Source organism: Hylobates moloch, unplaced genomic scaffold, assembly GCF_009828535.3.
Source record: "Hylobates moloch isolate HMO894 unplaced genomic scaffold, HMol_V3 SCAFFOLD_9, whole genome shotgun sequence".
Lineage (NCBI taxonomy): Eukaryota > Metazoa > Chordata > Mammalia > Primates > Hylobatidae > Hylobates > Hylobates moloch.
Window position 1 is genome coordinate 90215843 of NW_026652284.1, and position 72089 is coordinate 90287931.

Sequence of the window (72089 nt, forward strand, 5' to 3'; positions counted from 1 at the left end):
TTTTCCTGTTTGAATGCCTTATTTTTTCCTCTTGCCTGATTACTCTGGCTGGGACTTCCAATGCTAAGCTGAATAAGAGTAATAAAAGTGGGCATTCTTGTGTTGTTCCAGTTCTTAGAGGAAAAAAATCTTTCAGCTTTTCCACATTCAGTATGATACTAGCTGTGGGTTTGTCATATATGGCATTCATTACATTGAAATATGTTCCTCCTATGCCTAATTTGTTGAGAGTTTTATTATGAAGGGAGGTTGAATTTTGTCAAATGCCTTTTCTGTGTCTGTTGGGATAATCATATGGTTTTTGTCCTTCATTCTGTTGATATGATGTATCACAATAATTGATTTGCATACGTTGGACCATCCTTGCATCCCTGAGATAAACCCCACTTGATCATGGTGTATTATCTTTTTAATATGTTGTTGAGTTCAGTTTGCTAGTATTTTTTTGAGAATTCTTGCACATATTCACAGGGATTTTGGCCTCTAGTTTCCTTTTTTATTGTGTTCTTATCTGTTTTTGGTACCAGGATAATGTTGGCCTCACAGAATGAGTTAAGAAGAATTCCTTCATCTTCATTATTTTGGAACAGTATGAGAAAATTGGTGTTAGTTTTTCTTCACAAGTTTGGTAGAATTCAGCAGTAAAGCCATCTGATCCTGGGCTTGTCTTTGTCAGGAGGCTTTTTGTTTGTATAAAGATTCAGTCTTTATACTGATTATTGTTCCGTTCAGCTTTTCTATCTTACTAGCTCTATCTTGGTAGGTTGTATGTGTCCACTAATATATCCATTTTATCTATGTTTTCCAATTTGTTAGCATATATTTATTCGTAATTGTCTCAGGTGATTCTTTGTGTTTCTGTGGTATCTGTTGTAATGTGTTCTTTTTCACTTCTAGTTTTATTTATTTGAGTCTTTTCTCTTTTTTCCTTGGTTAATTGAGCTAGTGGCTTATTGATTTTGTTTATCTTTTCAAAAACATACTTTTCATTTTGTTGGTCCTTTGTACCTTTTATTCTCTGTTTAGTTTTGCTTTAATTTTTTATTATTTATTTTCTTCTACTAATTTTGGGTTTGATTTGTTCTTGCTTTCCTAGTTCTAGTTAGTTATATAGGCTTTCTTCATTCTTTTACATTTTTTTTTTTTTGTCTTACTGGGTTATGTCAAAAGACCTGTCTTTATGTTCAGAAATCCATTCTTCTGCTTTAGATCTAGTCTATTGTTGAAGCTCTTGATTACATATTTTTTTCATTCATTAAATTCAGTAGTTCCAGGTTGTCTCTTTTTAAATGATTATTTATCTCTTTGTTGAATTTCTCACTCAGATCATGAATTGTTTTTCTAATTTATTTGTATTGTTTATTTGTGTTCTCTTGTATCTTGTGTTTGTGCATGTTGCACCACCGGTAAGAGTAGTGTTGACAGGTCAATTGTTGGGCCCTTGAGTGGTGAGTGTGGGCACCAGTGGCAACAGCAGCAGGCTGAGCAGGCTGGTCCCTAGGCCCTTGGCAGTTGTACACAGGCACTGGTAGCAGGTGGAGTGATCCTGTCATCATGCCCCTGGACAGCGTGCATGTGCACGAGTAGTGGCAGGGTGGATCAGTCCCCAGGCTCCTGGATAACATTTGTGGGTGGTGGCAGTGGCAGTGGCAGGAAGGTCAGACCTGTCCTCAGTTTCCTCAATGGGGACACTCCCACCAGTGGCAGTGGCTAAAGGAGATTGGTTCCCAGATCCTCAGATAATGTGTTCAGGTGTCAGTGTTGGTGGTGATGGGTGGTGATGGCCCTGTCCTCAGTTATGAATATGGCACCCATGTAGGCTCATGCCCAGGTCCCTTGAAGGTGTGTGCTGGTACACAGTGGCCCTGATTGGAGAGGATGGGGTTGTCGTCAGTAGCAGCAGCCCTGGAGAGGTGCCTTTCTGGCTCTAGGTAATTTACACTTTGGCTCCCCTTTTCTCAGAGGCAGCCTCCCTGGTGCACTCCCTGGGATGTAAAACCCTCATGGGCGAGAGTAGTAGGAACCTGGCCGCCCCGTGGAGTTCAGCTGGTGTAGTGATGCTGCAGCCCTCTAGGTGGATGTGGGGGTATATTAGCAGTGATGTGGAGATGCAATGGCTCTTGGGCCCCAACACAGGATGTAGTTTAGTGGGGGCTGCATTCTTAAAATGTTGCTGTGTTGTAGCTGCTTGTTCAGAGTGGGTGTGTGGGACTTTGTGTGAACTCCTTCTTTGGAACAATGTCACTTTCTCTACTCCAGTAGCTCTGTATACTAGTCTCAGAGCCTGTGAGGGCTGAGGGGCTCTCTCAAGGCTAGGATTGCAAGCGTACACTATGTGGAGGGGTTGTGGACTGCTGGAGAATCTCTCACTTACCTTTCTCTTGCAATGGGGAGTTCCTTCAGGCTCAGAGCCAATACCATTGGGCTGGATGCTTTATTTTCCTCCTCTCATGCCTAAGAGCTCTTCTGTCACTTCCCTGGTGAATTTTAGTATTCTCTCTTAGAAGGTCTATTTAACACGTTATCTCCTCTCTGTATTGGTCTTTTTTTGTTTTGTTTTGTTTTGTTTTGTTTTGTTGAGAAGGGGAATGCCGGAGCCTCTAGTCCGCCATTTTGAAACTCCCTTCAATAGTGATCATTCTTGCATTGTTTTTGATCTCAGAGGAAAAGCTCTCAACATGTTGACATTAAGCATAATTTGGGAGCAAATACCCTTTATCAGAGATTGATTGTTATGGATAGCTTTTATCATAGACTTTAAATTTATCTTGTAAATATCTTTTATCAGATAAAGAAAGTTTCTATTTCAAATTGGCTTATAGCTTTCATCATGATTGAGTGTTTATCAATTGCATTTTCTGCATTAATTGAGATGATCACATGATATATCTTCATTATTCTGATAATGTGGTAATTTGCATTGTTTTAAAATATTAAAAGTAAACTTGCATTTTAGACAAAAATCTAGCCTGATTGGAATATAAATAGTACTGGATTTAGATTTGTAACGTTTTACTTGTAACTTTATATATCAGATTGGTCTGTAATTTTTTCTGTCTTACCATTTTTGTCAGGTTTTGTTATCAAGTTTTTCCTGGTCTCATAAAATAATTTTTTCAACTGTATGGAGTTATTAATGTAATGCCAGTGTTATATTTCAACAAGTTTTGGAAGATTTATTGGTGAAGGCATATGGGCTTGGAATTATTTTTATTGGGAAATTTTATATTATGGATTTTTATAATGAACATAAGATTATTGGGGTATTCTATATCATCTTATATGAGTTAGGTGTTTTATTTTTAACAAATGAATAATTATTAGAATTATTTCCTATTTCTATAATATTTTTCTATTATCTTTGTAATATACATGTGGTGTATAATGATGCAACTGTTTGCATTCCGAATATTGGTTATTTATGTCTTCTCTTTCTCTTTTTTTTATTGCTCAGTCTTGCCAGGAATTTTTAAATTTTATTACTATTTTCAAAGAATCCAGTTTTGGATTTGTTGCCCCTATTTATTCTTTGTTCATTTTCTATTTAATTTATTTATGTTATGTTTATTATTTCTTTTCTCATAATATCTTCGGGTTTTCTAAAATAATTTATTGATATGGATATTTACAGCATTTAGTTTCAGCCCAGGTACTGAGATATATGTTCATTCTTTAATGTAATTTTAAATTACAAGACATTATTATTATTTTTATATAGTTAGTATTATGTACTTGCTCTATAAATTGCTCTTCATTTTTTTCTTACATCTCTGAGATTTTCCTCTGGGATAATTTCCCTCTTCTACAAAGGTAGCTTTTAATATTTCCTATAGAGTAGATCTGATGGTAAAAATTCCTTTCAGATTTTTTGTTTGTGTAAAGATGTCCCATTTTGTCTTTTTTTGTTTGTGAATATTTTCACTGGATGTAATGTTAGAAAGTAATTTTCATTTAACTCTTTGGTGACATTCTATTTTCTTTTTGTTTCCTATTGAGAAATCAGTTGTGAGTCTTATTGTGAATCTTCGAAGGGCATTTGTATTTTTTCTTGAACTTCTTTTAAGAATGACTTAATTTTAAAAATGTATTAGTTTATTGCGATGTACCTTATGGTGGTTTTTCTTTCTTTTCCTTTTTTTTTTTTTTAAGGAATTCATATTGTTTTCAGAATCTGTGACCAATCTCTCTTTTATCTACACATCTAGATGTCCACTTATAGGAGCATGGGCACTTTTGTTATATTCCAGATCTCTTATACTCTTCAAATCTTTTTTTATTTTTTTGTTTTTTGAGACAGGGTCTTGCTCTGTCACTCAGGCTGGAGTGCAGTGGCGCGAGCTTGGCTCACTGCAACCTCTGCCTCCCAAGTTCAAGCAATTTTCCTGCCTCAGCTTCTTGAGTAGTGGGATTACAGGTGGGTGCCACCATGCCTGGCTAATTTTTGTATTTTTAGTACAGACAGGGTTTCACCATGTTGGCCAGGCTGGTCTTGAACTCCTGACCTCAAGTGATCCACCTGCCTCCATCTCCCAAAGTGCTGGGATTACAGGTGTGAGCCACTGCACCCAGCTTACTCTTCAGATCTTCTAAACATTAGTTTTTTTTCTTAATTATGAAAATTTTTTCTGAACTTTCTTTAATATTATGTAACCTGGTATTAAAATCATGTAATTACTTCTAAATTTTAGTGATTATATTTTTAAATTATAGAATTTCTGTATGATTTTCTATAGTTTCAAATTTTGCCACAACTTTCCATTTGTCTTGCAATCCATTGATACCATTCATCATGAAATACAAGTTTTACATCTGGTAGCTCCATTATTTGGATATTTTCCAGGTGTGATTCTGTCTTCTATTTTTTCTTGGGTTTTAGTCATTTCTTACCTTTGTATGACATAGTTATTTTGATTGGGTGCTACAGATGGCTTGTTAAAAATTGTAGTTAATCACTTGAGATTCTAGATATTTTTATTTCTTCCAAAGAGGATTTACTTTTGCTTTTGGTAGTCAGCTATGGGGGGCAGGTGTTCTAGCAATCTCAGATCACATTTGTCTTGTCATAGATTGAGATGATAATACTTGGCTTGTGCCCCTTACAGCCTGGTAAAGTCTGTGATGTTTCCTTACTCCTAGGATAGAATCCTTTGGGGTTTCTCTTCGAAGTCTAAGGTGTTTTCCATTGGCCCTTCTCCTTGGTGGTTATTGTTTTCCTGGGCTTGTGAGTTCCACAAGAACCCTATTTAGTTTTTCAGCTTTACGTTTCAGAATAGGCAAAATTTCAATTACTCTTTAGAGTAAAAGCTAGTGTTCTTTCCACTCTACCACATTCAGAACAAAACCTTCTCTACCTTTAAGAAAGTATAAATATTCAACTATAGTTCAATCTATTTGTTTCATTTGTTTAAATTTTAAAACTTAAATCTCTCTGAAATTTATTTTTGTGTGGTTATAAAGAATAGATTTAACTTTATTTTATGTTTCCCAAATGATTGAATAGTTACTCTAAAAGCAGTCATTGAATAATCCATATTTTCCTTATTAAAAAATCAAAGACTGAATTTTTGATACTGCCTAAAATAAAGCTAAGGTATTAAAACAACGAAAATTATAATTTAAAACAGTAATAACTTACGCATCAATATTGAAGCAACAAAATAAAGACTGTCATAGAAGTATCAACAAAACAAAAATAATTTAGCATCTGCTCTAACTTCAAATATATAAATATAACATTTAGTATGATTTAAATTCCAAGTTTAACCCCTTTTATTATTACTGTATTTTTTACATCTTGTCTTTCCCATTCTTACATTCTTATTTTGATTTATTTTTTGAATAGGTTGTAACTTCGTTTAGTTTCCCACCCCCAGAGAGCTTTATGAAGTCTTTCTCATTTTAAATATGTGTAAATATTTTTCTGTTACCTTTACATCTAAATAATTTAATTGAATATGGAATTCATGTTACATGAACCTATGTATTCGGAATTACTGGTCATAACCATTTAGTGCTGCAGTTTGGAAATCTGAGGTTACTAAGACTTTTGTTACTTTATAAGTTACTTGTATTTTTTCTGCCTTAATGCAAAGATTTTTCTTGATCTTGGAATTAAAATGTTCTTCAGGAATCTTTCTTAATAAAAGAAAGATTATTTTATTAATTATTTTATAATATATATATTACTTGAAATTCAAGAATTTCTAATATAATTTCCATTTTCTCTCTCATACCTAGCTTTTTGCAATTAATGTTTTGCATTCTTTATCTCTTCTTGTCCTGTCTTTTATACTCTTTGCTTTTCTCTTATTTTAATATTGAATACTTTTCTTTTGACCTTTGAGTGAATCATTCAGTCTTATCTTTCCGCCAGTGATTTCATTTCTTACTGCATCCAAGATCTTATTCATTGACTTAACTTAGTTTTATTTATTTTATTTTTTCTTAGTAGTTTTATTTTGAAATGTTTTTAGATTACGAAAGGCTTGCAGAGATGGCACCAGAGAGTTCCTGTATAGTTTTCACTCAGTTTCCACTAATGTTAACAGCTTACATAACCATAGGACTTTTAACAACACTAAGAAGTTAGCATTGGTAAAATACTATTAACTGAGCCGTTCCTTTAATTTGGGTTCTCCGGTTCTTCCACTGTCCTTTTTTTGTCCTAAGGCAAGGCTCAAATCAAGATTTGGCATTACATTTAGCTGCTGTGATTCCTTAGGCACCTCCAATCTGTGAGAGTTTCTTGGTTATTACTTGTCTGTCATGACTTTGACAGTTTTGATTAGTACTTTATAGAATGGTGTTTCATAGAACATCCCTTAATTTGTTTCTCTGATGTTTTCTTGTGTTAAGGGTACCAGGGATTTGTTTTAATCACATATGGTAAGACATGCAGACTTGGAAATGACTGTTATGAAGAAAGATGTTTATTACTAGATCCTTAGAAACAGGAGGCATGGCATGCCATGTAGGGCCACACAGAGAACAGCAGAGTTGGTCTGGAGGCAGGGCGAGTGGGGAGCATGTGGAAAAGAGCATCTATTGGATCTTCTGTAGGAAGGAACAAGTGAGGCAGGGTGAGCAGGTTTAGAATCGAATAGTTTGAGTAATTTCAGTTGGCTCCAGGGTATACAGTCTCTCCCTAGTTGTCTGGTACCTGACCCTAGGGTGATTTGAGTAGGTAGGTAGTGGCTTAGAGTGTGAGAATATGATATATGAAGTAGTTGAGGAATGAGCTCTGGATTGGTTAGTTGGGAAAAGAAAGGTAATAAAGCTTGGATATGTGTCTTCACCCAAATCTCATGTTGAATTGTAATTCCCTATGTTGGAGAAAGAGCTTGGTGGGAGGTAATTAGATCATGGGGGTGGGTTTCTCATGAATGGTTTAGCACCATCCCTCTTGGTACTGTCCTCATGACAGTGAGTGAGTTCTAGTGAGATCTGGTTGCTTAAAAGTGTGTAACACCTCTCCCCTCTTTCTCTTGCTCCTGCTCCTGCCATGTAAAATGCCTGCTCCCCTTTGCCTTCTGCCATGATTTTAAGCTTCCTGAGGCCTCCCCAGAAGCAGAAGCTGCTCTGTTTCCTGTGCATCCTGCAGAACTGAGAACCAATTAAACATATTTTCTTCATAAAGTACTCAGTCTCAAATATTTCTTAAGAGCAATGAGAGAATGGACTAATACCAAAAGCATGCCAGCATTTTAATCATTTACTTCTCTCTAGGAGTTGGCTTTCCCTAGGAGGCACAGTTTCTCTAGTGTCAGCAAGTCTCCAAGATATTAAAATATCAAACATATGGAAGACATAATTAATACATTTCTTATTATTGGACTGAGGAAGTCTCAATTTAGTTTTGAAATTAGCAATCATGTTTTTCATTTTGAAAAGGTCTTTCCTGATCTTAGAATACTTAGTTCATGATTTACTCATTTCAGTGTGTCTCATCTCCTTTGATGAGTTGGAGGTTTGAAAAGTTGTCTTTTATTCTTCCTGCAACATTATTTTGTAAGAGAAAATTACTTTTACTCTTTAGTGTTGTCTTTGTTTAAACAATCGAGTCTATATGACTGGCGTCTTTCTTTCACCCCCATTTGCTTATGCATACAGAAAGTTGTTTGCTTAGTACTGGAGATGAGATGACTTCTATCCCAGAGTATGTGGGTCTTTATTAAAATCTTCCCTTCACAGGTGGAGAGAAAATGAAAATGTTAATATTTAATTTATTTTTGTCTTTCTAGATTTTAGGATCAGTAGTCTGAGAGATAGGAAAAAAATAAAGAGACTTTTCCCCCTACACTCACTCATACTGTCAACCCAACACTTCTGACACCAAATGTGTGGGGGCTTTACCTTACACACCAACTAAGCAATTCTGCAGCAGACACCAGCTGGCTGTCTTCTAATTTAATTCAATTATGACACTTCCTACCTGGTGTAAGCCAAAAATAAAATTCTAAGCCCCCTGACTGACTGAATAGACCACATCTTTTGGCCAAGGGGATGCCAAAGACATCTGAAAAAGGAATTCAGGTCATGATGGGAAGGGGGAGTCAAACATACATTATTATACCCTCCTCTCTTTGGAGTTCAGGCATAAAACTGACCAGCATTAACATTAAAACAGAGATCTGAAGACTGACAAAATAGGCTCTTTGTAGCAATAAGATACCACATTCCAACCTGGATCTAGTATAGCATCACATGACACATGGGGGCTCTGAAAGTAATCAAAATAAAGTATTTTACCCCAATATATTTCTTTGAAATATTTTGAAATGTCTCTGCAAAGCCGTCTCTTGTGGGGAAAAATTACATTCTATAGAGAATCCCCCTCCCTTTCCAGGTCTTTTTCTGATCCTGAAAAGATTAGCTGAGAGTCTCGCACATTCTAAAGGTCTGAAAAGGAAACAATTTGCCATCTATTGCCCCTAAGGATGGACACCTTCCTATGAGACTTCATCTATATAATAATAACTTTGATCTTCACAATGCCTTATCTTGACACAGACACTCCTTTCTGTTGATTCTAGATCTTCAGATAGTAACTCTTTCAACCAATTGCCAATCATAAAATCTTATGATCTTCCACCTATAACCTGGAAGCCCCCACTTTGAGATGTCCTGCCTTTCCAAACTGAACCAATGTATACCCCACATGTATTGATTGATGTCTTCTGTCTCCCTAAAATATATAAAATCAAACTGTAACTCAACCACCTTGGGAACATGTTTTCGGGACTTCCTCAGGCTCTGTCATGGGTTATTATTCTTAACCTTGGCAAAATAAACTTCCAAATTAACTGATACCTATCTCAGACACTTTTTGGTTTACGCTTGAGATACTGTCAGATCCCACAGGTTGAGGGCTCAGTTCCACAGGACTGTCCCCCACTTCAGGTCACCAGTTTGCAAATAATAGTCACTTATGCTTTGACCAACCAGCTATAAACTGGAGGTTCCCATGACACCTACCTTGGTTTTGATTAATTTGCTAATGTGACCAGTAGAATTCTGGGAAACACTTTAACTGTGTTTACCATTTATTGTAAAGAATATTACAAAGAATACATAGGAAAAATGAGATAGAAAAGATGTATAGGGCAAGGTATGTAGAAAGGGACACAGAACTTTCATGTCCTCTCAGGACATGCCTCCCTCTAAAAACCTTCAGGTATTTAGCTCTCTGCAAGCCCTCTAATGGAAGCTTCATCATGTAGTCACGATTGATTAAATCATTGGTCATTGGTGATCAGTTCAACCTTCAGCCCCTCTCCCTTCCCTGAAGGTTGTGGATGGGGCTAAAAGATTCAATCCTGTAATCATGCCCTGGTATTTCTGGTAACCAGCTTTCATTTGGAAGCTATTCATAACTCATTAGGATACAAAAAGACACTTATCACTTGGAGATTCCAAGAGCTCGAGGAGTTGTGTGCCAGGAAATATCACCATTATATTCTCATGATCACAAGTAGCCTGTTGGCTACATCATGTAGGTGAATTTTCCTACAGGAGTTGCATATCTTTCCACTAATTTTTCTATAATCTGATATTTTCTTCTTTAGGACCTTATTACTGGTAAATTTCCCATGTTATTTAAAAGGAAGGATAGGCCATATGTAAAGTCCATGGAATTGTTAAATTTATAGTATTATAGGTTGTGATAGGTAAGGTTTCCCAGATTCAGAGTCTGAGATGGGAAGTGATTTATTGAGGAAGTGACAGGGAACCAATTTTATCAGAGTTTCTCCAATTTTAAAGAATTAGGGCTGAAATTTTGCACCCCTGCATCAAAAAGTCACTTTCTCTGGGTTTCCTATAGGGCAGGAGGTAAGAAGTCTCCCACTGGTTGAGGAAAATTCTCCACAGAAAGTAACAGATGTGATTCATTAGCAGACGACGCAGCCACTGCAAGATGAGCAAAAGAGACCTTAAAGGTCACTGTCAGGGAGGGAATATCATTTCTCCTCAACTATTATAAGTTCATAGTTGAGACAGATCCCAGTAACAAAAGACAGATTAACAAGAGAAAAACAGCAAGTTTATTAATGCATGTAGTTCACATCATACAGGAAAAACCTCAATGAATGGGAACTCAAGGCAGTGGCTTACAGCTCTGGCTTATGTAGCATCTTTAACAAAGAACAATACATATGTGGAAAAATGACTCACCAAAGGAAAACAGTTCTACTCTTCCAAAGGTGGGAAACTGTGGGAAGAAACGAACGGAGTAAAACTTATGTGTAGATTCCTCTGGTGCCATCTCTGAACTAATAAGAGTTGTCTTCAGTAAAGCATTTATATCTTGTCTTTAGGCAGAAAAGGGGGAGGATAGAGAGAATTCTTCCTCTATTGGCTGCTTCCTAATTGGCTTTAGCTAATAAATTCTTCATTCCCTGGGGAGGCACATTCTGGTCTCCCAGGGCACTGACAGTTGTTTCTGCACGTGCCACTGCTCCAAGGGTCAGCCACAAAGAAGAAGTGACCTATTTCTGGTCACTGGATTTTAAAAATAAAGTAGCCTTTCTGATTCTGAGTAAATGAGCATTCAATGTCACAAAGAACTATTATGCTTGAAAAAAAGGTATCTGACAAAACAAAAATCCTTAATAGCGGTGCTTGCCATGACATGCGTTAATTTTATGTTTAACAGAAAATAAGTACTAAGCACATACTATCTGTACTTAGAGGTGTTTATCAAAAATGTAACTTCTTCTCAGAGGTAGTATAGTATGCTAATTATCCACCAGAGTTGCTTTTATGTTCAAATCCCCAACATCCTGAGCCGTAATGGAAGTTGTCAATCTAGAAAAGGAAACCAATTCAAAACTCATTAATAGGAAAAGCAACAGCTGTTATAAATAGTGCATCATATGTCTTTCAAGTATGATTTAAGCTGTTCCTGAGACTGAAAGGTATTGTGATTATAGGAAAGTTTAGTAACACATCCATTCAAAATTAAACTACAAATTTCAATGTAATTCAGTTTTGCAGTAATACATTAATGCTCAATGACCAACACTGTTCTGGGTTTGGTGGAGAACCAATGTAAAGAAAATCCTCAGTGGATCTTACAGACTTCTACCATTATTAGAAAATTAATACAATAAATTACATTTTTATTTCAGAGAGCTTTTTTAAAAAAAATACCTAAATATATATATATATATATATATATATATATATCCTGAGTCTTAATGTACAATATTTGCTTACCTTACAGTTAATCTATGGTTAACTTCTACAATTCAAAACATAATCATGATAAAATATGTTCAGAGAAAAGAAAAATTATAGCTATAAAATACAGAAATTTCTTTTTAAAGGAGAGGTGTAGGCCTGTGTTTTAAGAGTCTAATGACCTGGAGTTCTGCTTAAAAATAAGGGTTTGGTTAAACAGAATTGGTTATCTATTTTTCACCAGGAATTTTAAATTTTTATAGACTGTAACAGAGTAGTGTATTAGTCTGTTTTCATGCCGCTGATAAAGACATACCGGAGACTGGGTAATTTATACAGGAGAAAGGGTTTAAGTGAACTTATAGTTCCACATGGCTGGGGAGGACTCACAGTCATGGTGGAAAGTGAAAGGCGAGTCTTACATCACAATAGGCAAGAGAGAGAATGAGAACCAAGCGAAACAGGTTTCCCCTTATCAAACCACCAGATCTCAGAAGGCTTATTCACTACCAGGCGAACAGTATGGGAGAAACCGCCGGCATGATCCGATTATCTCCCACTGGGTCCCTCCCACAACACATGGGATTTATGGGAGTATAATTCAAGATGAGATTTGGATGGGGACACAGAGCCAAACCATATCAAGTAGCATTGCAGATGTAGCGGTCATGAAAAGTCACTGCTCAGATCTCCAGCTGCAGAGAGCATAGTTAACTGATGGCTTCATCTACTGCCCCAGTGGGTCTGACACTGTCTGTGCTAAGGCCATACTTCTTGAAAGCTACCCTCAGCTAATGACTGAGCACAGCGAAGGTAATAAGACAAGCCCATTATTGCTAGATGCTGGACTCTTCCTGTGTGTGTCTTTGGATCAAGGACCTGTCCCATCTTTTGGTTAGTTCAACCATTCTTAGAACTGTGCTGCTAGTGTTGCTATTTGTGATTCCTCCTATCCTGTCCTCTTTACTTCCCTCCCTCCTTACAGAGGAGTCACTCTAAAGGTTCCCTCTACCTTCTCCTATTCCCTTTTCAAATCTCTTACATGCATAATCTCATATTGGTAAGTGCTTCTCAGCAGACCTAAATAAACACAGTGGTTATGAGAGGGATCCAAGAAAGCAGGTGATAGGATGAGGATATGAGACTAGCTTACCAAGCACCTAGTGGGCAAAGAAGATGCCATCCTCAGCGGATCATCCCTGCTACAAGTTGGTTGCTCAGTTGCTAAATATTTCACCAGTGGTAACCTGGGAAAGCATACCAAGAAGGGGAATGCCTTGCAGGTGTGATGACTCAGATATTTGAGAGATATGGAAGTGAGGGGAATGTTTACAAAAACAGCAGCATGGGCTTGTTAGTACCAAGTTGTATTGTCATCTTACAGAGGAATAATAAGAAATTGAGAGCTATTGAAAGCTAAGTGTGGGAACCAGAAAGCCTCTTTGGTAACTTCTAATGAGTACGTTATCTTCTGAGTAGAAAAGCAGACACAACTGCGCAGAAAAACAAAGATTTGACGAGTCACAGAGCTCCAGAGACATTTGAATGTTCATGATTTCAGACAGGCCTGTTATGTTAAATTCAGCGTTCTGGATTGGAAACCCAGAATCCAGAAACAGAGAAAGGACATTTCGGGTAAAACTCCTGCATAGGTTGGCTCTGCAGATCCTCTAGGAAAGTAGTTAACCTTTTGCTATAATGCTCTGCAGAGGCCTTATCGGTGTAAAATAACAGGTGTCTCACTCAGGAACTCTTCCTTGTTCCTCTTCTGGCTCCCAGGCTAATTAAATTTAAATTCCAGCATATCCCATCTGCTGGGCCTGATAAGGGAAGGTTTATAATCTGAAGGCATTGTGAAACTTAGTTACAGTGTACTGGTAGAAGCCAGGGGAGTGTACCTGAGATTAGATTTTCAGGGTGCTTTATAAAAGAGCTAGAATGTAAAATAGGACAAATAATAATTTATTAGCTTGGTGGCACTTTCTTTGGAAAAGGAATTTAAAACCCTGGCTGGAACCATAGGGGTAAAATTGAGAGCCAGTGCTGAGCCCCCAGTATGACATGCTTCCTTAAGGAGACCAACAAGTCAGTTTGTGGCAATCAACTACATTATAATATACATATAGTATAACCATCTGTCCTGGAAAGGCCAGCAACTTGGCTTCACAGGGATAGATTAATATTCTGTATGTAATTTTTTCTTTACCACCCACAGAGCTCAGCCAGCACTACTATCGTGGGACTCTGGGATGCCTGTTCACAGACATTGAATCCCACATCCCACACATGAAAATGTGGAGGATTAGTTTCATTGGAACCACTGATTAGATCACATACCATACCATGCAGGGAAGAGCTGTCATCACTGAATGCTGGAACATCCTGCCAAAGGCAAAGTTTCAGAAGTAATGCTCTGAAAGAATGAGGTGTCATCGTTCAGGATCTGCTGTATGTATTAAACTAGAGACCTCTATGCAGTGCATACAGTGCTATGTCCCCAGTAAGAATACATGGGTTCAGAAACAAAGGGGTTTAAGCAAGAATAGGCCTACATACCACCCTTCCCAATAACTCTGTGCTTCCTGTCCCACTACTCTACACTTGCAGGGTTGGAGGTCTTGGTCCCTAAGGAGACTCACTCTTGACAGGAGGCACAGCAAATTTCCCATTGAACTGTAAGTGTCATTTGCTCTCAGGGCACTGGAAACTTTTTATGTCCAGGAATCTGTAAGGAAGGAGTCACCATCGTGGCAGAGATTAACAACTCTGACCAGGAGGAGGATATAGGCCACTTTTATACAATGGGACAGGAAGAAATATTTGTGATACTCATGTGATCTTTGGTTGCCTTCCATTACTACCTTGCCCTATTGAAATCATGAATGAAAAGGAACAGCAATGCAATCTGAAAAAAGTATGATTATTGAGTGCTCACCCCCCTCAAAAAGGAGGTTTTGGGCCACAGTAGTTACCCAGACCTCTTCAGGTAATAGGTGAAGTTACAAGAAATTTAGAATGGAAAGTGGAGACAGGCAAGGATGAGTACCAGCTATAGGTACTGGTATACAGTATGCATACAAGGATGCAGCCAAGTATAATGATGAGACTCTAGTTTATCTCACTAACCTCCCTCTTTTAGGCTTCTCCTTGGGAAGAGAGTCCCACAAGAACTGTGGAGGGGCTGATCTCGAGACCTTCATGAAGTGGTAGATCTGTACTGCTCCAAGGTGGGCTTTGGTAGCTATGGAAATTTACTGCAGAGATTTCCTGCTGCAGGGAGCATAGTGACATGATGGCCCCTGCGCTGCTCCCTGAATCTACCACTGCATTTGTACCAACACTATGCTTTTCACTGGCTGCTCCTGGTTAATGACTGGGCGTGGCAGGGAATCTAGGGCAGCCCTGTTCTGGTGAGATGTGGGAAAACTCATATGGGTGACGTATGAAATATTAAGAATAATTCAAAGATGTATAAATATATACACACATACAAATATACATATATATGAAAGAAAAAATTTAGTTTCTGTTCTTCCTTTAATGAGTTTTAAATATTCAAAAACCACAGATACTTGATAATTAAAAATAGGCAGAAGATGTAAACATGCAGTGATATAAATAACCAATAAATTAATGAAATATTGTATTCTCTCATAATTAAAGGAATTTAAAAAGAATCTCCCATGATTAAAGAAATAATAGAGGCCGGGCGCGGTGGCTCACGCTTGTAATCCCAGCACTTTGGGAGGCCGAGGCGGGTGGATCACGAGGTCAAGAGATCGAGACCACGGTGAAACCCCGTCTCTACTAAAAATACAAAAAATTAGCCGGGCGTGGTGGCGGGCGCCTGTAGTCCCAGCTACTCGGAGAGGCTGAGGCAGGAGAATGGCGTGAACCTGGGAGGCGGAGCTTGCAGTGAGCCGAGATTGCGCCACTGCACTCCAGCCTGGGCGACAGAGCGAGACTCCGTCTCAAAAAAAAAAAAAAAAAGAAAGAAATAATAGAAACCACAAGATATATACAATTTTCTCACCTTCCAGATTTACCAAAATGGTTGACTTTATCCATCACTGGAGAGGATGTTGGGTAAGCTCATATTATATTTTGGGGAGCATTAATTGTTGAAAATGTTGAGAAGGATGATTTCTATTATTTATCAAAATTTTAAGTGATATTTCCTTTGATTCAACAATTCTGGCCAGTTGCTGACTCCTGGAATCCCAGTACTCTGGGAGGCCGAGATGGGAGGATTGCTTGAGCCCGAGAGTTCAAGATCAGCTGGCAATATAGCGAGACCCTTTCTGTACAAAAAAATTTAAAAAGTTTGCCGGGTGTGGTGGTGCTGTCTGGTAGCCCCAGCTCCTTGAGAGGCTAACATGAGAGAATCACTTGAACCCAGAAGGTTGAGTCTGCAGTTAGCTGTGATCATGCCACTGCACTTCAGCCTGGGTGACAGAGAGAGACTCTGTCTCTCAAAAAATAAAATGAAATTAAATAAATAAACAATCCTATGGCTAAGAAGTTTTCCAAGTTTCATAAGTACAAGGACATTGAACTACACCATTGTTTTTGATAGCATAAGCTTCGCGGTGGCTAATACTGATTGTTTATTCTGTATAAAACACTGTTGTAAGCACTTTACATGCATTAGCTGATTTGATCTCCTCAAAAATCTTCTGAGGTGGGTAACTTATTACTCACATTTTACAGATGAGAAAAGTTATGCACAGAGAGGTTAAGTTACTTGTCCAGGATCTAGTTAGTGATGGAGATGGAATTGGGCCCAGTCTAGCTCTGCTGTCCATGCTCTTAACCGCTATACACATTACTTCTTGGTAAGTCGTGGCAGATTCACAATTGCTTAGCCACAATTCTGAATTTCAATTCCAATAACTGAAAATTGTTTTTATAACTCACTTGGTAGAAACTCTGACTTAACTGAACTCATATGACAGCAGAACATGAAATCAATTGACATGAAGCTATTTATAGTTATTATTCACCCCATTTAGTGATATGTTAATGATTCACTGCAGAAATATTAATATGTTCAATTATAGAATGATGTCCCATACCGTGCTGAGGATGTTCTATGATGTATGACATATAAACTCTCTATGGATGGACTAGACAGATACTTAGGAGATAAAATCAACAGTGATGCCAAATTGGATAAGGAGTGAGGGAGCGGGACACTCAAAGAGACTCAAGGGTTAATAACTTGCATTGAGCCATTCACTGAAATAGGAAACATTGCAAAGGGATGGATTTGGACAAAATGTGAGTTCGGTTTGATTTCTCTCTGAGACATCAGCAGGTATATCAAGTAGGCAGTTAGATATATTGATGTGGAAGTCAAGGATAGCTCTCTGCTGGGAAAAAAAGTTTGTAATTCTATAGTAGGATTTGTGAAATTCTGCTGAAATATCAAGTAAGACAGGGCTTGATTAAGCTACTTGTAGGGTATAGATAACATTAGTAAAAACTGTTTATGTGGGATGTTACTGTAGAATCTTGGACCAGGACGTGAGTGGTAGAGTGGAAATGAAGATAAAAAAATACAGTTGATGCTTTTAATAAGTTTGGCTATTAAGGGTGGAGAGAAAAAACTGGTAGTTGCAGGAGGCTGTGAGGCTACAGTGAAGATTATTGAGACTTGAGCATATTTAAGCACACAAGAGCCCAGGCATGGTGGCTCATGCATGTAATCCCGGCACTTTCAGAGACCAAGGTGGGTGGATCACTTGAGGTCAGGAGTTCGAGGCCAACCATGGTGAATCTCGGTCTCTATTAAAAATACAAAAATTAGCAGGGTGTGGTGGCAGGCACTTGTAATCCAACTACTCAGGAGGCTTAGGCAGGAGAATCACTTGAACGCAGGAGGCAGAGGTTGCAGTGAGCCAAGATCACGCCACTACCCTCCAGCCTGGATGACAGAGTGAGACTCTGTCTCAAAGAAAAAAAAGAAAAAAAGAATACATGATGGCAAAGACATACTCAGCGTGCAGGTTTTGAGTAAATGCAGTAGAGTAGGCTCTAGAATGCTAATGGAGGGATAGGCCTTAAGAGGAGGAAATGGTATTCACTTCTTTTAGGAAGGAAGGAAGGAAGATAGCATGTGTGTAGATTCTTATGTACACAGGTCTCAATGTTTTGAATCAAGAAGATGAAAAGATTCCATCAGATAGTCTCAAGTTAGTGCCTCATCTTCTGGGCCATGAGTGTGGGGTACACTTGGAGGTTTCATGAGAGGAGAAAAATTTTGAAATAACTCTTGCCAATTGTGGCAGATCATCAACAGATTAGCAGAATATTGCCTTGCAGGTTTGAGAGTCTGTTGAAATAAGAGTTAATGGTTTAATTTGATAGCAAAGTACAGCACTTTCTCCAGAAAGGCTTTCTCCTAGTAAGGCTATTAGGGTACAAGAGTATAAATACCTGCTATAGAGAGGGCTTTGTCACACCAGAAGACCTATCTCGGTTTAATTAAGGAAAATTAGCTGTTAAATTAAAAAAAGTACAGTTTCTCATTTCTAAACAATCATTGTAGCCAAAATACTAAAATGAAAGTTATAGAATGGAGTTTAAACAGAGCTTGGGCTCGCGGGTCAGGTGGCCTTGGTTGGAATTCCAGCTCTGCATTTACTTAGCTGAATATCCTTGGACAAATTGGTTCACCTTCCAGTGCCACCACTGTCTCATCTGTAAATTGGGCTAATTAATGGAAAATAGAACAGTGCTTGCACATAATAAGTGCTCAGCAGTGTGGGGCAGCCTGCTCAGGACTTCATAAAGAGTAAGTCAAGGAACCAACAAACCAGAGAGTCTGGCTTTAGTCTAGGTTCTTAAATATTATTCAGGGATTGTTCAGAAAGCCCAAATGTTAGCTGCAATTTTAAAAATTTAAGTGTGACTTTTAAAAGTATGCTTTCATTTTTTGTTTGTTCATTCAAAATCAATAAAGAATAAATACTTTATAAAGCATTCTCTTTCAAGACTGTCCTTGGGTGATACAATGGATTGACATTTTTTTTTTTTTTTTTTGAGACAGAGTCTCGCTCTGTCACCCAGGCTGGAGTGCAGTGGCGCAATCTCCGCTCACTGCAAGCTCCACCTCCCGGGTTCACGCCATTCTCCTGCCTCAGCCTCTCCGAGTAGCTGGGGCTACAGGCGCCCGCCACCACGCCCAGCTAATTTTTTTGTATTTTTAGTAGAGACGGGGTTTCACTGTGGTCTTGATCTCCGGACCTCGTGATCCGCCCGCCTCGGCCTCCCAAAGTGCTGGGATTACAAGCGTGAGCCACCGCGTCTGGCCAGATTGACATTTTTATACCAATAGGCTACGTCTAGATTTCACTCAACATGGTGGCATTTAAATGTCAATAAATGTGAGTGTTTGATACTATCTTTATTAGCACAAAACTAAGTCTCTTAGGAAAATACAATGGTCATTTGAATGGATAAAATTGGTAGATAATAGAAAAATTTGTGTTTTGTGTCTCTCAAGAAAAAGTATTACCCAAATCGGTTTTTAGGCTTTGAAGCCAAATCTATAAAATAATCACATTTTCATAACAATTATACTGGTGTTTTTGGTTAGAATGATAACACAATATATCAGTCCATATGTATATACCTAACTTCCTGTGGTGTGTCTTCAAAATAAGAAAAAGAAATTAATTGAAGAATTATGGAACAAAAAGCACAAATTTTCTTTTACTCCAATTAGTAGGGTCAAGTCAAAAGTGAAAAAAATTAAAAGGAAAAATAAAAGTGAATACAACAGTAAATAATAAATATACCAAAAAATCCTAGAATACACTAAAGCTATCCAAAAAGATAAATGTCCTCTAAACATTTTTTTTTTGTTTTATAAGATAAAACAAAAGTTTAGGAAAGTTTAGAATTAGATCCTAGTCAGATTTTAAAATTTCACCGATTTTAGGAACTATTTTCTGTTAAATCATATAAACACAAATAATAATATAGTTTACAATGAAGTACTATTTTACATCTTTAAAAAATGAAGAATAAGTTTAAGTAGTGGAATCACACACTAGTCTTCTGATTTCACTAGACCCTCTTTCCAATTCCCACAGCTTTGACATCATTAATAACCTTCTCATTTTGGAAGCCTGAAGGGCTCATAATTTTTATTATAATAGCTTTCATGTTTCTATTTTTATATTATTTTAGATTATGCCTCTTTCTTTTTTCCCTTAAATGTGGCTCCCTCTACGGATACTCTTTGGTCTTCTTTCAATTTTTCTGCACATTTCCTCTAATGATTGTTACAGCTTGAATTCCATACGTGAAAATAAGTAATTCACAATCTAAGCTGTTGGGACTTTAAAATATTTTGAGCCTTAAGGGAATGTAATTATGAAACCTGAGTCACATAAACAGGCAGCTATAACCTAGGCAGCTGTAACATTTGTTTTTCTGATTATATGTTAGCATTTTTACTTACATTGTTTTATAAAATATTGTAAATGACTGAGAGGTGCTGGGGAATACTTCTCTCTTACCTATTGGTCTTAATTACAAATTATCTTCTCTCTTTCCTCTCTCCCACAAAGACTTCATGAGTATCACATTGTTTAAGAGGGAATGTTAAATACACTCTTTTGAATTAGAAAGAAAAATAAAGCAAGATGTATGAAAAAGAAGACAAACTGCAGCTACATTACTATAATTCGTAAACTAGCCTTGTATAGAAAATGTTACAATCCTACAAAATTTCATTGTTTTCTACCTATATAAGTGGACCTTCACTTTTAGCTTTGGAGTACTGATCCCATTCTTTTGGAGTGTGTTACCTGAATGGCTATTCTTAGCTTTACACTTGAATAAACTCTTTTAATACGGATTCTGATCCTTTCAATTATTTCAGGTTGGCACTGGTAAACTTGCAAAACCTTCTTAACAGTCCTGATTGTTCACAGAAGTGACATTCTATCACATTTGCTCTATTACATAGACTATTCAAGGGACTCATATCCCATCACCTTTTCCATATTTTCATGATTAGCTATAATTTTATGATGCACCTAGGTTCATAAGTGAGTCTATATTTTTCCTTTTTCTATCTCCTTTATCTGTTTTTGTAATTTATAAAATCAATAGAAATCAAAAAAATATTTTGGACTTAACCAAAATCATAGGATCCTTATGATGAAAGTGAATATATAGAAAGACATTTCATGATCTTGGATGGATTACTTAGTATTGTATAAATATACATTCTTCACAAATTATATATTACATACAAATAAATAAAAATATATAAATTAAAATATTACAAAGACAGTAATAAAAGCAGTGTGGATTAGTGCAAGAACAGAACAGATCAATGCAAAAGATTAGAGAACAACAGAGACAGACCTCTGTATGAAGGTAATTTGTGGAGATATACAAACATACCTAAGAATGACCCCTAAGTCAATGGGAAATAGATGTGTTGTAAAAAACAAAATAAGGCTGTCCAACTCTATGGAAAAATAATAAAACTTCATTCCTACTGAGTACAATGTGATCTCTAGTTAAATTAAACCTCACTATGACAGGTAAAACAATAACCATTCATGAAAAAGTCTCCTCTCTAATAAAAATCTTAAATTTTCAAAGCATAACCCATAAGGCAAAGAAATTTATGAATTTAATTCCATTCAAATAAAACATTTCTTTCAAAAAGGGAAGAAGTTAATAGACAAATGGCAAAATGATAGAAGAGATTTGCAATCTTAGAGCCTACTAAGGTTTTAAGATTTCTTAGTCATTAAAATATCTTATCTTTACAAAAAATTATTTAGTTTACCAAAGCTGTTAAAATGGAATTTTATTCTTTTACCATAAATGTATATTATTTTATCATTTTAAAATGATTATTGCAAGATAGGTTGTATGAATGTATAATACCAGTGGAGAAAATAAACATTGTGTTTTAAACTGATAAGAAGAGATACTACACTTGATCTTAGCCAAAAGGCTGAGATGTGATTAACATTGTGTTTTGTAGAGTGTGGTTCAATAGCCATTCCCATTAGAACCTGGAGAATTGGTTAAAACATATTCCCAGTTCTACACCAGCCCTATTTAAATTCACTGTGATATTAGATAGTTTTCCCCCGTGCTGTTGGAAGTGAGGTCTGTCCTTTCTCCTAGCTATGACTGTAGTGAGCAAGATTAGTTTCTTCCTAGGAGACTCTGTAGGGATGTACAGTTTCTTGCAAAGGTTGATCCTCAAATTTGTTCTCCAAAGATTTTTACCATTCTTTAGCTACTTGCAGTTATTTCCATAGTAGTTTAATTGTATTTTCTCTGTAGAGGAGGTACAGTTGATTTTATGGAACTGTGTTTCCTTTGGACAGGTTGAACTATTTAGTTTTCACATGAGCAGCTAGATGTTTTAAAAATCCATAATCTGACAAAAATTGTTGTTTTTCTCATAGTATGCCCTATCCTAAATGATACTGCTGGTGGAAGGATGAGCAGAAAAGTAGGTACAGTATGACGAGAAAAGTAAAAACATTTGGGGGAATAAAGATGACCATTTTCCCACAAAGATGCTTTAGACCTTGGTGGTTCTGAGTGCCTGCTGCTTAAGAATAGGTATCTCTTACCCATGTTCAAATTGGAAAATTTAAAGAGTTTTAGGATTAAAGAGAACAGCATTTTGTATGTTGTCATAATCCTGCTACCATCTTGGTAGCGACTTTGCTGATTACATGTTAGGGTGATCAATGTTGATTTTCAAGTGATTAGGGAAGATTAAGGGTATTCAAACTTTCTGTAAAGGGCCAGAAGATAAATAATTTAAATTTTGTGGGCCATATGCTGTCTGTCACAACCACTCAACTCTGCCATTGTAGTGTGAAAATAGCCATAGACAATACACAAACAATGGGCATGGCTTTGTTCCAATAAAACTTTACAAGAACAGACATTAGATTTGGCCCAAAACCATAGTTTCCACACCTTTGGTCCAGATATAAGCATGCTGGCTTATGTTTGGTTGTGGTATATGTGTCAGGAGTGGTTATCCTTCCGTAAAGATCAAGAGTCTGGCAATGAGCAGAGGGACTTGTGTCAGTAACAGAAAAATAAATATCTTGGGATAGAGATTTATCCACACAAATAAAGTCAGGGCTAATTGAATGAAAATGTGTTTACAGTGACAAATTAATGCCCTTACAGCATTAAATAAAGATAAACTAGTGGATTTCTACTTCCATGGAGATTTTATGTAACACAATGGCCTTTTCACTATGCCATTTTATGTAATTACCATTAGCACAGAGGCTATTAATTCAATATAATCAAGGAATGTAAAGGTCAGCTAACACTGTGCTATGTCCAGCACTAAATATTTCTTTCCATTTTTCCATATTTTATAATCGAGTTCTCTTGTCAGACTTTTCAATATTATTTTGAGATTTGGCTGTTCCTGCCAAAATGAAATGAAATTATTAACAAGAAATTGTCAGCATTTATTCACATTAAAAATTCCATTTAATATATATATTTTTTCTGTTACATTAAGCAGAAGAGGCTTTCATTTATCTCAAATGTACCCATGCTTGCTGTGGGTGAACGGAAGGAACATCACTTATTGATCTCAGTCAGAATTAATGAGCAATAGTTACTTGTGAGCCTGTGTTCTTCTGTCATCTTTCTTCTTCTCTTGCCCAGTGATCCAAACCACCATTATAATGGGCTTCCTTTGTACATTTATCATGTCTTTACTGATTGGGAGGTATTTGAAAGTCAGACACTTTGAGCTTGTAACCCTGACTTTCACATGTCAGCCACATGTATAGTGTTGTGTTTTTAAAACGTGGCACTCTATTACTCTCCAGTTTCTCCACAAGTGAAATAAACTTAGAAAATACATTTTTATATAATATATGACACTAAAAAAGTAAACTAATTAAAAAATTACTTAACAGGGAAAATAAAAATTGCTAAAAGCACTATCTTATTATTGAGTCTCAAACCTGAAAGAATTTTCTAGAGGTCTCGGTTCATCTTCATAAGATCTATGTTTAAAGCTTGCCAGAAAAATGTGTGCTAATTTTATGAAAGTTCTTGGAAAGCATATTGGATTTCATCATGTCACTACTCTTTGAGGAGTAGTATACTCAATATGGTACAGCATACTGACAGAAGCAAACAACCTATCATTAGCAAATCACCTAAGTCATGTGATTACTAATGCTTACCTCCTCTACTTCACAGTCCTTACACAATTTTTTTCCCATTTATTTCACAATCTTTATTTTCTCTTTTTTTCCATATCCACTTTCATCATTGGAGTTTCAGCACTTATTGTTGCCTAGTTTACTGAATTTATCTTCTGATTAGTCATCAAAACATCAGCCTTGACTTCTGTAATTCATCCTTCACACTATCATAAAAATGACTCTTCTTGCAAAAATGATTGTTACTTTCCTGCTCAAAAGTCTTCAAAGATTTCTAATTGTTTACAGGAAGAAAATTTAGACTCCTAGGCATGCTATTTTAGGCATGCTGTCTTAGGAAAGCAGAGCTTAAGACCAAGATCTTCATGCACATGATTTATTTGGGAAGTGATCCAGGGAGCAGGAACCTTTTGAGGAATCTTAGGTTCTCAGATTCTCAAATGTATTGAAGAACTCCCTGCTGGAGACTAAAAAGGGAAGTATTTGTTCTTCAGTTCCTTTTCCTTCCTGGTGAAGAGGAGCTCTGTGGGTTTCAATGGTCCTACCCATCCGGCTTGTACATGCATAATTGCCACGTGTGATCCTACAGGTGTCTCTAGCATATTATCAGAGAATGTCCTGGACAGGAAGTAAGAAGTATGGGACATGGGAAGGCAACATCCTGTAAGAATGCTCCTGCCCAAAGTATGCATGGAAATGATTTCCACATTAGTGGCTGGAGTTAGAGATGGGGCTATTAGGATTTGAAGTAGCACCCAAGAATTGTCAAAATCTTGTGGCATAAAAATGCTTCTTACATTATGTGACTTGAATTTCTGTCCAATCTGATATTTCATCATTCTTTTTCCATGTCCAGACCAAACGTATAGAGGCTACTAACTTGCTTATTAATTAATTTATTCATTAAAAGTTTGTTGAGCGAGATTATGTATCAGGTAAGCTTTTAGACATTGGGGAAGCAGAGAAGTTTCCAGGCCTCATGCAGGTTGTATTTGACTTGGAGGAGGCAAATAACAAACATGTAAAGATATGAATGTGATGATTTCTGTTAGTGGCAAGGGTGATAAAGATAATAAAGCAAGGCAATAAGATAAGTAGAGTAGAGGAAGGGCTGAGTGAAATCCTGTCCCTGGAAATTACATTTGACCTGCAGTTTAAAGGATGAAAGTGAAAAACCTATGCAAGAATCTGGGGACAGTATGCTGCAGGTGAAGATAATAAAAATGCAAAAAATCTAGAGCTACAAATCAGTTTTGTGTGTTCTAAAGGGAGGGAGAAGGCTATATGGTTAAAGTCTAGTGAATAGAAGAGAGAGTGAAGAGAAGAAGAAATATAGGTAGGACTAGAATTTGTAGATCTCTTTAAGTCAAGGTAAGAAGTTTGGATTTTAGTAAAATTTCATTAAAATATCATCGAAGGGATTTAAGAAGAGAAGAAATATGATACGATTTGCATTTCATAAAAATGTCTCTGGCTACTATAAGGATTTCCCTGGGACTTGAACCTTTCCCACCCTGTGCCATTGAAGATGCTGCCTTTATAATACATATCACCATTTGAATGTGTTTTCCTTACAGGATGTAACTCTTCTTGAGGGAGGGCACCATGTCTTCATATTTTTGTAGACAGTGCACCTCACATATTACAATTACTAAATGTAATAAATGTTATAAGATGGATGGATGAATGAATGCAGGTCTACAAGGCTGTTTCAATAAGTGATAGTAGAATATGAAGACTACACAGCATACAGAGTAGTGGTTTTTCTGAACTATTATTCATTGCCCGAATATTTTCTAATCCTCTACATCTAAGTCTTAAGATGACATCCTTGTGTTGTTTGCTTATGTTCGACTTGTGACTTACTCTGCCTTTCACGTCGTTCCCTCCTCTTCCACTGAATAGCTTAGATGTTTTTCACTGTGAAGTTAATTTTATTTCAGTAAGTACAAGAGAAGTAGTAGAGTATAGGTTTAAGAGTACAGAAATTGGAGTGAGGAAACAAGAATTTAAAGGGTGAATTAAAATATGAACTTGAGACAGTGCAAGGAAGATCCAATGCTCTAAAAAGGCATTGGTGACTTTGAAAATCTTTTCAGAATGTAGAAATAGGACAGCCTTGCAGGTGCTTGAGCTGTATAGTTAGATTTGTGATTCAATCATGAATGTACTATTCATTAGCTCAGTGACCTTGAGTAAGTCACTTAATCTTAATAAACCTCAATTTCTTCATGTATTTTATGTGAATAACAGTGTATACTCCATGGGATCCTTGTGAGGTTTAAGTAACCTAATTGTATATGAAATGCTTAGTACAATTTTGGACACATTTTATACTCTCTAAACTGGTAGTATTATTCTTAGTAACCAAAATATGTCTTGAAAGAGAATGACACAGTAATAGCCTTTTCCAACTGTAGGGATTAAATTAATTATTGGTTGCTGATATTTCCAGGAGAGTTGATTTGCAGAGTATTTTCACTGAGGCACAGAGCTACAGTCAAAGCTCCTTTGATTTCTGTTTTGATTTCCAACCTAGGATCAAAATAAATCAATTTCTGAATCTTGCAATGAATCCATTATCCTTAAGGAGGGAGCATTTGGAAGACCAATTATAAAATTAAAAAGAATTCAGAATATTGCTGAGTAGAACTATAATCCTATTTCTCTATGTAATTTTACATATGCAATTTTAGAATAATTCTACTTTGTTGGCTAAGAACAATTTTGGTTAAAAGTGGTAGAAAATTCAACTCTAAGTGGCTAAACAGATAGTAGTTTATTTTTCTCTCATGTAAGAAAAAGTTGAACTGTTTATCAAAGCTCTTAATCAGTGTTTTGATTTCCTTCCTTCTTGGAAAATTGATAGAATAATACAATTCTATGTGATAGATTTATGCTTCTTTCTTCCTTAAAGTTAGGTGTAGCTATAGTTGCTTTGGCCAATGGAATGTGAGCATGTGTGGCATTTCTGGGCAGAAGCCTTGGAGAGTTAGCGTTTCTGCCAAGCTCCCTTCCCTCTGCCATGATGATTGGTGATATATCACATGACAGTCTAATGGAAGACAGCCTTCACTGACCACTGGGGTTTTGAGGTTGTTGGTTACAGCAGCATATTCAACTGATAAATAGCCTCACTAACACAAACCATAGATGACATCAGCTTTATCATATCCTGTTTTATTATCTCTGTTTTCATTTTCATTCCTATCATATCATATTCTCAAGATGGCTGCAGCAACTCCAGGAATCATTTTAGTGTTCAAAGCAGGAAGAATTGGTAAAGAGGGGGTGATACCAGGCACATTATTCATTTTACCAAGAATGCAAAAGATATTCTGGGAAGCTTTTCAGACCTCCCCTTACATCTGCTTGGCCAGGAGAACTGGGTTAAATGGTTGCCACTAGTTACAAGGGAAGTTGTAAAGTGGGCATAGTTCCATCCCAAAAGAAACTGAGAAGACGTGGGGATGAGATATTGATCAGGCCACTGACAGTGTATGCCACAAGGGCACAGTTACCATAGCAAGTGTTCCTTTTTCCAAATGAAGATGGAAACACTCCAGTAGGATCAACTCAAAATCCCCATTTCAAGTTAGCAATCAACTATAGAAAACCACTTTTGGATTAATTCTCCCCCGTACTGTATCCCAATACATCAGTTTTATGAGCTAAACCCTATTTCCCAAATTGTTATTGGACAGTTATATGGGCAATAGTAAAAAAAAAAAAAATTGACTGAGGCAAGATATATCAGTTCTGTTACTTCTTCCTATCTACAAGTCGCCACATTTTGGTAAGCAAGAGAGTTAGTTTGATCTGGTCATAATAGTCTTTCATAAAAAATGTTAAAGGGACTTATTTTTTGAAAACATAAGCAATTATTTCAGTTATTACTCAAATCATAATCATCTTTTGGAAACTTAAAATTGACTGGTAGTTTGTTTGGAAGTCCTAGTATATATTGGAATTGCTGATTTTTAATATCCAGGCTATAATACTTTCACTTTTTTCATATTTTCCATTTTTGGGAAATTACATGTACTGCTCTTGTCTTTTAAAAAAATGAAATGTCTTTAAAATGACATGCCCTTTTTTTAGGGAAGTTCCATTTTTAATTTGGACTTCTTGATGTTCATTATACAAAATCAATGTAGCTTTTTATATTTTAAAATTCTCTGTTGATGGTATAATGTGTTCAGCATATGTATGGGGGCGGTGGCTGAGAAGACAGGCATTTAAGCAACAGTTTGTCCTAAACTTGAGGGCTCCCTTTGATTTGGTTTAAAAATATAGTCACTAGTCATTTTTTCAGTTTCTTGAAGAGCTTAATAATATAGATATGTACTAAGCCTGCTAATGTTTATAGCTCTGTTTTTTCCTCTGAGGCTAACTTATAAGGCAAACACTCTCTCTTGATTTTGATACATGTAAAGTTGGGCTGGAACTGCTGTTTCCATGTTCTGCTTGACCATCGATGTTATGATTTTGGAAGACGTGTATGGTTCACTCTGTAGTAGCTTCCCTTTAGCAAAGCATTCAACAGAGCCTTCAGTTTCCCTTTCCAGCTTTTCCTTTGGTCTACTGGTTTATCATAAATAATTCGAAGGCATTGGTCACTTAGAAAATGTAACCAAAGACTGGGCCTACCAAGATCTTTCCAGAATAAAGCCTATGTGGTTTATGACCAGATCTCAGTCCTATGAATTTGTGAAACTCTTTGGAAAGCCATGTGATACTTTTACATTTGGAATAAAATGTGTTAATTACATTTTAATTGAGATTAAAAGTAACGGAATATCCTTTAAAAATACTTAAAGCTTTAAGACTCATTAAATCGCTTAATGCTATAAACAAGCTTAAGTTTATTAAAATTAAAGAAAAGGATTACAGAGTTTGTGAATGCAGGGAGTTCACTTGCTCAATATGCAGTAAAAAATTAACCTTGCCCAGAGACTCATTCGGCCCTTAACTAGCTTCTGGGAGATAAACTTTAAGCCCTTGGAACGTCCTGCTTGATAAAAGTGTCTGTTTACCAGGGGCCTTGGGCCATTCCAGATACTTGATGACTTATGGTGGAGAACTTGGGCCATGCGGTATTAACTTGATACTTGAGGGGCTGGGGATAGGTCAGCCAGGCAGGTGGTTAGTGATGTTTATGTGGCCAAGCCATAATAAAACTCTGAACACCGAGATTTGGGTGAGTTTCCCTGTTTGGCAATACTGCATGCGTGCTGTTAAGAAAAACCATTGCTATCTGCGTTGTAACCATAAGTCCATTTATCAATACTCAGCAAGTCGATACACTGAGACAGGGTTGCATCAGATAAAGGGGTTTAATTGTAGGACTGCTGAATGAGAGGATGGGAGGAAATCTCAAATCCATCTCCCTGTAGAGTTTGGGACTAGAGGTTTTAAGGGTTTTGGAGTGGGCTGACATGTGAAGAGTACAGGGTGAAGTGATAGGTCAGAGAGCAGAAGAAACTGTATTCCTATGTTGATTCTGTTCCTCTCTGGGGGTCTTCAAACTGGTTGGCCTCAGTTGTTTTGTTGGAATTCAGGATCTGAAAAACATCTTAAGCAATTCTTAACCAAAACAAAAGCCTTATGATTCTAACATCAGAAATCCTATCTATTGGAACAGTAGGGATGCAAATGTTGTCTAGTGACTTTTGGTTACAAGGAAGTGGGTCAAAGTGCAGCCTGATTAATGCTTAATTTTACCTATACTTCTGTCCAGAATTCTTGTTGTCCAGAATTCTGTCCAGAAGCCTTGTGAGGACGAGTTCAGCATGACTTTACCAGGAAAGGACAAGTGGAAGCACCATCAAGCACCACACTTGGTCTCTCATGGACCCTGCTCTTGGCAGCTCTTCCCTTTGTTGATTTTAACCTGTATCTTTTCACTGTAATAAACTGTTGGTGAATATAATGGCTTTCTGAGTTCTGTAATTCCTCCTAGTCAATTCCTCCTCGTCAAATCCAGGGTAATCTTGGAGACCTTCTGAATTACATTTAGATTGTCATCCTTTAGCTACCGGAAATTTGCTTTAAGTCTAAAAATAGTTACAAAGAATCCCCACCACTTTCTTCCACAGGCTCAGTCCACCACAAAGTCTCCTTCTTTGGTGGACTCAAAAATGCTGCAATTAGATGTGTTGGATGGTAGTTACACCTGCTTCACTGCACTCCCATGAGGGGAGGTGATGGATGGTTTCTGATGCAGGTGGTTCTTTGCTTTATTACTAGTGAACATGACCCTCACAAATTCTGTCCTTCACTGATGCTATATAGGGTCGTCAGCCTAGGAAGAATTGGGAAGGAGATTAAGAATGTTTTCATCTGGCTGGGCGCGGTAACTCAGGCCTGTAATCCCAACACTTTGGGAGGCCGAGGCAGGTGGATCACGTGAGGTCAGGAGTTCGAGAGCAGCTTGGCCAACATAGTGAAACCCCATCTCTACTAAAAATACAAAAAAATTAGCCAGGCCTGGTAGCGTGCGCCTGTAGTTCCAGCTACTTGGAAGGCTGAGGCAGGAGAATCACTTGAACCTGAGAGGCTGAGGTTGCAGTGAGCCGAGATCGTGCCATTGCAGTCCAGCCTGGGTGACAAGAGTGAAACTCTCTCTCCAAAAAAAAAAAAAAAAAAAGAAAAAGAAAAAAGGAGAAGGTTTTCATCCAGACATCCAGTCTCTTTCTTCCTCCTAACCTAACATCTCATTGCCTCAGCTTCCATTTTCCTGAACTTAGGCTATATTCTCAAATTACTGTCAACTAAACCCTGCTAGTGTAAGCTAAACATGGCTTAGAACACTCCCTTTTGGAGCATTTCATTTATGATTAGGGATACTGAACACTGGCTTTCTGAAGGAGAGGAAGTATTTGGGGACAAAAAATTTTTCACTGCTTGTTTTCAATGGCCCCATTGGGCATGGGGAGATCAGAAAAGTGTCTTTTCTGATGTGACCCAGTATTACTCCTGAAAAGATAAGTTGAATTGATTTGGGAATAACTTCTCTTCACTTAGCCATTTGCAATGATCTCTTTCAGGCTTATTGGTATTTCTCTACATGTTCTTATGCCAGTAATATCTCCCTCTTCACCCAGATGAGAGGTCTAAAGTTCTTTATAACATGTTGAGTAGAAATTCTAGAACCTCTGGGACTCTCACCAGGAAACTCCTTGTTAATCTTGCACCACCTACTGTTAGGGTCTTTGCTTTCCCCCAGGTTTTTACCTCTTTATCCTGCTCTCTGGAATTAACCTTTATTTTGCTTCTTTCTTTAATTGTAGACTCAACCTGTATTCCCCGTGGCTTCTGTCTTGACTTCGTGTACATCTCTGTAGCTCTCATTACACTTGTCTCATCACATATCTTCCCCTGTAGGGTGAAATAACTGTGTCAACTATGTTCCCACTTGTGTTCCCAGTACCTAACACAGTTCCAAAAAAATAGTAGTTGCTCAATAATCATTTGTTGGATTGATGAATGAATGAGAGCTAGGCATATTTCCACTTTCATATCTGAACTGCCTCCAGGAATGTCAGTTTAAGTCAGAGACTTGGTACCTTTAGTTTCCTGACTTGAGCTTTTTGAGACTTTAGGGGTTATAATTTAAAAGCTCTTTTTTTGTAGCTTGATGAATAAGAACATCAATGAAATTTTTTTTTTCCAAACAAAAAGGCAGCAAACTATCAAAAAATCCTGTAGAATATTTATTTAAAATCAATACTTAGGAAGATCAGAGAGAAAATAATTGCTATCTACAATACAAAATAAAAATCAGGCCACTGGAGGGGGGCTGGGAAACAGAGAGGCTTCTTACAAATTGTCATTCTTCAATTAAAGATTGCTTTCTATTTTGGTAGCATCTCTGCTGAGAGCATTCCCACAGTTTTTAATAGCTCAGTTTCAGCTGTCAGGAACATTTGTGTTAATTTTTCTTGTTCAGTACACATAAGAATTTCTGTGCCTGTTGTTTGCAGATACCAAAGTCTGCTTCCTAATAATGTGACTGAATATGTCCATCAAATATAGCTGTAAAAATTCCCTTCTGCTTCTTGAAAACCCTGGGATGTTGTAAGATTTTTCTGCTGGGATATCAAATCATATTAAAAATTAAATGTAACAGTAGGCCTATTTAGAGATATTTCTTTTGCTATGTTAGTATGCTCTCGTGAAAATGAAGAAAGGATACCATATGATTACATTTTTTGACCTTATTGTTATCATCAAGAGGGCGATCTGCACATCATTTTGAAAACATTAACTATACATGGAAAACAGGTACATTAAGAATTAGACAAACATTACTCCTGCATTCTCAGTGGATTCAAATGCTTCCTGTTCTCAATAATCGTTTGAATCCTCTCCATATTGGGTATATTCATTGCTGTAACTGCTATTAAACATTGTTGCTACAATTAACAGTTTCATAAAATTCCCGTTTGTTATTTCACAGCTCTGTAGCTCAGAAGTCCAGGTGCCGTGTAGCTCAGCTGTTTCTCTGATCTGGGTTTCAAGGACAAATTCAAGGTGTTGGCAAGGTGCATTCTTTTCTGGAGGCTCTAGGGATGAATCTCCTTTCAAGTTCTCTTGGATTGTTGGTAGTGTAATTCCATGGAGTTACAGGACTGAGGTCTCAATGTACTCATTGGCTGTTGCCTGGGGATTCTCAGCTTCTAGAGGCTGCCTGCATTCCCTGGTTTGTGGCCTCCTTCCTCCATTTTTAACACCAGCAATGGAAATTTGAGTCTTCTACCTCCCCTTCTTCATTATCTTTATTCTGCTTTCCTCTTCTGTGGCATCTCTCTCCTGATTCTTGCTGGAAAAATTTCTCAGCTTTAAAGGGCTCAGTTGATGATATAGAGTACACCGGGGTAATCCAGGAAAATTTCCTTATCTTAAGGTCCATAACCTTAATTATACCTGCAAAGTATGTCACAGTAATTGGTTAATGTTTAATTAGCTAAGTGTTAGGAATCTTGGAAGAACAGGGGTGGCAAGTAAAGCCCAATGTGCATGGACAGTAGATGTCAATGTCACCACTGACCCCATGTGTGATAGTGTGTGAGTTAAATAACTGCAATAACCCCTTGCACTGAGGTCATGCTAGATTGCAGGCACTTTATACAGTGAGGACCTAATCCTTAAAACAACCCTGACATTTTGTGGATTATCATTTTAGTGATGAGAAATAGAGATATAAAGTCACTAAGTAACTTTCCCACAGTTACACAATTTTCAAGTTGTAGAGCAACAATTTGAGTCCAGATTTGATTGACTTCATCTGCTTGTCTTGTGGAATTAAAAAACAGGTGTATGCAGAGCATTCAGAAGAATGGTTCACATATATTTTATAACAGTTGAGTGGCAACTGGTGGGCTACTTTTTTTACAATTTTCATTTATTTTATTCTCATTATCTACTCTCCAGCCCTCCCTAGCCCTTATTTTCTCACTATTGGCCATTTCTGCAAAATAAAAGGAAGTGCTATACTTATCAGCAAGAAGGAAAAAAAAATTCTGGGTATTAAGAACTTACTGTATGCCAAGCATAGTGCTAGATATTTTTTATTGTTTTCTCATTTATGTGCATCACATTTGAGGATGTCTATAAAATAATGAATGTGATAATGTTTTAAGACGCTGGAGTGGTGTGTGAAGAAGGAAATATTTATTCAGTGCCCTCCAAGTACTGTGCAAACAAATTAATGATTCTATCACTTAATCCTCCTAATATTCATAAAAATTAATTTTTATTACTTCAGTTTTAAAGATGGAAAAAACAGATGAGATACTGACAGAGGAAGCCACTTGATCAAGGATACAGCAATAAACTAATAAGGAAATTTGACCGAATCTGTCAAATCTCAAACTCAATTTCAGAACCAAAACAAATAAAAGTTCCCTTAAAAGTAGGCTTTTGTTTTGTTTTGTTTTTCTTTTTTTTGAGATGGAGTCTCACTCCATCACCCAGGCTGGAGTGCAGTGGCACAATCTCAGCTCACTGCAACCTCTGACTCCTGGGTTCAAGCGATTCTCCTGTCTCAGCCTCCTGAATAGCTGGGATTACAGGTGTGCACAACCATGCCTGACTAATTTTTGTATTTTTAGTAAAGACAGGGTTTCACCATGTTGGCCAGGCTGATCTCAAACTCCCGGCCTCAAATGATCTGCCGCCTTGGCCTCCCAAAGTGCTGAGATTACAGGCGTGAGCCACCAAGACCAGCCAAAAGTAGACATTTAGAACTCAAATGACCAATACTGCCATTGTTAAATATTGTTTTAAAGTTTTTTTAAAAACTACCTTCTTAAACTGTATTAAATTAACTAATTGATTCAACAGCGTTTTATTACATACATGCCTTCTATATGCCAGGTTCTGTAGAAGGGCTGCAATAATGAATGAAGCATCTCTGTCAGGAAGCTGACTATTTTAGGGAGAGAAATATAAACAAGTAATTAATATGTCTGAAAAATCCGTGAGAGAAAAATAAGAGACCTGTGCATAAAATAGGAAAGACTTCACAGGATAACATGGAATTTGTGTTGCGTTTTAAAGATGACTGGAAAATTCAGGAGTGGATGGAAGGAGTCTGCTAGGTAACAGGAAATGAATATACAAAGACATAAAGGCAAGAAAGCACACACTTTTGTATATAATTTGTTTGCAAGTATGTTTGTGTATGAACTCACTGAAGTGTAAACATGGACGGATTTTGTTTTTCCAATAAATATTCCCAACTCTGCTCTGTCAAATATCCTTCCTGCTGAGTAGCTGGTATTGTTAATATCTCTGATCCCATTCCTCAACTTTTCAATATTTTTAGTTATTCAGAAGTCAGTCCCAATAACATTTCAACTCATAAGATATTCAAAAGTAAGCTCCAATAACATTTCAACTTATAATTGATTCATAGTTTCCTCTTTCACTGCCCTTCCAGGGTGGTAAACAGTAATGGCAGATGTCACTTCCCTTCTTTCTTTCTATTTATCTCTACAGCTTACGCTCGCCCCTCTAAGAAATCTTTGGGTTTTGAATAACTTTATTTTCTGCTATATTCTTCTGGTTATGTTCTTTTTTTTTTTTTTTTTTTTTGAGAGAGTTTCATTCCTGTTGCCCAGGCTGGAGTGCGGTGGTGCAATAATTAGCACTAATGAAGGTGATATTTGATATTGTAGGGAGATGGCGTTGTGTGTGGGGAAGGAAAGCATATCTATTCAATGCCCTCCAAGTAGTGGGCAAACAAGTTAATGATTCTGTCATTTAATCCTTATATTCATTAAAAATAATTTTTATTACTGTGCTCCCTTTTCCTTCCCCCTCGTGACTAGCATTGTTCAATGTTTTAGGCAGTGGTGATGGCTCAAAACCTGAGCCACTGGCTTGTGGTTATCACATCAGACTTTTAAAATTTTAAACTCAAATATACTTTTCAAGATACATATTACATAAAAAATCAGAAAGAATAAACATTTGTCAGATTACTTAAAAAATAAAAAATGGGTTATAAAAAGTAAAATATGTAAAGAAAAAATGAGTATAATTTCAGCTTTGGAAGGGCACTTAGGTCATTAGATAAATGACTAACCCATTAATTTTACAGATGAGTAAATTACAGACTGTAGGGATTAAATGATTTCTTCAAACTAGCCAAATCAGTACTCTTTTCCTTTCTTTTTTTTTTTTTTTCCACAAAGCCTGGACTCTTATCAATTAGTAGTTAATGTGATTCTAAATGTTTTAATTTTATTAAATTAACACATATGCCTCATTTAACCTGAGTCTCTTCCTTCCAGTTGAGGCCTTCCTCGCTGTTCTCCTCTGTTAATGGCAGCAGTAGTCTACGTAACCTGTGGGTTTTTCCTGGACATTCCTTTCCTTATCTCTCAACTTGCCTTCTTATTCAAGGATCAGAACTCCTGATTTTTCTTTTCTGTTTCACACGTTTTCACTTACAAACTTCTAAGAGTTTGAAAACTGTAAGCTATACTAACTGATAAGCAAGAATAGTTGTGACTGGCTTCTGCTCAGCTCAGAAAAATGTCTCACACAGTTGCTATGTACCTTATTCTATAAGCCTTTTTGTCCTTGTTTTTTCATTAGAAAAATTAGGCTTGTAGACATCTGTTATTCTACATCATGAGTGTGACTCTTAGTATGTAAACGTTTAAACTACGATTTTAATTAACTTTTATATTATTAGAGTTTGTATTATTACTTAAGAACAGATTTGAATTAGATAACTAATTCCTGACACTAACTCCACTGTGTGTCAATGATACGATCTTTGGAAAGCTACTTTATTCTCTAAAATGGGACTAACATATCTATCTCATAAAATTTGAAGGCCAAAAGATTATTAGACTATTGGTAAGTGTTAATTCTCTTTTCATCTCTCAACCTCCTTTTTTTAAAAAGGATAAATAATTTGATGACTCTTAGTTTACTTGGTATAATATGAGTTAGGTTAGAGTTAGAGTAACTTTTGTGTCCACATCTTGGCAGTGAAGTTTATTTCAATAAAGTAATTTAATTGACCTTTGATTAGTTTTATAGTTTTATAACTTTTGACAGATAGTTGCCTTTTATTTATTTTTTTAAACTGAGTCTGGCTTCTTCACTTAGGCTGGAGTGAAATGGCGCAATCTCAGCTCACTGCAACCTGCACCTCCCAGGTTCAAGCAATTCTCCTGCCTCAGCCTCCCAAGTGGCTGAGATTACAGGCACATGCCAGCATGCTCCACTAATTTTTGTATTTTTAGTAGAGATGGGGTTTCACCATGTTGGCCAGGCTGGTCTCAAACTCCTGACCTCAAGCGATCCACCCACTTTGACCTCCCAAAGTGCTGAGATTACAGGTGTGAGCCACCGCACCCAGCCATTTGCCTTTTTAATAAATCTCTTTGGCAAGAAAATAGAGTCAAAGAAAGAATCATTAGTTTTATAATTCATATTCCTGCTTCTCTGATAAAATAATGCAGCATTAATAATCATATTTTTAGATGTGTTTGTGTTAATTTCAGCACTTTATTTTTTATCTGTTTTATTGGGATGCTTGTCATGAAAATCATTTGGTTTTCCTTATATGTCTTTATATCTGGTAATGCTAACATTATTCAGTATCCTTCTTTTTCAGTTTTTAAAATAGCTGCTTTTGCTTGATTAATTTGTATATAAGAAATTTCATAATCTTGTTATCTGGCTTCAGTAACATTCCTCTGTTATTTTTATTGGAATTTAGTTAAATGTATAGCTTATTTTAAGCAAAATTAACATCTTTATAATATTAAATATTTTTATCCTATAAAATGGCATGCTTTTATATCTGTTCAAAGCTTCTTTTATATTTTTCAGTGAGTTGGATTTTTTTTGTATAAATTTTGGAAATTTTTGGCCAACTTTATTGTAGGAATTTAATATTTTGAGTTGTCATTATAAATTGTGTCTTTGCTCCCATAATGTCCTCTTACTGGTTGCATTATTAGTTTCTATTTATGGAAGCTTAAGAAAGATCTTGAGCCCAACACCTTATGATCTATGGAAAAACATTATTTACTAAACGAAAATGATAAACAATCTGAAAACAAAACAGACGTCAAAAAATCATCCTTTACTAAGTACCCAAAATTGTCTTTTTTTTTCAAGAAACTGGAATAAATTCCCCGTAAAAAACTTACTCTGTACTCCCTTGTTCTAACCACATTTGCTCTGAGGCATATTCCTCAGGTGATGCAAATGATGGGTTTCTGATATACTTCATCACCTACTTTCAAGCTAACATGAATGTTTGTTTTCTAGTCTAATTTTTCAAAGACACTAGAGTCAGATAGAAGAAAAAAATTACTGCATGACTAATTTACACTTAGGATAGAATGTTTATTTTATGCTGCTCAAAGAAAATTTACCTCTTAAATATTCTGTTCTCATCCACAAAATTATTAGGCATTAAAAATAAATCTTAAAGAATAACGCAAAGCCAATAAAGTCAAATAGTTTAGATCTTAATCAAGTTTTATTTGATAGATTATTTTTCTGAGCTAAGTTACTAAAAGAAGTCTCGTATATGGGGCTGCGTGTTGCTGAAAGGGCCTGGGTAAAGCCTTTGAGAAGCTCTATCAAGTCAAAAAGGAGAGAGGTAACCAGCAAAACATTGGACACATGCTCATTTTTGACTTTTATATGAGCGTGTATGAAAATCATGTATGAGGCCGGGAGCTGTGGCTCACGCCTGTAATCCTAGCACTTTGGGAGGCCGAGGAGGGCAGATCATGAGGTCAGGAGTTCGAGACCAGCCTGACCAACATGGTGAAACCCTGTCTCTACTGAAAACACAAAAATTAGCCAGGCATGGTGGCACGCACCTGTAATCCCAGCTACTCAGGAGGCTGAGGCAGGAGAATCGCTTGAACCCGGGAGGCGGAGGGTTGCAGTGAGCCGAGATCACACCACTGCACTCCAGCCTGGGAGACAGAACCAGACTCTGTCTCAAAAAAAGGAAAGAAAAAAAAAAAAGCATGTATGAGCATGATAAGATGCCTTTTAATATACACATGGAGCCCTATGGTCTAAAATAGATGTGGATATGGGTACATACAGAACAAATGACCACAAAGGCCCGAGTCACAAAGTAAACAATATCAACGTTTTGCCAAATATTAAATTCCTACCCAACATAGACTACTAAAACAAAGTTTCTTCTTTTTCTTCAATTTTTTTTTTAGGAATTTATGGAATGAGATAGGTGAAGTAAGGAAGATATTACAAAGAATATAATTGTAAAATACAAACATCACTTACTGAGAATTTGCTGTTTCATGGAAGTTTCATTATGAGTTACCTATTAAGTCTTTATTAATTCGAATACATTTGTGAATTATAGAAAATTATTATATAGCAGATTAAATCAGAATAATCGCTATTACAGTTTGTGCAAAAATCAGATCCAAAATACAGCTACCTTTATGTATATTATGCTAAGCATTCTATGGGCTGTTGTGGACCAGTTAAAGCACTAATTACTATATCTCAGATGATGGAGGGAGAGCCTCAGAATGATTAATTGAGGTAAACTGAGGCAGAGAGAGGCGAGACAAAGAGCTTAAATTATAACATTTTGATTCTTGTTTTAACAAGTAGTGATTTTTTAAACTCCTTTATTAAATAATTTTATTCTTTTGTCACATTCATTCTCTGTATAAATGTTAATATAACTGTTAGCACTTAAAATACAATACTGGTTATTATTTGACTGACATACAATATCAGTATCATTATCTTAAAGGGAAATACGCATCTGGACATTTTAATTAAATATAAAATAATTTAATCATACTAAATTTTTCACAACGTAGAGCAGCTGCCTTTGTAACTAAAGAAATTATAAGTGATATTTATCCTTTTGCACCTCTCATTATACATGAAATCTATTATTACTTCCAGATGTAAGTGTTATTAGATAAGTAATTTGAGGCTAAAAAATTTTTATCAGTATTCTTATTTCAAATGTGGAGTGCTAAAATTAACTTGGCATCTGTATATTGGCCATAATATTTTCTATAAAGGCTTTATTGTTACTCATTGTAGAAAAATTCTAATCAAATTTATCTGTAAGACTATGGACAATGACTGATAGCCATGTCAATAATAATAGAACTGAAAATTTCAACATGATTTTGCATTATATTATTCTGCACAAAAACAAAATAAGATTTCTTGTTTAAAATTCTCTGTAAGTAAGAAACTAACATTTTGCCAATTTGCTGAAGATATGTTTCCTTTCTAGAAGGGTGCACTAAGAGTGTATCAACTAGTTGATTCAGTAATGTTTGGATGAGGTCCACTTGAGTTACTGATGTTTGAAGTAAAATTTCAAATTAATTAAGTGGTGATAAAGTTAGGATAAGCAAAATTTGAAATTCACAACCAAAATAGAAATAATATCATCCCTTCACACTATGGAAGAGATGGGTATACAATTTTCTTTTCCCTTTTGTCTGCAGGACAAGTAGATGTTTTTTTTTTTTTCTTAATGTGGACACACCAAGGGAATTTGATGATATTTACAAAAAATCTGAGCCGCTAGTTGAACTATAAAAAGCCAAGTACTGGTGTTATTAACTATACAGCGGCAACTAACAAGACAGATATTCTTCACCACAGAACTAATATTAAAACAAAATCCTTTCAATAGATCAAATAGGCTATGTTTTGGAAATGTGACACCTCTAAAAGGTCATTAACTCATGGAATTGAGATTTACTTTGGCATTGTGTGGTTGAATATCTATAAGGGGCTATAACTAAAAATGAAAAGACAATCACTCTCATAGTTCAAATACGCTTTTATCTCTGTACTTTCTAAACATAGCCGTAATCTGTGTATAAAGATGAGGGAGGGAAAAATGAAGAGGACATTAAGAATGAATTAGTGGCTAAATGGATGCATGAGGAATGCTCAGGATCTCCATGTGCAGTTAAGAAATAGTTAAGTGGAAAAATAAAAAAGGGAGAGGTGAGAATTAATTTAAGAGAAGGGTGTACTATTTAAATATTTATATAGGCTAGTAGGAAAAAGCTTTATTCAAAAGCACATCAAAATTGTGGTAAACAACAACAGCAACAATAACAACTAAACAATCATGTTAATTAAATCAGAATTTTATAGATTTGACCTCTTGAATGTTTCTCGAGCTTTTGCCTTCTGCCCTATCCTCACTCCACTAGCCTGGTCTTTTATAAACCTTTCCATTTCTCTTCCTGAAGCCAGATTTTTCCCTTGCTGATCCAATTTCCACACTCATACCAGAGCTGGCAATTTAAAATACAAACCTGACTCATTTCACCTGCTACTTCAGAGCCTTCTGTGGTTCCCTATGGTCCTACAACAGAAACTGAGACATTTACCACTGAACCCTGGATTCTTTTCTGTTTTATTTATCTTTAAACTTCCCATTATGTCTCCTCTGTTGCAGGCACACCACACCAATTGACATGACCTTTTAATTTACTGGTCACGTACTTAAAGTGCTTTCCTCTTCTTTTGCTTCCTCTGGAAGTTTTACCAATCCTTTGAGACCTTGCTCACTATTTTCCATATTCTCTAAGCAGAGCCAGTAACCTTCTCTTCAATGTTGTTATGACATTCTGTTAATGCCCCTGCTGCTCATTAATTATATTATATTGCAATTATTTATTTATGTGTCTCTTTGACCTACAAGATGATGACTTGAAGGCAGAGGAATATCTTAGCCCTTCCTCCACCTCTGCAATGGCCACCCCTCCGCTGTCAGATGATAAAGATCCAGCAGCTCCAAACTTAAAAGAGAGATTTGAATGTATCCAACTAGGTGCTTCAGAAAGGACACTCAGGGGATCAAGATGAAACCTGTAGGAGCTAACCAAACCAAAGGATAGGAAGAGTTTAAACTTAATTGATAAGCATCATTAGAACCATTTAGGTTAGGTGGAACCAAACAAATTGATCTATGATAAATTTTTTGGTGTTTCTAAAAAACTTTCTTACATTGCCAACTTTTTTTCTTCACTTTTTATTTCTTGCTGAGAATATTCAGACTGCTTAAAAAATTACTGCATTCAAAATGAATAAAATAGCAGTTTTTTACATTCATATCTCAAAATAACTTCACAGATGGTCTTCAAACTTTCCAAGAAAATAAACTTTGGAAAGAAATCAAACACGAGGTTTTTCAACCTAAAAATACACCCCTTAACTCCAGCAAAGTTATAGATATGAGGTAACTGCATATAATTTCACTTTGATTAATTAGTACTTTCATTGTTACCAATATTGTCATTTCCTGGAGAAAGATATTGAATTGATACATATATATATATTTAAACATACTTGAGTAGTAACAATTATTTACATGTGTTCAAGATTTAAACTTTTGTTTAATGATTATCATTAGAACATCATTATCACCATCATCATCATCATGGTCATTGTTAACAACACTCTCGGTATTTTCCAGCTGCTTTACTAAGCATATTTTTTTTACATATTTTTCCTCATTTAATATTTAGATGTTTGTAAAGACAGTGTGGCAGATACTGAAGGGAACTCAATATCTATTCCAATTTCCTTCTTTTTGATCTTTATATATTATGGTGGTTAGAAAGTGAAATATTCAAACTTATAATCTGTCCTGTAGCTAGGTTTGTGAATGTGACACAATTCTGACCAATGAGGAATAAGTGGAAATCTCTGGGAGAGAATCTTTTCCCAGAGTCTTTCATGAGAGGATTTTTGCCCTTTGTCCTTCCCAGTGTTTGCCTAAAACCTGACCTGATGCCTGAACATTCAGCAGACACTTTGAAAACATGAGGAACAATGGATGCTAAGAATAGAGATGCAAGAAGAATCACTTAGGACATTAAATAGCTATTAGAAAATAGCTTCATCCAAAAGCAACCTCTTTCATGGTAAACAACAAAAATATTAAGCAACTATGTTAATTTAAACAGAATTCTGCAGATTCGATATCTTGAAAAATTCTCAAACCTTTGCCACCTGCCTCCATCTTTGCCACCTGCCTCCATCTTTGCCACCTGGCCATTTATAAGCCTTCCAATTTCTCTTCTTGAAGCCCCAATTTATTCCCCTTCTTGATGACCTAATATCAACAATAACTTCACTTTTTGTTTCTCTACCTCAGTATTTTTAGTTATGTGAGAAAAAAAAAGCCCGTATTTAGTTAGACTGCTGTGGCTGGGACTTTCTTAGGCAACTAAACACAAAACTAATTCAGGTTGATTCTGCTATCTCTATTTTATAGATGATGAGTGGAGGATCAGAGAGGTTTTGCAACTTGCTCAAAGTTGCATAGGCTGTAAGCATGTTTTGCAAGATTCAAATTCACCCTATCAGAATCCAAAGCTAATATTTACATTATGCAATTAAAATTTTTTCCTATTGGGTAGAACCATTTAGAACTGTCAATGGCAATTTCATACGATTCATCCTAATTGGTTGAGTAATATAATAATAACATATGCTGTGAGTGTATACACACACACACCAGAATTCTAATATTGCATCTTTATGTTTCTTGGTCAATCCATAAAATTCAGATTTAATTCAGTTGGTGAATATGGAAATTCTGTAATTACTAGATTAATGAAATTACTATTTCCAAAGCTAATAATTTTTAGAATATAAACATAGCTTTAATGCTATGTTTATACAGCACTCAGCAAGTGCTCCAAAGTGTTCATTGAATAAAGAATATTTTGAAATGTTTAGCGTCCTTTGCAGGTGACTTTTGCTTTGAGCATACGTTTTGAAGGAAGAAAATTATTACTTATAATACAGTTATTGATCTGATGCTCAGTTATGTTATTCTTTGGAAACAAATTACTGGTTTCACCATGGGTATTCTTTCTCACTTGGTCTGATAAACTCTTACTCTTATTTTAAGATACGGCTCAGATCATCCACATTGTAAAGATTTCATAGTATCTTCCTTGGTATTATACCTGTTTACTTGTACACAGCTTATTGCATTAATTACAATCTCTTATGTTTATTTTTCCTATTATGAGCTTTTTAAAGAAAATAATCATATTTATCTTTATATCCCAAGGACTTGATGGCAATTGAAAATATTCAATGAATGAAATGTATTTTTCTGATTCAAAATTATTTAATATCAACTGTACATTTTATAACTATAGATTTATCTGAAAACATATGCTTTAAACTTTCCAAATGAAACTTATGACTTAATTGTTGGGGAATATAGGTAAGGTACTCACTGGAAAGAAAATATAGTAAGTTAAAGTTAAATTTTGAAGAAATATTTGAATGTGTGGAGATACATAAAATAATTCAAAGAGGAAGAAATGGAGAAGTGGGCGGTAGCAGATGTCTGTGGCTATAATGGACATCCAGACAAAGTCCCTCTGTGATTTCAATGACATTTCATCATCGTTGTGTGAAAGCAATGAGATCTATATAAAAGACAGCTGAAGGCTGGTGCACGAGCATGAATAAAAGGAAGAGCGTGATGGTTGTGAATGTGGTTAAGTTTTGACGTGCTTTAAAAAGTTCTGCTTTGTTGCAACATTTTTTAGTATGAAGTCATTGTTGTTGGAATTAGGAGACAAATCTAAGATTATATAACTCTTTATGTGACAGAAATATGAGATATCTGGTGTTGGGTGAGGCAGTCCACCATGGGCCCTGATCATTTCTAAATGTTCTTGCTGAGTATCCCAGATCTCAAGGCTTATCTATCTCCTAATACCAAACCATCCTTGCAGTTGGTCACAGAGACAGCAAAGTACACTGAGGTAACTACAGCACAGCTTCTGCATAACTGGTTGCTCCCTGAGAGTAGAGTATTGTCTTGTATGCTGATTGCTACAGTGTTTGTCAGTCACTCACAATGTGTTAGGGCCCTTGGCTTCTTTCCTGTGATGCAACCCACTGTGTGCTGGTGTCATGTAGACTTTCACATTACCGTTTGGGAACTTGGGTAAAGATGCTGATATTCATCGTGCTTGTTGTGCTGTGAGTAATAAAGCCCTTTTTCTTGACCTCAGAATCTACTGCCTTCTCTCTGGATCCATGACACTGTGGCAAGCTAAATTGTTAGACTGCAAATCGAGTAAAATTTCTGACCCTTCCAAGTTTTTGAAAATGGATGTTTCTTTCATAAAATCCATGCTTACTGGATAAATGAAATTTTATATCAGATTGAGTGGTATACAAGGGATCATCTGAACATAAATATTGAAAATATTTATAGAATATTTTCTATTCTAGAAAAATAAAAGCTAAAATTGAAAATATTGGAACATCATGAGTTAAAGTGGCTCTCATATTCTGATCAGTTTGTAAATTTATTTTTTCACACTTAGTGAACATATTTTTATATTTATGTTAAGTAGACTTTTGGGCTGAGTACGTTATTTTAAAGCACTGGATTTCAAGGTACTATTGCTAGATATAATGGGTAAAAGGCAGCTGATACCAGAGAAAGACTGAATGCTTACTGGAGCTTTCAGGAAATTTCACTCATGCATACATAAAAGTTAATAAAGAGTTCTATTGAAAAAGCAACATTGGGTTGAAGAATGGCAAGTGAGTAATGCAATGAAAGTAAAGTGCTTTTATAAATAGTTGGAGACATGGTTCTACATATAAAATAGTCAGTAGTTCTGTTAACACTGTATTCCAGGGCAGTCAAGTGAATAATGAAATAGCGGTAAGATACTCTTTTAGACATGGGGAGACATGGTTAGTTGCAGAAGTAATTGTGTTGTAATTATTGCTGACTTTTGAGTTTTAAAGAATCTTTTCAAATGTTGCATCAAGTGTTCTAGTGTAAAGAAACATGGAAAAATAAGCACACAATATTGGAAACTGCTGCCAAACAAAAAACAAAAAGAGTGAAAAATAATGGGAATTGCGAATTGGGGAGCATGAGAAACATGAAAGAGTTAATGATTTAAGCCTGCTAACATACATGAAAAAAGATGCCATAAAGATATATTCATTAATTCAGAAACTTTCACAACCATGAGAAGAGAGATTCCAAAGTGGGCAGACCTGCATATAAACATTTAACAATCTAGAAGCAATAACTATCTAGGGAGGTAGAATTTTAATAATTTTAATTGAATGCCTAGAGGCAATCTAAAATTACATAAGTGAATCTAAATTTAAAAAAGAAATAATCAGTTACAATTACAAATGTAATTATAGAGAATCAGATTATTTCTATCGTGATATAATTAAATGAATGGTGTGTCCTTTGGTCTGTGTTTCATTTGTTCAATAATTGAGCTGCTCCAACATACTACCCACTGTTCCTGTTCTTTAGGAGTTCATATTTTATTGAGGAAGGAAATACGTGAACAATTGCCTCCAATATGTCGGATTTAATTAACTACTTTAATAAAGATACAAAGTTGCTTTGAGACTAATTTCTGAGTAAAGCAATCACAGAGGACTTCATGGAAGAACTAATATTAATGCTAAGACTTGAAAAGTCCATTAGAGTTTCAGAGACAAAGGAATTGGAAAGGGCATGAACCCAGGCATGAAGGTATGAATGTGCTGGGCATGTCTGGGGAAGGCTTAGTGGTCTGGAATGTCAGTGGAGTCTTGGATTTTGCTTTGTTAGCCAATTTTAAAATCTCTTTTATTTCTCTTAAGAGATTGGCATGAAGTTTCAGTTATGCAAGATGAGTACGTTCTAGAGAGATGCTATACAACATAATGCCTATAGGTAACAACACTATAGTATGTAGTTAAAAATTTGTTGAAAGAATAGATATCTGTCCTCTTCTGTCATTGATATATATTTTTATCATCTTTGCTTACCTTCTATATATGTCCCTTTCTCGTAAACCTTTCTATCCTTCATTTCTTTTTTAAAAACGTTTCCTGTTTTCAGTTGCTTAATTTTCCTTAATCATTGTCTATTGTGTTTATTCACTCTTGTTTTTCTTTTGATTCCATTTATAAAATAAGATTTTTTTCTCATTATTCTAATTCTGTCACTCCTCTTTTCAAATCTTCCTTTTCTACAATTACTGCATTTCTGTTTTTATAATTCTGATTTATGTTGTTCTTTATAGCTCATAACATTTAAAAATTGTTTTTAGCTTGTTTTGAAATATTAGGTTTTTTCTGTCTCATTTTGTGGACATGTGCTTTGGAAATGCTTTTAGTGTAGAGATGTAATTCTATTCCTTCTCTCTCTCTCTCTCTTTTTTTCAGCATCCAAAAATCTTTTAAATAAGATGTTAGGACCAAGGTTAGTTTTCTGGCCCTTGGAGCAGACAAAGGATTTGCTGTGGTGGTGCAGGGCTGCTGGGGCCTTGCAGAAATGTCCTCACACCTCTAGGCCCTTGCAAGGATCAGAGAACAAGATGGTGCCACAGCCAGTCGAGGAGTCTAGGGCCAGCTGTTCCAAGGTGAAGATCTTGTCTATAACCTTGAGGATGTGGTTGTGGCCTGGCTGCTGACATGCAGCAATGTACTCACCCTCAGTTTGGGCATCTCCTGGACCTGCACATCATCTGTTATGGTTCCCACAACCACATTCATTTTGTTTTCCTGGTGAGGAAGCTTTATCTTTTGGATCATCTGGGAAAGAGACAAGGGTGGCCAGTTGGTATGAGTCATAAACGACCTCTGCAGCACAACCTGGTTGAAGGTGGAGTTGGTTCCTCTGTGCAGAACCTGTGAAGCTGAACCAACAGCCTTAGGTGGATGTCTTGGCTCTTGCGCTCCTTGCACTGAACCTTTCTGTGCTTGTTGTGGGGGATGTCAACTCCCACAATGGCACCTCATGATCGGCCATATCTAGAAAACCTTATCTTTTTCAAAAAAATAATGATTTCAAGTGGGATCTGATTATAGTCTTTTTTGTTTTTTTACATATTTTAAAAAGTAAGATGCATCTTTCTGTTCTTTTAAAAGAGTAGGGTCACCAGCAAACCGTTTTTAGCGCCCATGCACTAGAACTCCCCCTTCTGTCATTTTTGCCAAGTGATTAAAAATGCTTCCCTTTCTGCTCCCCTTCTCCAATTTTATCTAAATCTTCTTTCCTTTGTCTCTCTAATTTGAATTCTGCTTCCAGGAATTTCTTCCCTAGGGCTTTGTTTTCGAAAAGTGTTTTAGTTTGCTATTTTCTTTTTTTTATTATTATTATACTTCAAGTTCTAGGGTACGTGTGCACAACTTGCAGATTTGTTGCATATGTATACATGTGCCATGTCAGTGTGGTGCGCTCGTTAACTCATCATTTACATTAGGTATATCTCCTAATGCTATCCCTCCCCCCTCCCCCCACCCCACAACAGGCCCTGGTATGTGATGTTCCCCACTGTGTGTCCAAGTGTTCTCATTGTTCAATTCCCACCTATGAGTGAGAACATGCTGTGTTTGGTTTTCTGTCCTTGCGATAGTTTGCTGAGAATGATGGTTTCCAGCTTCATCCATGTCCCTACAAAGGACATGAACTCATCCTTTTTTATTGCTGCATAGTATAGTATTCCATGGTGTATATGTGCCACATTTCCTTAATCCAGTCTATCATTGATGGACATTTGGGTTGGTTCCGAGTCTTTGCTATTGTGAATAGTGCTGCAATAAACATACGTGTGCATATGTCTTTATAGAAGCATGATTTATAATCCTTTGGGTATATGCCCAGTAATGAGATGGCTGGGTCAAATGTATGGCGATTCCTCAAGGTTATAGAACTAGTTTGCTATTTTCAAGAGTTCCTTTAGCCCAGACTGTTCTGGCACCATCAGATAGCATCACGATTTGTTTGTTTGTTTTTGGCAGAGCTGGTGTTCTTTGTGGGTTTCTTCCTTCCTTCCTTTCTTTCTTTCACTCTTGTATCAGATCTTCCAAAACCTCCTCCTAGCTTTGGTTGCCATTCCAGTGAGGATGTACTGCTTCTTGAGTATTCTTCTATTACAGGATCGTTAAAAATTTTTACTGTCTGTCTGCTTTCCCTTTATATGTATACTCTGCCCTTCACCCCACCACAACATTGCTGTTGTCATGCTCTCATGATTTTATAGTTGTTGGATGCTGGTGAAACCTTGCCGTCTAGTTCTGTTGTAGATGTTGTATCTGATGGTTTTATTTTGCTATCCTAGTTACTCTGTCTGGGACATGCGTTTCTCTTGTGGCCAAAGTCAGGAAAAAAAGATGGCAATCCAAACTATGCAATTATATTTAAATTACACCTGCTCCTATTCCATTGACTAGCATATTGTATGGTGAAACCCAACTTCACAGATGCAGAGGACGACACTTTTCCTTATCATGGGGCAAGGAAATATTCATATTTGTGAACAATAATACAAACTACTACAGTTCTTATATGTATTCTGTTAAATTCTTGGTCCTATGCTCCCCCGAAAGAGGGTTGAGCACCTATTATTGCAGTAACCACATGGAAAGGGAAGAGAGTAAGAGAAAAGCACCTTTAATTCAAAAGGATAAGGTGCAGAAAACTAAAAAAACTGAGCCATTTGAGATAGGGAATTGTAATGTCTTCACACAGTATTCAATTCTAGGAATACACTAAGGTGAAACAAATTAATGCGAACATGCTTCCCATTGCAAAGATTTAGAAATACAAAAATACTTTATATGTACATGATTTAGTAGGGAAGAAACGTAGCTCCTTGGCATTAGACAAGAATTGGGAGTTGAAAGCCAATGTGGTAGACTTGAGAAGGTGATACTGTGGCAGCCCTGTACATTTAGAGAATCGAGAAATAGGCCCTGTGTGTTAAGGGGCTTGGGAGTTTAACATTCACAAAAAGGCAGAAAAAAAGACCTCAGCCCATCATGAGAGACAGTTAGAATTAGACACTTAATATATGTACCCTAAGAAGCTGGCTCAGCTCTCTCTGGAGAAGAGGACTGTGAAAACTTCCATCCACCACCATGGAGAGCATGAACCTTATTTCTTCTGATACCTTAGATGTGAAAAAAAAATGTCTTCTCTCAGCAATACAAACTCCAAGCTAGCAATGAGCAAGGGATTATATCTGAATTTACAATACACAAGTTGCAAATAAATCTCTAAACTGAAACTTTAACATAAAACTGATCCAAGCTTTGTGATATCCCTGGGGCCCAAAGCAGTAAGAAACAAACAGTGAACCTCTCAAGAAAGACATTTCTAGAAATAAAGCTATGTAGAATTCTTATTAGGAGGAACAATCCCTTGCATAAGATCTCTCTCTCTTCCCTGCCTCCCTCTGTCACACACACACACACACACACACAAGACTATACAATGATATAACTCAACTTGAATGTAGCCTGCAGACATAACAAGGAGGGTAATTATCTTAAGAACTTGAGATAATGGATAAAAAAACTAAAACCATAGTTATCCCCTACCTAACAAGAATAGTCTGAAAATACTGAAAAGCAGGTATTCTACCAAAAAGAGAGAAAAAAAACTAGAAACTGATTTTCCCATTATTTAAAATGGAAAAAATAATAATGTATAATGTATTACATGTTATTCCCAAACACCCAATTTCCTAAAATGTAGCTAAAATACTGTAAAACTTTTACATACGAGTTAAAAAATCTACTGTATATGTTAGTATGTAAAATGCTTAAAACATTGCTTCTTGATTATAAAACAATGTCATCTTTAATACTGTCCTATATACAGTGACATGGATGGTTTGCATGCTGTACTGTAAACACTGTGTTTGCATTATGACACAACAATAACAGAATGATAAGTAAATATGTCAGAAAAATGCACACAACATTTTTCTGTAATTAGCTATTGTTACTCAACAAGAGGAGTTAAAACCTGAAGCTTGAAGAGAGTAGAGAAGGGAATTGGGAAAGGCCATTGAAGTGATCACTGCAACCAATCGCAAAAGTTGATGGTGCACACAAAGTGAATGATAAAGGGGTAATTTCAGGTAGAATATCAGGTTCAGAGAAATATAAGTTAACCATCTGGTTCAGGTTCTAAACGAGGAAGCTCTGAAAAATCTTCAAGAAAGATGACAGAGTTCATGCTTCAGGATAATGATTCTTATAAGTTAGAGCTCTGCTTACATGCCCATTGTTTAGGTTGGTAAATATGTCTTCTATCTCCTAGTACCAGCAACATCCAAGACACACATTCTCTTTGTGGGATGCTCAGCAAGATTTTTCAAAACAGCTGATGCTAACTTTTAACATTTTAACAATTACTGTAGCTTGAGACTTTTCTCCAAATGTTACTTTTTTTAAAAAAAGAATTGTTGTATTGAGGTTTAAAAGCATAAATATAAAATTTTTCTATATAAGCTAGGTATGGTGGCTCATGTCTGTAATCTAAGTGCTTTAGGAGGCTGTGGCAGGAGGGTCACTTGAGGCCAGGAGTTCAAGAGCAGTCTGGGCAACATAGTGAGACCCTGTCACTACTGAAAAAAAAAAACAAAAAAATCCCCTGTAGATATCAGCCAAAACATATTGCATTGAGCACTGAGACAGGTATATTCTATGAAGTTTGAAAATAAAAATCATGATGCATACTAACAGAAAAATATGCTGTGAGGTATGTCTGTTTAATATGATTAAATAAATGAGAAGAATATAATCCATAAGGAAATAATACAATAAGAAAAGAAAGACTATGAGCAAAAGACCAAATTAAAACTTTTAAAAATAGAGTACAGAAGCATTGAAATAAAAACCTCAATGGATGGCTGGCCATGGTGGCTCACGCCTGTAATCCCACCACTTGGGGTGCTGAGGTGGGTGGATCACAAGGTCAGGAGTTCGAGACCAGCCTGGACAACGTAATGAAAACGCCGTCTCTACTAAAAATACAAAAATTAGCCAAGTGTGGTGACATGTGCCTGTAGCCCCAGCTACTCGGAAGGCTGAGGCGGGAGAATCACTTGAAGCCAGGAGGTGGATGTTGCAGTGAGCCAAGACCACGTCATTGCACTCCAGCCTGGGTGACAGGGTGAGACTCCGTCTCAGAAAACAAACAAACAAAAACTTTAATGGATGAGTTAAAGTGGATATCGGGAATAGCAGAAGAGATAATTAGAGAACTGAAAGCTATATCTAATGAAATTACTTAGAATGATCGCAAAGAGTAAATTAGATGAAAATTATTTTTTAAAGAGTTAGATATTTAACAAAGGTGCCAGGAAAACTCAGTGGAGGAAAGGAAAATCTCTTCAATAAATTATACTGAGACAACTGGATATCACATACAAAAGAATAAAATTAGACCCCATCTCACATCATTACATAAATCAAGTGGAAACGAATTAAAGACTTAAACATAGGATCTGAACCTATAAAGTTACGTCAAAAAAAGCTCCATGACACTGGTCTGAGCAATGATTTTTTGGATATGACCCCTGAAGCACAGTCAAGAATAGCAAAAATAGACAAATTGAATTATGTCAAATTTAGTAAGCTTCTGCACAGCCAAAGAAACAGTCAATGAAATTAAGAGACAACTTATGGAATGGTAGAAAATATTTGGAAACCATATATTGGATAAGGTGTTAATATCCAAAATACATAAGGTAATCAAACAACTCAACAGCAAGATAACCTGATTCAAAAATGAGCAACGAACTTGAATATACATTTCTCAAAAGAAGACATGCAGATGGCTAAACAAGTGTATGAAAAAATGCTCAACATTACTGATCATCAGAGAAATGCTAATTAAAATCACAATGGGATGCCACCTCACTCCTGCTCGAATGGCTTCTGTGAAAATAAAAGATAAATGCTGGCGAGGATGTGGATAAAAGAGAACACTTGCACGTTGTTGGTAGGAATGTAAATTAGTACAGCCGTTAAAGAAAATAGTATGGAGTTTCTTTAAAAAATTAGAAATAGAACCACAACATTATCCAGTATATATTGTAAGTAAATGAAATCAGTATATCAAAGGGACATCTGCACTCCCATGTTTATTCCAGCACTAGACACAGTAGCCAAGATATGAAATCAAGCTAAGTGTTCATCAACAGATAAATGGATGAATAAAATATAGCATGTATATACAATGGAATATGATTCAGCCACAAAAAAAGAAAGAAATCTTGTTTTTTGTGACAACATGACATTATGTTTGGTGAAATAAGTCAGGTACAGAAAAACAAATATTGCATGATCTCACTTATATGTAGAATCTAAAAAAATTGAACTCACAGAAGTAAAGAGTAGAATGGTGGTTACCAGGAACCAGAGATGAGCGTGAAGTTGGGGAGGGTTTGGTCAAAGAATACAAAACTGTAGTTAGGTGGAATAAATTCAAGAGATCTGTTGTACGATGTGATGACTATAGTTAATGACATTGTATTGTATTCTTGAAAATGCTAAAAGAGTAGATTTTAAGTGTTCTCATCACAAAAAATGTAAGTATGTGAGGTAAGGAATATGTTAATTAGCTAGAGTAGGCATTCCACAATGTATACATATTTTAAAATATGTTGTACACAACAAATATGTGCAATATTTATTAGTCAATTAAAATTTTTAAGAAAAAGGATAGAATTAGAAAGTTTCAGAGAGGACAATTGGCACACTAAAACTTGAAAGAAAACAGAAAAATCTTAAAATCCTTAAGAGGTGAATCCCACCTTCAAAATAAGAGTCATTAGGTGAAAAGCAAATTTTAAACAATAGAAATAAGATAATAGTAAAATAATATCTTGAAGAAGTGGAGAGAATGTAGCTACAAAATTATAGTTCTTTACTGGCTAAACAAAAATTTAAGATTGATGGTGAAATAGTTTTTTATCTACTAAATAAATACTTCTTTCATGAATAAGAAAACGACCTTAACAGCCAGGCACTGTGGCTCACTCCTGTAATTCCAGAACTTTGGGAGGTGGAAGCGGGTAAATCACTTGAGGTCAGGAGTTCGAGACCAGCCTGGCCAACCTGGTGAAACCCCGTCTCTAATAAAAATTCAAAAATTAGCTGGGCGTGGTGGTGGGTGCTTGTAATCCCATCTACTCAGGAGTCTGAGGCAGGAAAATCCCTTGAACCTGAGAGGCGGAGGTTGCAGTCAGCTGAGATCTCACCACTGCACTGCAGCGTGGGCAACAGAGTGAGACTCCGTTTAAAAAAAAAAAAAAAAGAGAAAGAAAACTGGACCTCAAAAAAAGTAGTAAGAAAGGAATTGGCTAACATTCTGGTAATTTAAAATAATAATTATTTATAAAAACTAATAGTAGTTCTAATGATACTTGAGTTTTTAATAACAAGACAATTAAAATACATGACAGAGAAGAATGCAGTCATTTGAGTTAAAGAATTATATCTAAATGCTTTTATTATGTTAGCTGAGAAAATATATTGTAATTTGTTCTAGACTTAAGTATGCATGCTAAAAACTAAATACCATTTGTTAGAAAAATAGCAATAACAATGTAACTTTCACAAAAGCTAAAGGGAAAAGGGGAGAATATAGCAATTCAATACCCAGTATAAGAGAAAGTAAAAAAAAATGAAAACAATACAAATAAGCAAAGAAAAAGGTTGATAAATAGAAGGCAGTAAGTAAAATCGTTAGCAATGTGTCCAAATGTATTAGTGATTAGAAGAAATATAAAATGTTTTATCAATTTATATAGAAGTATTTTCAGATTTAACTGAAGTAAAAAAAAGCTTTTTGCTACTTGCAAAAGACATCCTTAGTATATAAGAGCAGATAAAGCTTTATGCTACTTGCAAAAGACATGCTTAGTATATAAGAGCAGGTAAAGTTTTTAAGTAAAGTAATAAAACATACATGCCAGGTAAACAATAAACTGAATAAAGTTGATATAACTATAAGAAGAAATAGACATTAGGACAATAAACATTATTTAAGATAAATACATTAAATATTTAAGATAAATACATTAAATAAATTAATATAAATTATATATCTTTATAATTTATATATATAATTTAATTTATAATTAAAGAGATATAATATATAATAAATTATAAAGATATCTTAAATAAATTATTTAAGATAAATTACAATTACAAAAGGAACAACTTTTCAACAAGATACAACAATCCTAAACTTGTGTGTACCTGAAACATGACAAAATAAAAATAAAAATCTGATATAGTTACAAGGTGAAATAAACAAATCTGTAATCTTAGTGAGAGGATTACAGTTGATCTTTGAACAACAGTGGTTTAAACTCTGTGGGTTCATTTATACATGGATTTTTTCCAGAAAATATATTGGAAATCTTTTTGAAGATGTGTGACAATTTGAAAACACCGGGAGATAAACCACATAGAAATATCAAAAAAATTAATAAAAAATTAAGGCATGTCCTGAATGCATAAATATATATATGTACCATTTTATCATTTACTACAATATAATATATACACATTTATTATAAAAAGTTAAAATTTTTATTAAAACATGCACACAGACTGTACATGGAAAGATACAGTATTAAATCATAACTGTATAAAATTAACCATACTACATACTGTACTATGATAATAATTTTGTAGCCATCTCCTGTTGCTATTGCAGTGAGCTCAAGTGTTGTGAGGAATATGTACTTGAAATGCTTTGTGATGCTAGTCGTCTTCTCCTGAGCAGTTTGTCTCTCCAGTAAATTGTGTATTGCAATAAAAAGTAATCTCTGGAGGTTCTCACGTATTTTTCATCATGTTAGTGTGATACCATAAACCTTGAATAACACCATGGGACTCATACTAAATGCAACTAGTCATGCTGGAAGTGCTCCCAAGAAACAGAGAAAAGTCCTGACATTATATGAAAAAGTTAAATTGCTTGATATGTACCATAGATTAAGGTCTGCAGCTAAGGTTGCCCACCACTTCAAGAAAAATAAATTCAGCATAAAGACCACTTGGGAAAAAAGAAAATAAAATTTATAAACTTTGCACATTTTGGGAAAGACTTTTTATCTTATATTGAAAATGTAGCTTTTATGTGGGTGCAAGATTATTATAAGAAAGACATAGTTATAGACTTGAATAATTCAAGAAATAGTAAAGTCATTATATGACAACTTAAAGCAGAAGGAAAGTGAAGGATCTAAAGCTGGAGAAGTTAATGCCAGCAAAGGATAGCTTTATAATTTTAGAAAGTGGTCTGGCTGAAAAAATGTCAAGATAACCTTAACTTACACTATCAATTTAGTGAAAATAGCTAGACAAGAATCTTGTATGTATGGAGTGATTATGGTTTTTACTAATACACAAAGAATACTAGATAATGTAACAAAACTCAAAGATGGTTGTGCAACTGGAGTGCAATTATGATTAGTGATAATTACAAAAATTTTTATGTGATTATCAAGTTAATAATGAGACATTTATTTTTGCTGATAAAGGATCTCTGAACAAACTAATCTGATTCATCTACAGAGAGTAAGATTTTTATATGGCTTCTATGACAGTCAGATCTTCAGAAGATTGTCTTCTGATGTTCAGATAATTTACTTAAGGTATGTAATTGTGTGTGTGATTACCGTTCTATGAATTCATAAGTTGTACAAATCTAGTAGGTAAAGAAGAAGGCAGCACAAAGGGGAAAGAGAATAGGAAAAGACTACTGTCAATGGGAGAAAGTGTTACGTTAGAATGATAATCACTATGCCAGGTGAGTATTAAAACCAAGGGAACTTTGGCAGGTGGCCAGGCTAGCTGAACATGAGAACTATTGTGAGAAGAAATTCTTTTCACTACAGTTGGGATGATGAGACAGAATATGGAAAAGGAAGAGTTGTAGGTCTAGGATTGGACAGATTTTACCATGTATAAGATGCATGGCCTTGGGAAGTCACTTAACTCCAAGAGCCTTGCCTATTTTTTAACCCATAAAATGGATTTTTATTTATAAGAACTAACAATGTTAAAATGTTGTAAAAATGAAATATGACCAATTATGTAAAGCACCAAACCCTTAGCAATGGGTGCTAAATAAATGCTAGCTCAATTAACCCTTTCTTTGTGTTCCCATAATAACTTTTACATATTTAGTGATGGCCTTTTATTCATTTGAACACATTGTCATTTCCTATATTGATTAAGTCTAAGTGTACAAACTGTTAATGCTGTAGATATCAATAATAGAAGTTATTTAGTAGTATTCATGTTAATATAATTATATGAAAAAATGGTTATCTCATTCAATTCTTAAGTAATTTTTATTTTTGATCAGCTTCATTTTATGATTATATAAAGGCTACATTTATAGCTGCTCCAGCTGAAACTTCTTTCATTGAATATATAATTTTAGGGTTTATGAACACAGAATAATCAGTGATACTTTCATCATTGTGATTTTCATCTTTTCACTGGGAACTACTGAAGGAGATTAGGAATATTTGTTTTAACGAGAGACTCTGAACACCCTGAAATAAGCCACCTTCCTTCATAATGAACCTATTACCTACATTGTCTATCTAAGTTGCTATCTTACATTACTACCACTCTCAGTCTCAGATTTCTGAATAGTTCCTTAGTGGCGCCACATTTCCTCATTACCATGCTTAACCGTCATTTTTATGAGTATTATTTCATTTCCCTAGCCTTGAAGGGCAGGATTGAGCTTTGAATTCATTTAACTAAATTACAGGGTAAGACTGTGTAATGCTTGTGACTGTCAAAAGATTCCTAATAGGAAAAAAAAGAAAATTATATAACCAGCTGGAAAAGAACCAATGTTTACTAAGTAGTTTATATATGCAGTGAAATGCTGCATATGAAAATGATAGCGACTCTTAAGAACCACTAAGGGCTAAGATCAAAATGTTTTTCATTTTTTACAGTTGAATTTAGGCTTTAAAGTTTTAGAGGGTTGGTTGATAATCCTGGTGTCGAATATTTCAACTTACAAAAAGAGATATTTGAGTGGCATTGATGATTCTGCATGTTACATTTTCACTTTGCTGCTTGGCGCTCTGCTAGGTACCTCCAACTGGGCTGCTAGAGGAATATTGCAGGGCTGAGGGAGAAGATAGGGAAGTGTAAGATAACACCGAGTGGTAAGGCAGGTTGGCTAAGCGCAGGGTAGATGCCACAGGTAAAAGCCTTAATTCTCCCCTCTCCTCCCCCCTCGCTCCCCTCCCTTCTTCTTTCCTTCCCTTCTTCTTTCCTTTCCTTCCCCTTCCCTTTTCCCTTTCCCTTTCCCTTTTCTTTTTCTTTTCCACCTCCCCTCCCCTCCCCTCCCATCCCCTCTCCTACGCTCCTCTCCTCTCCTCTCCTTCTTCTTTTCTTTTTTATGAACACTGGCCACCCTAAACATCTTTACAGGGTTTGTCTGGCTAACTCCTTAAATCTGTGATCCTTGTTAAGGGAAAGAACTATATTATTAAGAGTCATGAAGCCCTGCTTTTGGAAACCTCTATAAAACAGCTGACAGTGAGCAGAGGAAAGAGCCTCTTCATTGGTCAGAGGAGAAGAGCACCACAGGCCAGCTGTCCAGAGGAAATGAGCTGCAGTGTAGGACACAGATCAACTTCCAACACTCTATCCCCCTCAGAACGTGAAGATTACTGGAAAATATTAGACTCCCTTCTTATCCAACATGAGGATGCTCAGAGCACTAGAATTGAGATACTGTCAATTTTGCAGTTTAACTAATCACCAATGAGGCTCCACTAATTTGTGATTTTTGTTTAAAATAAAATGAATGCTATAATATTAATGAATTTATATATCCACTATCTAGTTACTGAGTATTTATTAAAGATGTTAAATTTATTATCAGGCTACCTGCTACTCTACTCAAAAGCATAATATTTCCAGCAAATTCTATTTGTTGTAAATGACATGATAAAGGGACATAGGTACATAAATAATTTTGGTATATGCATTTATTGTATTTCCACAGAAAATTATTAAGAGTACTGTGAGGAATAGTGTATTAGTCAGGGTTGTCTAGAGGGACAGAACTAATAGGATATATGTATAAAAAGGGGAATTTATTAAGGAATATTAACTCACACGATCACGATCACGAGGTCTCACAATAGGCTGTCTGCAAGCTGAGGAGCAAAGAAGCCAGTCCGAGTCCCAAAAGAAGGAGTCCGATGTTTGAAGGCAGGAAGCATCCAGCATGGGAGAAAGATGTAGGCTTGGAGGCTAAGCCAGTCTGATCTCTCCATGTTCTTCTGCCTGCTTTTTATTCTGGTTGCACTGGCAGCTGATTAGATTGTGCCCACCTAGATTAAGGGTGGATCTGCCTTTCCCAGCCCACTGACTCAAATGTTAATCTCCTTTGGCAACACCCTCACAGACACAACCAGGATCAATACTTTGCATCCTTCAGTCCAATCAAGTTGACACTCAGTATTAACCATTGCAAACAGTAAATAGTGTATGGCTGATTAAGAAAAAAGAGAAAAGTAACTAACAGACTAAACATGCATATGGACAAAATATGCCAATCATCATCAGGAAATATTTATTGAAATCAGTGTTAATAAATTGTCATATGTATGTCTGGTGATAACACTGACATTTATTTAAGATGCTTGAATGAAATTTTATGTAAAAGAATCATGTGATTTTTGAAAATAAAAATTTCAATTCTTAATTTTAATTATCATTTTTTAAGCTTGTGCCATGTGACAAGTTGTCAAAGGTACCAGGTTACATTGCATTGAAATTAGGTTGAGTAAAATAGATACTTGAGTTCTCTCTATTCAATTATTTTAAGGTTTAATGCAAAAAGCATTTGATTTGGCTAAGGGGAAATCAATTAACCTACTGCACTTTTTAAACTTGTGGTAGAAATGAGTTGGAGATTTGGGAGGCTAGAGTAACTAGGTAGATGATTTGGAAATGAAAAGAGACTGAGAAAAAAATTAAAAAGGGAGTAAATGCAATGTGGAAATACTTTGGTGGTGAAAAATTGGCGAATGTAGCTCTAAACATTTCATTTTTTTATAAGGAATGGGGATGAGAGAAGAAAACAGTTTTTGACATTTTATTTTTTCTGGAAGTGACATTTCAATTTTAGAATAATTTTAAGACTTCTGGTAAATGGCATTTTAAATACTTAACGTTTTAGGATAAATGTAGATGATTATTATTTTGTGAAACATTTTTATGGTGCATTCTAGCTTTAATATACGAATTGGATTTAATTTTTGCCTCTTTAGCAAAACAATTATTTCAGCATATCAACCATTGGGAATATTCTTTTCCCTCTACAGTTTTCATTTGCAAATTTCATTATAGCATGATATGGTTACCATCTGGTGTTTCTTATATAACATTACTCAGGCTTTTCAGCTTTGAAATAATATTTCAAAGCAAATGGAAATCCTTTCTGAGGATATCATTTCATGTAAGTATCACATTTATAAAACATAGTGTAGTTTAAGTTTATACTTATTATATATATTGGAAATATGCAGATGGCATATTCATAGAAATTTAAAACCTTATTGGTATTTAATAGTTCACTATGCAATTTATCAGGTTCTTCAGATTGGCTTTTTTGCTTTATATTATATTATCATTTTAGTTGTCTTAGAACCTGTAATTTTTTAATAAATGGATTAAAAAATTTGTCAGGTTTTATAAAGTTTCTTTAAGCATCTCTGTTGAATAATTATTTTGTACCTATATCAAGTCTCTTTTCTGAAGCAATAATTAGTTTTCTGCCTCTCCCTCCTGCCCTCTCTCTCTCTTTAGTTCCCTGTGGTTTTGCTTTTGGAGTCTACTATAATCTTGGCAATAAATTTTCACAGTTAAATTAAAGTTTTGGATGTGTTTCAATTATAGATATCATTTTATTCATCCATCAAAAGACATATACACAAAGAAAGAATAATTTGTATTTTATTTCTCTTTATTTTCGAGGCAGGGTCTCATTTTGTTGCCCAAGCTGGAGTACAGTGGCACGATCATGACTTACTCAAGTTTTGACCTCCTGGTCTGAGGCAATCTTCCCACCTCAGCCTGCCAAGTAGCTGAGACAACAGGTGTGTGCCACTGTGTCCAGCTGACTTTTAATTATTTTGTTGAAACATGGTCTCGCTATATTGCCCAGGGTGGTCTTCAGCTCCTGGGCTCAAGTGATCCTTCCACCTTGGGATCACAAAGTGCTGGGATTACAAACGTGAGCCACTGCATCCAGCCTTATTTTATTTTTAAGGCAACTTGAGGTCCAGTGGCAAGAACAACGCTAGATACATGATTGGTATCAGTAAATTTTTGCCAAACTGTACTCAATCTGCATCATTTATTTTATAGGCTCATTTAACATTGTTGCTTTATATAGATCATAAATTTCTGTCTTTAGTTGAAACGGTCTGAATCTTTAAAAATAATTTTATGGAAATTGATCCACTTGTAATTTTTGTTTCTGACTGACTTATATTGACTTCATCAACAAACATTTACTATTTGGTAGACACTCAAAGACATAATTTCTGTTCTTTGATAGTATACATAAACAAGTATATGTTACAGCTAGCATCAAAAGATAGTTTTGCATACAACATAGTTTCCCAATGAACTATGCCTCCCAGAATTCATGTTCTTATATAGTTTTCTCCCGTTGAATTAGGACTGGCCTTGCAACCGATATATGGCAAAAGCAATGCTATATAACCTACAAGGCTAGGTCAGAAGAAGCCTTGCAGTCCTGCTTAAGTCCTTTGAAATGCTCCCATACCACTAGAAAGCAGTTGTCAAGTAGGAATCCAGCCTCCTGAGATGCCATTTTATGAGGAAGCCCAAGGTAGCTGCCTAGTGAGGCTGGGTGAAGAGAGAAAGGCCCAACCAGACCCCAGCTATTCTAGTCAACCTGGCCAGATATGTGACTGTAGAAGCCAAAAGATGTCTCCAGCTTAAATCACCATGTAAGGGAGCCTAAGTAAGAATGGCCCAGCTGAGCCACCAAGCTTTGAGATAGGTCGTTATGCAGCAATACATAATGCAACAGTAGCATACGGTGTGATGAGTAAAGAATGGAAGTCTCCATTCAAGGTGTGGAGGGTAGTGGTGTGGCAGAAAGACTAGAAGGAAGGAAAACACGAGGAATATGGATGATTTGAAAAACCAAGTCGCAAAGCAGTAAACGATGCTTCTTTCATGTTTTGAACTGCAAAGTAGTTTTCTAATCGAATCTTTCAAAGGCAGGAGAGTATGCTCAGAAATCATAGATGGAGTCTAGAGGAAGACGTTCACTAATTCATTTATTTACTTAAGAAATTTTGGTAAACTTCTACTAAGTCTAATGTTCTGGGCCATATGTAACCCATCGTTGAGGAAACTGGGCCAGGGAGTGCCATTTAAATTTCAGTGAGAATGATGGTAAAAGGAAGAAAAGAAAATGAGACAGCTGCTGAGGTGGATGCAAAGTGGAGGAAAATGAAACAGAATTGTAAGAAAGCAAATTATATAAAGGGAGTTAGTTACAGGAATATGTTTGGAAACTGAAGATCAGAGGCATAGACAGAGAAGAGGCATAGATGGAAAGAAAGCAGCATTTCTCCCTTTGAGGTAGGCAGAGAATAAGACGTAAGGATAAGGGGAAGACAACTAAGTTTTTAGTGGAGGAGAAATTTATATCAAATGGCATCCATAGTCCCTGTTGAGCAAAAGGTGAGTTAATTTGCTCAAAGTAGGACAGGGACCAAAGGGAAAGGAAAGTGATAACTATTATAGTTTATGTGCTAAGGAATGAGATACAGAGCCAACAAGTGATGATTAGAATTACTGTTAAGCTGCACTGAAGGCCCAGCTAAGGTTGGAAATCATGCTTGTCTTGCAGCCAGTCACCATGGTAATGTAAGTTTCTCAGACATGTAGTTCCCAGAAGCAGAAGGAAAGGAAATGAATGGCTGAGTTTGGTTAGAAAGAGTATTTTCAACACTTACCTTAGCAAGTAACATTGAGTGTGAAAGGCTGATGGAATAATACATAGAAATCTTGGGCTTGAGCTCTGACACTTGAAATTCCTGGCAGACCTTGGGAAAAATCATCTAGCCAGTTAGCATTTTTCCTCACACAGAACATGAGAATATTTACCTACTAGATTTCTTATGAGACAAAAACAAACAAAAATAAGTAAAGTACTTTATAAATTTCAAGGTGGATTTTATTGCAAGGTACTATTTTTCCTCTTTGATTGCAGGTAAGGACTCATTTGGTGGATGACTTCAGTTACATCTTGTCTGTTGCTGTTTGTCAATCTTTTTGAAAATCTGAATTTGTAGAAAATTGTGTTTCACAACTTACTCCTCATAGCGCTTTCTCTCTTTTCTCTCTTTTTTTTTCTGTCTTTCTCTGAAAGTCCTGGTTCTAATTTATTGATATCATTTCTGTAATTGCCTAGTGAACATATGGATACTTTAGTTCTTAAACAGGTTGATCCAATGATGAAGGATGCCTGGCATTTCTATGTCTAATATCTTAGATCACATATTCCTATAGTCAGCATTTCACCACATCCCTTTATTCACAGAATATTGCTTGTCATTTGTATAATTTTCTTAATTCTTCTCTATTTATATGTGACATCTTGTTGCTGTCATTACTTTTAAGACATAATCTTTAAGCAAGAAGTAACTATGCTTGTTCAACTTCTTTTCGCATGGTGTCCATAAAATTCTCAGATGAATGTTGAATTTTAAAGTTATTTTTCTTATTTAAATATCCCTTTAGGATGTGCTTTTTTCCCCTTTTCACATTTCAGTGAAAAAACGAGTTAGAATTTCTAATTTCCAAATGAAAATAGTAGCCAGACTGAGTAGGTGAGCTGTAAATTGAAAGAGGATATTGATGGCTTCATTCGATTGGAGTGATAATTTTCAGTTTATTCAAAGGAGGAATGCTGCATAAAAAAAGAGACTTTGCAGACAGCTTCCACAAAAAAGAGTCTGGCACAGTTCTGATAATTCTAATAGAAAAACTCTAAGGAAAATGATATATCTAATTGGGATGATTGAGATGATACACAAAGTTAACAGTGAAATTGCTCTAAAAGAATGAAAGAAGAAAAAAATACATTATTCTTTAAGTATTAATCTGATCAAATCCACCTGTAACAGATATGATTAGCTGTTCATGGGAATCAACAATAAAACTGTATTTTTACCTGAAGACTCTAATAACACTTAAAAATCAAATCCAAAAGATCTAGGTTTAGTCTCATAGAAGCATAACTGAAGTGTGGTTATGGCTTAATTAGCTGCAGCAATCATTTGGCTATGCCTTGTGGACCACTGTCAAGATTGCCAGTCATGATCAGAAAAGGGAAGCATCAGAACCAAAGAAGCTCTGCTTATCCAGCACTGATTTTAGCAGATAAAAAATATGTCCCAGGAGAGGTGTACTTTATTTTGCGTAGAACAGTTTATCCAGCTTTACCATGGTTAAAGAGATAAAATTGAAATTATTTGTGAAACTTTTGGTCTTACTCCAAAATCATCAAGATACATTATGATGAAAAATATATTTTTACAGGTAACAGAAAAGGTGCTCTACATATAATACTTGAGCAAACTGATAACTCAAAAGGAATGTCTTCCATTAGAAATTAATTAATTGCATTTCTAGCTCCTACCATTATGATTTGGTTGTCAGTTACTTTGGAGTCAGTTAACTTGAGTCCCTACTCGAAGTCTAGTTTCTGGTTCTGTGGGAATGAGAACCAGTGATCTAAGCTAGTTGTTCCCAAAGCATAGTCAGCTGACCCCTGGGATCTCCAACTTTTTGAGTAAATCCACAAAGTCAAACAGCTTTCATGATAACATTAAGATGTTATTTTCCCTTTTTACTCTATTGATTTTGCATTGAGAATGAAAGCAATTGTGATACCTTAGGAAGAATAAAGACAGTGGCATCCGACAGTGCTGCACTGTATTCTGCACTTTTATACATTTGTAAAAATTAATTTTGCTTAAAAATGTAATGAGGCAGTAAAGTTTATTAACTTTATTAAATCTTTGAATGACAAAATGGGAAGTAAATGTAAAGCAAATCTGTAGCATATGGAAGTACAACGGTTGCCCTGAGGAAAAACACGTGTGCAATTGTTTGAGTTGTGAGCTGAATTAGATTCTTTTTTCATAGAACACAGTTTTTACTTGAAAGAAAGACTGAGAGATAAACTGTGGTTATTTACACTTGGGTATTTTGCAGACATTTTTCATAAATGAACAAAATGAGTCCATTATTTTAAGGGAAACAGCTGGCAGTATTTGACTAATGCCAATGGTAAAATGTAAGCTTGGGAATAAAAATTAGAATTTTGGATAATATATCAGCCAGACTTTTCTAATGAGATCAGTAAATATATTAATATATGTTATTTAATATGTTATATTAAATTTTGTTCACAATAAAACATGTCAATTTTTGGAAGATCTGTAAAGCTCAGTGAAACAATATTTTCCAAATAATCAATACAAGATGTTACTAAATCATGCATGGGTAAAAGATTCATTCAAAATGCAAGATATATTAATAGATTTTAATGTAGTAGAGTGTGACAAGTTATTGATATGATTTCAGATTTTGTATTGTAATTGATCTTTTAAAAATACCGCTTAGCATCAAAGAAGAACATTCAAAATTGTCTGGAAAGGGTACTGAAATGCTACTTCTTTCTCCAGTTACATATCTATGTGAGTTCAGATTTTCTGCATGTTCTTCAGTAGAAACAATGTATCAAAACAGATTGTGTGAAGAAGCAGATATGATGTCTTCTCTTAAGCCAGACATTAAAGAGATTTTTGCAAAATAATGTAATGCCACTCTACTCATTATTTTTTTGTTTTGCAATATAGCTAATTTTTATAAAAATATGTTATCTATGTTAATAGGTAATGGGTATAATGAAAAATATCTAAGTTTTCAGTTTCTAATATGGTAAATTGTCAATAGATTTAACCTACAGAAACACAACCTTTTTGGGATCCTCAATACTTCTTAAGATTGTATAGTGAGAACAGATGGACACATAGAAGAGAACAACACATACTGGGGCCTTTCCAAGGCCAAGCAGGGAATGTAAAAGTATGCAGGGAGAATGTAGGCCACAGAAGAGTAGAAACTGGAACAAACTACAGAGCACAGAGTTAGTACAGAGGGAGCAACTCGCCTCTTAGCTCCTGATGATTTTTACCCTAAGGAAATGCAGACTCATTACAAGAGCTTTTGCTTTGTCTAAAGAAGTGGAAAACACAGAATCTTATGTGAAACATCCCACTTTTTCAATATTGGCAACTAATTTGATTAAAAACGTGAGAAATAAAAATACTACACAAGCCAAATAAAACACCTCTGGAAGCAGTTTTGGACTATAGGCTGTTCATTTGTGAACACTCCATAGGATCGACGTGGGTGGTGGTGAATTCACTAAGGTAGCACCTCGTTGTGAGATGGTTGGCAATGAGCCAGTAACTACATCCTCTGTGTGACTCAATAAAACCAAAAGAGATTGCTTTGGAGAAACATTCTCTGTGGGCCTTGATATTTGTGTCTAAAGACACAAGTAAAGCAGTATCCTTTATTTATAAAGGATCTAAATCATTACTCCAACCATGCACTAAGAATTTCATGACAAGGCTGATAAAATAAGCCTTCAATGCTGCATTAGCCAATGGCAATATGTCACACTGTGGAACTTCTCTTGCTTTACTTGTGGTGTTTTAAATGATTCGTGATTGGTGTAATAAAATACTTCTGTAGAGAACTACCTAGTATACAACAGGCTATGACCCTGCCAATTGTTTCATTTATATAATAAAAAGTTATTTTGGACCTAAGAAAATAGATATCAAAATAACAACCAAAATTGTTGAAAATGTAAATTATCTTTATAACAAAATTAGTAGGCTAGCTATGATTTCATATACATATTTAGGGGACTAAAACTTAGCTTTTTGATATAAAGTATCATTTCCTAATTCTGTTTTTAACTGAACGCTTATACTTATAAATCGATCATTTAAGTGAAGGCAATCAATGACACCAATTTTAATAATTAATTTTTGTACAGGGCTATACAGTTTACATGAGAAACTTATGAATAGAGTATTGTAAAACTATAAAATTGTTAAATAGAATTTGTTAAAAATTCAGTTAAGTACCCTCTTTACTCAATTTTAACTCAAGAGATAATTCTTCAAAACAGGTTCATGACAAAAATGCCGTGATAGGACTAGAAAAAAACTTATCCATATCTGTAGGACACAGCCATGGATAGGGGGAAGATGGTAAGAATCTCTTTCTCTTTTGATTTTCCTATTTTTCCCATCATGTGGATGGTGTGGTAGGTGTTTTCTGCTTGGAAAATGCCCTTATTCTTAGAAGACCAAAGCAGTGTTAGAACAGGACAGAGGAGACAGGAAGCATGAAATGATTACTTGGGATTGGTTTTGCTCTAGATTTCAGTGGAGAATGGTAAAGATCATAAACTTGCTTCTACAATTTTTATGTCATCCAATTCACTCCACTGAGGCAGGAGACATTATGGAATATGGAACAGCAGCACTAGCTGGGAGGGGCATTGTGCTGCACTGTATGGCATTGTGCAAGTCACTGGGCATATCTCATAACTGAATTAGTTACTGACTTTCAAGAATCAAATTTCAAGTAAAAGTCCACACTTCCACTTCCCTTGATGAAAATGAACCAATCTGGCCACTCTGGGCAGTAAGCTCCCATTAGAAGTAACTGATGGCAATAAATAGCTGCAGCTTCATTTAATTTAGACATGATCTCTCCAGTTACCCACAGTCTCCACTTTGCCCACATCACTTATTTATATGCCTGGTTTATGTAAACATTTAAGTTTGTAATTCCTATCCTGGAACTTTAATGTCTAAACCTTTTATTATAACATGTTAGTGTTAAATAATTTTAGAATCTCCTATGTGATAATGGCTATATTTTTAGTTTAAATGACAGAAAATTCAAGATGACACATAGATTTCAGGACAATTTGTATTACAGTTTTAGTGCTTCTATAGTCCTTATTCATAGAACAGATATATATTAGACCTACTATGTGCCAGCCACTAGAACCAGGTATACACATGTGACAAAAACTAAAAAAAGAGTCCCTGCCTTTAAGGAGCTTATGCTCTGGTGGTAGAAGATAAATGAATAAAATATGAAAAATTATAATTAGTGGCAAAAAGAATAATAAATCAAGGAATGGAGATAATGAGTGCTGGGAGTGTGTGGCGGGGACAGAAAGAAGAGTGCAATTATAGGTAACAAAGCCAGAGAAGCCTTCATAGAGAAGGAGACTCTTGAGTAAGAACTTGAATTAGGATTAATAGAGTATTTCAGGCTCAGGATACATCATTTGCGATGGTCCTGGGGTGTGAGCAATCCTAGCGTGCTTAAGAACTATACAGAAGCTGGGTGTAGTGGCTCACGCCTGTAATCCCAGCACTTTGAGAGGCCGAGGTGGGTAGATCACCTGATATCAGAAGTTCGAGACAAGCCAGGCCAAATGATGGTGTAACCTTGTCTCTACTAAAAATACAAAAATAAGCTGAATGTGATAGCAGGCACCTGGAATCCCAGCTACTTGGTAGGCTGAGGTAGGAAAATCACTGGAACCTGGGAGGCAGAGGTTGTGGTGAGCCAAGATTGCACCACTGCACTCCAGCCTGGGTGACAGAGCGAAACTCTACCTCAAAAAAAAAGTAGCTGGGATCAAAGAGAGAGGGAATTACACAAAAGATCAGATGGCCTAGGGCAAGGTTTCTTAACCTTTACAATATTTAAATGTTAGGGTGGGTAATTATTTGCCTTTCAGGGCTGTCCTGTGCATTGTGGGATGTTCAGCATCTCTGATATTTACCCACTAGATGATGGTGAGAGTTGTTCCTATTTGTTCCAGTTGTGACAATCAAAAATGCCTCCACAATTTCAAAATGTCCCTGGGGGGGACAAAGTTCACCACTGGTTGAGAGCCACTGCTCCTGGGGCATTATTAGTTATTTTAAGTACTTTGGCTTTTTCTAAGAGTGACAGGAGAAATCATTAGCGGTTTTAGCAGCAAAATAACCTGACCGGACTAATGTTTAAACATGCTCTCTTGCTGCAGTGTTGAGGTGAGCAAGTTCTACAGCAGGCAGATCAGCAAGTGGATGAGGAATGGTGGTGCCTTAGACCAGCCTGATAACAGGAGAAGTGTTTGCATACCAGATATATGTTGAAGGTAAGCTAATGGATTGTATATGGGGTATGAGAGAGAGAGAAGAATTAAGAATGCTGAGTCTTGGAGTTGAGATGGGAAGAGTGTAGGTAGAAAATATGGAGTAGATGTTTGGCTATGTTGAAAATTTTGAGATGACTATTAGAAATTTAAACAGATCTGTTGGAAAGGTAATTAGACATACAAAACTGGAATTCATGGGAAAGATCTAGGATGAATATATAAATTTGAGAGCATATGTAAAATCATGAGACTGGATTAAGAGGGTAAATACACATGGTAAAGAGAAAAAAATGAATAATTTTTTAGCTTGGGAGACGTTGGGATAGACAATTCAGTAGAGATAGGATCCTGGGTTGAATGCAGGTGCAGTAGAATAAATATTGGGAAATGTTAATTTCTCAAGAGAGCAGCCTAAAAATTTTCTTGTTTGGTACTCAGGACTTTCCTGTGATAGGAGCAGAACAATGATTATTATCTGTATTCTATAAGAGAAAAACTGAGATTGAGAGGTCAACTTGATCATATCTCATGGGTATTTGGTAACAAAAGTGGGATTAAGAACCCAGATTTCCACACTTCTACCTTGCTTCCTCAAGGAATTGCCTCACAGGATTTGTCCAACCCTACCTTGGTGACATCATCAGAAACCTTTCATTCTGCCATTTGCCATTCTTTTTTTCTTTTTCTTTCTTTCTTTTTTTTTTTTTTTTTTTTTTTTTTGGAGACAGTGTCTTGCTCTGTTGCCCCAACTGGAGTGCAGTGGTGGGATCTTGGCTCACTGCAGCCTCCACCTCCTGGGTTCAAGCAATTCTCCTGCCTCAGCCTCCCAAGTAGCTGAGACTGCAGGCATGCACCACCACCCCAGGCTAATTTTTGTATTTTTAGTAGAGACGGGGTTTCACCATGTTGGGTAGGCTGGTCTTGAACTCCTGACCTCAGGTGATCTGCCCACCTCAGCCTCCCAAAGTGCTGGGATTACAGGCTTAAGCCACCGCACCCAGCCCTTTCATCCTGCCATTCCAACTGGAGGTTTACATCACAGCTGTACAAAGATTATAACTAAGATTTTTATAGCCTTCATAGCAATAATGGGACACAAGCAATTTCACTCATTAATGAAAGAAGTCAGACTTAACACACCATGAAATTCTCTTAAGTTATCTCATCTATTTTGCATTTAGTGCAAGTTATATCCCATTGGGAAAACTAGTTGCTTGTCAAGCATAAATGTTGTAATTTTCTTAGTTATATCTTCCCACTGTTGAATATCCCTTAGAGACAAGAACTTTCTTGATATTCAAATAAAAGATGTTGATTTTAATCTACGCTGCTAGTCTTTTAATAATACTGTTTCCACAACCAGATCATTTTAATCTGTATAAGCTCCTGGCTACCTGACTAGAGTCAAAAGACTTAAATTAGGGTCAGAAATACTGTGTTACACCTGCGTTCATGTTCTTTTTGCATCCTGAAATATGACTGATTGAAAAAATACAAACCAAAACAATCAGTGTTTGGTCTGTTTTAGTGAAGATAATCTTCTACTTGGTAGTGCCCAGTCTAGTTCCCTGAAACAACTATATCTGCCTCTATGTTAAGCATTAGGAGCCATCTGAAAGAAAAATTCAAACACCTTTGTCAGTGTTCATGGCCATGAAAGTAGGAACTCGATTCCATTAATCCTTCGTTCCAAATTCCATCCTTTCTCAATCTTCTAGATTTTGGATCATATTTCTGTCTCTCATTTCACCTTACCACATATTGGATAAGTGGTGCCCAAACTTGGTTGCACGCAGTACCTGAAAGATCAGATTATGTGATGATCAGGCCCAGAAATGTGCATATTTAACAAGAGCCTCTGCTGATTCTATTGTAGCCACTCTGGTACTAATCTTTAGCCTGGCGCTTGGGAACCACTAATCTAGGATCTTTCATTATCAAAATTCTTCACCAGTCTGGCTTAAACTATGTTGGACACATACCCCTTCCAATTTTACAGAAATGGTTAAGATCAGTTGTGGAGTCAGAATTCTGGGTTTACATCTTGGCTTCAATATTACCAACTTTGGGTAAATACTTTGGGTTTCCTGATCTGTAATTTTTATAATGAGATTGTTGGCATTACAAAAATTAAAGTGTGCATATTACCTGCATAGTGCCAAGAACATAAAATGTTCAATAAATATTAATTTTTGGTGCTCATATTGGTTTTGAGATTACAACTTGCATGCTGGAAGCCTGATGGGATGGCCCTCTCTGGGCCTTCTCTAATCCCAGAGATGAAATCCGATAGATAAAGATGATTTTGTCATCATAGAGGAGACTTAGGATCTTACAAACTTGTCTGAACATTCACATTATACAACAGTATTCAGAAGTTAAGCGTGGTCCCAAGACATTTGCCAAGTTGAAGGCTAGACTTCCTGCTGACAGTATAATTTTATATTTGGATTCTGTGGCTTTAGAATTAAAGCTGTTTCTAGCTTTAGAATTAAGTAATCGATGGGCACTAACCTCATTAAAATTTTTCATTAGATTCTTCTGGTGTCATTCTAAACTAAATTTTCTAAAAATATTCTAAAATAAGTTTCTGTTGCTTTCCTCTTGAAGTCATTTCTGTTGCAGTGGTATTTGAAACTCTGGTCTTTTCTCAGGGTTGCATATATTGGAAGCAACCCTGCCCCTCCTGCCATCCTCAAATACTCTTGTAAGAATGGATTAATGTCAAGGATTTTACTCTTTACTATTCTTATTTAGGTATTAATACACTTGGAAAATTTATACATTGAAGGAATAGTTGGAGGCCTGAAATCTTACTCATGATCAGACCACTGCTACTCATTTGGTTCTCTTTTCTTTTGTTAATAACAAATATGGAGTTATTAACTTCTATTGGTGGAGACATAAATATTATTTGCCTATTTACATAATTTTGATATTTTAGCTTTTGAACGCCACCATTATTACATGTGTGTTCTTTGATGGTTATGATTCAAAGCTGTCCTCCTAAGATCTGTATATTTCTTATTTATTTCTAATTTATTCAAATGAAACCATTTCCAGTGGCGACTGACGGTGATGTCCATAGTTCTGATAGCTGTAGATGGTTATCAACAATGAAATAAATTTTGCATATTTTCCTGCATTAATTACAAAATAACATTTATGAATGAAAAAATGAATGGAAAAATAATTGAATTTCTATTAGCTCTTTAATTTTTTCTTAAATTTTGATTTCCAATATATGTGTTTATTTTCTTGAGAAAAAGGCAAAATATGCAAAAATTAAATCTAGAGGCTGATATTACCATTTTATAAGTTAAAAAATAATTTTCAGGATGCCAGTAGTAAACAAACTAAATAAAGACTTGTTCTCGGGCCAGGAGCAGTGCTCATGCCTGCAATCCGAGCACTTTGGGAGGCCAAGGTGGGTGGATCATCTGAGGTCAGGAGTTCGAGACCAGCCTAGACAACATGGTGAAACCCCATCTCTGCTAAAAATACAAAAATTAACAGGG

At 35.9% G+C, this 72089-nt stretch overlaps 1 pseudogene; it reads right to left on the minus strand.

The window, feature by feature from the left end:
- Positions 1–21573: 21573 nt before the first annotated feature.
- Positions 21574–21679, minus strand: LOC116814052 (U2 spliceosomal RNA; annotated as a pseudogene).
- Positions 21680–72089: the final 50410 nt, after the last annotated feature.